The sequence below is a fragment of the Canis lupus genome (genome assembly GCF_048164855.1).
Source record: "Canis lupus baileyi chromosome 16 unlocalized genomic scaffold, mCanLup2.hap1 SUPER_16_unloc_1, whole genome shotgun sequence".
Taxonomy (NCBI): domain Eukaryota; kingdom Metazoa; phylum Chordata; class Mammalia; order Carnivora; family Canidae; genus Canis; species Canis lupus.
This window is the reverse complement of record NW_027326424.1, coordinates 1,919,547-1,991,635: the sequence shown is the minus strand read 5'-3', so window position 1 is coordinate 1,991,635 and position 72,089 is coordinate 1,919,547. Positions and strand designations below refer to the sequence as shown.

The 72,089-nt window shown below is 37.2% G+C and overlaps 1 long non-coding RNA gene across 3 annotated transcripts; it reads right to left on the bottom strand.

Annotated features, from left to right (window-relative positions):
- Nucleotides 1–28,228: 28,228 nt before the first annotated feature.
- Nucleotides 28,229–68,028, bottom strand: LOC140629523 (uncharacterized). 3 transcript variants are annotated; one of them, XR_012027383.1, is made up of 4 exons: nt 67,928–68,028; nt 66,811–66,925; nt 40,977–41,116; nt 28,229–28,567 (listed from the first exon to the last, which is right to left on the bottom strand). It is a non-coding gene; the product is annotated as an uncharacterized lncRNA (long non-coding RNA). The 3 variants fall into 3 exon arrangements; XR_012027381.1 differs by lacking the exon at nt 28,229–28,567 and adding an exon at nt 36,004–36,227; XR_012027382.1 differs by lacking the exon at nt 28,229–28,567 and adding an exon at nt 38,213–38,322.
- Nucleotides 68,029–72,089: the final 4,061 nt, after the last annotated feature.

Genomic DNA, 72,089 nt, shown 5'->3' with positions numbered 1-72,089 from the left:
CTCACATGACCTAAAAGAACCATCATAATGACAACAGTCATAAACATCATTTCTGGTTTCTATGCTCTGACATCCTCAACTAACTTGTCCTGTATGCTGCCCTTTATTATAACAATCTACTCTGAAAACCTCAGATGGGGAGGTTGAATGCATTGTCAAGAAATGGCGGGGCTCATGAAAACATATTAAGTACTTGGTTTGTTGGGAAGGATCAGGCACAAACTGTTAGCAGTCATGGGAAAAAAATATTTTCATCACAGAAAATACTTGCTGGTGTTTCTGTCCATTGAAATAACTCTTTCAGGGAGGGGAGTTTTGAAGGGAACGTTAATGCCCAGCTAATGTGCACTGAATGTGTACTCCAGTTTTTCCAGGATGGACCAAACTTGTATGTATTTCTTAGCTTTGCTAAATGCACCCAAAATACAGTCACCCCATTTGTAACCTAACAGTATGTCATACGTATGCAAGGAAGACTCTATCTGTATTTACAGAAACTATTTTCAAAGATATCACAATCACATGTTCTTCAGCTCAGGGAATTCTCCTGGCCTCTCTCTCTCTTGGTTTTTGCAGTTCCAGGTGCTTTAGGCTAGGGCTTCCCATAATGTCAAAGGGCACGAAGCAAATGACCCTAAGTGCATGGTACTCTATACATTGGGGGGAAAAAAAAGGAGACTCTATAGATCCCTGGGCTACTCAAGCTCCAGCCAAAAGGCAAAGTATTTTAGAACCTCAGCACATCTGAAACCTAATATGTGTCAACCAGTGCACCACACATGGTGCATGAGAAGCACATCTTGGCTTCCCTCCCTTCATGTTTTCAGCCAGTAGTCTTACTCCTGAAAGCCTAATACACGGTTAGAAATCCCTTAGGATTCCATTACTAGGATAATACAGAGACCTCAAACCACTCAGAGTACCATATCATCCGTAATCCACATGGGGCCTCCAGCTCTGAAGATAACACTTTGAAAGAAGGATCCACTCAAAGGTAGTTATTTTGGTTGCCTTCCTTAGGAAAACTGGAAGTGGCTAGCATCATTTACATAAAGCTAAATAAAGAGTTGTTTTCCTTCCCATCTATCAGGACTGTTTTACAGTTGAACTTCCCAGAAGGCCAGGATCCCATTGGTTGGCTCTAATGAACTTCCCTGTTTCTTGTTTATTTCACCAGGCCCCAGGTCTCAGTTCCTCATCTATAGACCTTAGGTTTGAGTTCAGCTTTGCCCTTTACTCAGAAGCTATGCAACCATGGAAAGTCACTGAAATTTAAGCCTCAATTTTCTCTCTGGTAAAACTGGGATCACCCAAGTACTTATCCCATGAGTGTGTAAGGATCATGCAGATTTAGTAAATTGGCTGAAATCGGTAGAACACAATTGGGAAAGACCCTTTTAATTAATACTGTGCAGTAGATTTTTCTTATTTCTTTCTTGTATTTATCATTACATGTATCTCGAAGAACAATATTATATTTTTAGTTGTTAGAAATTCCCATCCTGTGTAGAAAAAAAAGTGAGTGAATATATAAATACCCCCCCCTCAAAAAAACCACACATACATGCTAACTCAGGCCTCGCCTGTGATGTGTAGTTATTAAGCAAAACTGTAACCATTCCAACCCTGTTTAACCCAGAGTAACTCCATTTTTAGCTGCTTTACATTTAAACTCCTAGGAAAAATGTCATTTCCATAAATGTTTTTGCAGCTAGAAATATTTGGAATCGAGAGGATTATGTAGCATCACCATAAAACACGCCATCTAAGCCAGATATTTTTGAGATTGATGAGCCATTGTAGGGATATTACAGTGAAGCCTCACTGTAATCCAGGACTGTCCTAGGTAAACTGAAAATGTGCAACTTCTAATTTAAATGAAGGTATCAGAATAATATTCAGTGGTGAAGGCTAAAAACCCAGCCAACAGTGGTTTAAAAAAAAAGAAAAAGAAAAAAAAAAGGAAATTTCTCTGCTTTTCTTTATCAGTTTTTCATACCCCCTTCCTTACATATAGGTTATATGTCCATGGCTGATAATGTGAATGCATGATAGTATGTCCCCAGGCTCCTTCCTGGTCCAAAATGGTTACTCGTGCTTCAGCTGTCAGGTTGCTATTAGAAAGAGTAGAGAGGTTCTGGCCTTCTCCCTTTAAAGACTTATCACAGGAATTGTACATAGCACTTCTGCTCATTTCCCATTAGCCAGGTCTAGTTATGTTACCACATCTAGCTACATGGAAGTGGTTCTCTGGCTATAAAAGAAAGACAATAAAGTGGAAACCAGCATTTCTGCCATTGCAACTTTTACTCTCAGGTATGTGAATGGGCCAGATGTCTATTCGACATAACACCACAATGGTTATACAAGAAACTTCAATTTGATTCTTTCATCACTTGCTTTGCAATGTTTGCACCAACATATTTTGCTACTTTTGTGTAATGAGCACTCAGTGGGTAGTAACTACTATTGAAATATGGTCCTTTTTGTTGAAGAAGCTTGAAATACTTGTGATGGAGAAACCAAAACAACAAGTGGAAAGAAGAAGCGCACACACACACACACACACACAACGTACAGAGTGCATGGTGTGTCCTAATGCTTCAGGGGCGAGACGACACGTATCCAGACAAGGAAGGCTATGGGAAGAACTTGGTCTTTATTTGGAACTTACAGATGGTATGCTTTGGTTGGAAGGAAAAGATAGGAGCAGGCAGTCCAATTGGGGGCAACGACTTGAGCAGAGGTATGAAAGCAAAGTGAGAGCAACGAGAGAAAATAACCGACGGAGAGCACAGTACTTGTTAAAGAGGAGCAGAGGGGGAGGTGCAAGGAATATGTGGAGACAGCAGATTTTGATTCTCCCACACGTACCTGTTGGCAGAGCTTTTGCATATATCTACATAAATCATGCAACCATTTGTGCTCATTCTGGGCACCGAGATGGAGAAAAATAATTTATCGAACATTGAAATGTATGAGAAGATTCTTAATGTTTTTGACTGATGGGACTCTGCCAATTAATTTTTTTAAGGATTTATTTATTTACTTATTTTAGAGAGAGAGAGAGAGCACGAGCACATGCAAGAGGGGGAGGGGCAGGGGAGAGTGAGAGAGAGAATCCTCATGTAGACTCCGTGCTGAGCGTGGAGCCCCACGCAGGAGCTCAATCCCAGGGCCCTGAGATCCTGACCTGAGCCCAGATCCTGACTGCTTAACCAATTGAGCCACTCAGGCACCCCTGCACCCACTATTATACAAATAACCTTGTGTGCAGTTATCTTACCCAAATTCTTCAAATTAAACATTCCTATCTCTTATTTTGGGAGATTTCTTAAGTGTCTTCAAAGGAGTGTCTGAGGTGAAGGAAGAGATTGATAGTGTTTCTGAGATCAAGCTCAGATTCTTTTGTCTTTTCCCAGCAGTTTGTCAGATTAAACATGTTTTGTAAAGAAGAACTCAGAATGTGGTTGGAGCTACTGGTTTTGTAGAGGAAGCAAAGAGGAATAACTCCCACATTGAATGATAAGAATAGTTACTTCAATTCTCTCGGTCTTCTTCTTGATCATCTTGCCAAAATCAGGAAGCTCCAAGAAATAAAAGACATTTAAAAAACACAAATAGAGATCTCTTTCTCTAACCCCCACTTTGCTTCTTTACATTCAAAGTGTATTTGCATCTTTTCCTTCACCAAGTAATTGAACTGTAACATACACGGATAAATCTAGGCTGATACTTTTGGTCACTAAAATCCAAAATAGGAGAATTGAATACAAATGCTTACTAATTTTGAGATCATGCTTATGTCCTCTCTGAATATTTGTCTACATTTGCTCTCGATTTCTTCAATTCACAAAAGCTGGTCAAGTTCTTTCCTCAATGGATCATATACTTTCCTAATTATTTGCCACCAACAAATACAAAAATGAAATGTCAAGGAATCTCAAATAAGAAATTATAATTCTCTGCTGTAGATCAAATGAAAGTAGGTTATTTGACACATTGCATTCTTCCTGCCATTTACTCAGTAGGGATTATGGCCCATAGTCTCCTCATTCCCTGGCCCAGTGAGACTTTTATAAGGAATATTACAATATTTTCATTCTTATGTATATATTTGTTGTATAAGGGGAAATTATAGAGTTTGCTTCTAAATGCAAATGGGTAATGTACAGAAGAGCTAAGCATATTACCCCTCAGTTTCAAAATGAAGACATTATCCTCTATCCTCTATCCTCTATCCAAAGACAACTATTTTTCCCAAAAAAGTCCTTAATGGGGAGGGATTTAGTAACAAAAATATTATGCACATAGAAGCGGTAAACCCTCAGCATTTTCTTTTAGGTATTAGGTCAAGATATTTCACTTCCTCCTATTGAATTGTCACCTAAACCAGCAGTGCAATTTTTCTGTTTTAGAAACTAAAAATACATATGTTTCAAAATATGTATCTAGATTCTGTTTTACACAAGGAATTCTGAGGCCTTAAGGTCAAAGAAGTAAACCAAAATGAAAATAATTAATGAATATTAGGCTGCTTTCAAGCACAATACATATGAAATACCGGGTCATAATGACCTCCCTAAAGGAGGCTGACTACCTTCTCAAACTGCCATGTCATACGGTATAGTTGACTGAAATGGCAACACACACTGGCTTTGTGTAGAATTTTGGATTACCCCTCCACCACAAAGCAGCTTCCACATAATCCTCTGGGGTAATTGAACCATGCAGCATAAAACTGACATTTTCAATGGATTCAAAAGCATTTGCATTTTTGATTGAGAGACAGATACAAAAAGCAGAGCTTGCAAAAGAAAGAGAGATACAGCATGGAAAGAAATCAGGAGGGACCACCTGTGTCTTTGGCTTCTAAGAGAGAAGTTGGATCTGGGAAGGACTGCTGCCAACAAAAGGGATGCCAACAAGAATCTTGAGGCTATTACTACCTAAATACATCTACATCGGCCACCACTATGGTGAGATAGTAAATATTCCAGCTGATTCCAAACTCCAGGGTTCTGGCTTCCCTTTGGCTCTGTCTTCATGTCTTTGTGACTTTATAATTGTTGAGGGGAAAAAAAAATGATGATTTACCTGGCCTTGACTGTTCAGGAAATGAAGACTCTGATAAAGACAGAAGTAGAAGAGACCCTTCTTGGATGACATCGGCAGCCAAGTCCTCAAAAGAGGAAAAAAGAGGCTTATGAGCTTAACATTTTTTTCTTGAGTATAATTCCCAGAACACGTTCTTGACCATGGCCATTTGCCAGTTCAACAGTTATGTTTGCCACCCAGCTTCTTTTGAATTTACCATAATGGGTTCTGTCAAAGCCAATACATAAGCTCATTTTTCCCCAATTCTCTTTTGTTTCACAGGAAACTACTATCAAATACAAATACACTCGCAGGATATTAAACATCACTCTTACTTAGCCCAAGATTTCAGAGTCTGAGAGAACATGGAAAAGGTTGTTTGACTCATTGAATCTACTGTAGTCAAAGAACCCTGTGATAAAGGCTGACAAACACGATGCACATTCAGGATTCTGTTTTTATTTTTTGTCTAGCTGAGAATGTATCAATCTGCTGAGGCATTTTAAGGATTTGAATTGCTTTGCCAATATTTATTTGAGATGTGACTAGAAGCTACAAGTTGATTATGAAGCCAGGAAGAGTATAACAGGAACATTTATTGAGCTAAAGACATTGGCAGCAACTCAACCCACAAGAGGCAGATAAAAATAAGTGAAAATAAACAATTAGTAATGTGTCATTTAGCTCACAACACAGTATATGTTTTCTTGGATATGAAACATTCTATACCTGACTATGCACATATCAGCTTATAAAGGCAATAGGGCTGAATAGTAGGCACACTTAAAATAATTGTATAGTGGAAAAAAAATGGCCTTTCAAGTATTCTTTGGGTATGAAGGAACCTGAGATGTTTCCTAGGCATGAGGTTCTATTCTTTCAAAAATGATGAGACTGGTATTTAGACATCTTTTTTGTCTTATGATTTTATTTCTTTTTATTTTTTAATTTTTTATTTCAAGTTTTTATTTATTTTTAATACTTTCTTTTTAAAGATTTATTTATTTATTCATGAGAGACACACACAGAGAGATAGAGAGAGAGGCAGAGACATAGGCAGAAGGAGAAGCAGGCTCCCCACAGGAAGCCAGATGCAGGACTCGATCCTAGATCCGGGATCATGTCCTGAGCCAAAGCTAGACATTCACTGCTGAGCCACCCAGGCGTCCACAATATTTTTATTTATTTCTTCATGAGAGACACACACACAGAGAGAGAGAGGGAGAGATATAGGCAGAGATATAGGTTGAGGGAGAAGCAGGATCCCTGTGGGGAGCCTGATGAGAGACTCAACCCCAGGACCCTGGGATTATAACCTGAGCCAAAGGCAGGCACTCAACCACTGAGCCACCCAGGTGTCTTCAAGTTTTTATTTAAATTCTATTTAGTTAACATATAGTGTAATCTTGGTTTCAGGAGTAGAATTTAGCAACTCGTCACTTATATGTAACACCCAGTGTTCATCACAGTAAGTCCCCTCTTTAATGACCATCACCCATTTAATCCCATCCCATGCCCCCTCCCTCCATCAATCCTGTTTATTCTCTATAGTTAAGAGTCTTTTATGGTTTGCCTCCCTATTTTTCCCCTTTTCCTTATGTTGATCTGTTTTGTTTCTTAAATTGCACATATGAGTGAAATCATATGGTATTTGTCATTCTTTAACTGACTTGTTTTGCTTAATATTAATACATTCTAGCTCCAACCACATCATTGCAAATTGCAAGATTTCATTCTTTTTGATGGCTGAATAATATTCCATTGTGTATATGTGCCACATCTTTTTTTTTTTTTTTTTTTGGAGTTCAATTTGCCAACATTTAGCATAACACCCAGTGCTCATCCTGCCAAGTGCCTCCCTCAGTGCCCATCACCCAGTCACCCCAACCCCCTGCTTACCTCCCTTTCCACTATGCCTTGTTCATTTCCCAGAGTTAGGTGTCTCTCATGTTTTATCACCCTCACTGATATTTTCACTCATTTTCTCTCCTTTCCCTTTATTCCCTTTCACTAATTTTTATATTCCCCAAATGAATGAGACCATATAATGTTTGTCCTTTTCAGATTGACTTATTTTACTCAGCATAATACCCTCCAGTTCCATCCACATCGAAGCAAATGGTCTGTATTTGTCATTTCTAATGGCTGAGTAATATTCCATTGTATACATAGACCACATCTTCTTTATCCACTCATCTTTCGATGGACACCGAGGCTCCTTCCATAGTTTGGCTATTGCACATCTTCTTTATCCATTCATCTCAATGGACATTTGCGCTCTTTCCATAATTTGGCTATTGTGGATACTACAACTTTAGACATCTTGAAAACAACAAGCATAAAAGACTCTTTTTCCACTGTTGAGGTATGCTCATGTTTTATATTACTTTAATAGAAGAGCAATTTAACAGTAGACCCCCAAAGCACCATGGGAATCCAACTTTGCTGAAAGAAATAGAAAGTGCCCTGAGGAAGGAAAAAGAGGTAAACAGTGATTGGCTGAGGCAAACCTTGTGCCTTCTGGGAAAATAGGAGATCATTATTTTTCTATGTCTGAAATTGGAATTTGCAGGAAAAAAATGACTCTACAAGAAATAGCTTCTGCCTTAACCTGATATGTAGATGTAGTTACCCTGATTAATATCCAGGATGAGGTTTTCATCCAGTTAGGCAGGACAGAAAAAAATGAAGCTAGACCACCAGGTGAAGTTCAGCAAAGCAGTATTTCCTGAAGAGCCCATGGTGCCCAACAAGAGAAAATAACTGATTTAGAGGATGGCATCCTTATTAATGAGAAATGGAGAGAGCTTCAAGGAATGGGTAGAGATGAAAAGAAAGCAGACTTTGATTCTACATGCGGAACAAATAAGTGTGGACACACACCTTACATCCTTCACAAAAATGAACTCAAAATGGGTCATAGACCTAAAGCTGAAACAAGCAAACAAACAAACCCTATAAATCTCCCAGAAGATAACAGAGGAGAAAACCTAGTTGAGTTGGGGGATGGTGATGTCCTTTTAGATACAATACCAAAGATACAATCCACGAAATAAATAATCAATAACCTGGAATCTACTAAAATTAAAAACTTCTGCTCTGCAAATGGCACCATCAGGAGATTAGAAGATAAGCCACAGAGGAAATATTTTCAAAAGACACATGGGATAAAGGACTTTTATCCAAAATATACAAATAATAATACAAATTAAAACTCAACAGTAAGAAAATAAAAAACCTGATTAAGAAATGAGCCAAAGACCTTAACAGACATCTCACCAAAGAAGACATACAGATGGCAAAGAGGCATATGAGAATATGTTCCACATCCTATGTCATCTGAGAAATGCTGATTAAAACAATAATGACATATGGCTACACACCTATTGGAATGGTCAAAACCCAGAATGCTGATAGTATCAAATGCTATGAGGATGTGAAGCAACAGGAACTCTCATGCTTTGCTGGTAGAAGTATAAAAACAGTTCAGACACTTTGAAAACACTTCAGAGATTTCTTACAAAACAATCATGCTCTTACCATATGATCCAACAATCCCACTTCCTGGTATTTACCCAAAGGAGTTGAAAACTTATGTGCACAAAAACCTTTTACATGGATGTCTGTAGTAGCTTTATTCATAGTTGCCCAAACTTGGAAGCAATAAATGCATTCTTCAATAGGTGAGCGAATACATCAACAGTGATACATTCAGAGAATAGAATATTATTCAGTGCTAAAAGCAAATGAGCTATGAAGCCATGAAAAGATACGGAAAAACTTTAAATACATAAGTGAATGGAGCCAATCTGAGAAGGCTGCATGCTGTATGATTTTAACTGTAGGATGCTCTGGAAAAGACAAAACTGTAGAGAGAACAAGAAAACCCATGGTTGGGGCACCTGGGTGGCTCAGTGATTGAGCATCTGCCTTTGGCTCAGGTTGTGATTGCAGGGTCCTGGGATCAAGCTCCACATCAGGCTCCCGGCAGGGAGCCTGTTTTTCCCTCTGCCTGTGTCTCTGCCTCTCTCTCTGGGTCTCTCATGAATGAATAAATAAAATCTTGAAATTAAAGAAAATAAAACCATGGTTGCTGGGGTGAGAGTGGAGGGAGGGATGAAAAGACAGAGCACAAGGAATTTCTAGAGCAGTGAAAATACTCTGTATAGTATTATAATGATGGATAGATGTTATTTTTCCCAAACCCATAAAACGTACACCACCACGAGTGACCCCTAAGTTAAACTACAGACTTTGGGTAATTGTAATGTGTCAAGTGTAGGTTTGTCCTTGGTGAAAAAAAATGTCCTATTTTGGTAAGTGATGTTCATAATGGGGAAGGCTGTGTGGGGGCAAAGGATATTTGTAATCTTTGTGTCTTTCTCTCTGTTTTGTCGTAAATCTAAAACTCCCTAAAAAATCAAGTCTTTGAAAAAAAATAATAGCATTAGTAATTCTTATCTTAGATCTACCAAGATAACAATTATTTGAGGTCACTAGCACAGTACATATTTATACATAAATATATAAATTAACTGCCTCACTCGCTGCCAGCCTAAAAATCTGTTTGAAAAACAATAGTCAGGGAATTATGCTATAAGGATTCCAAACTGTGGATTACAAATGTTTTTCCTAGTTGGATATCCTTTTAAAAAGACAAGTGATAAAACTTCTATTTTCAGACAGGTTCCAAGGGGTAGTTCTTTTTTTTTTTTTTTTATGGTGTTCAATTTACTAACATACAGAATAACCCCCAGTGCCCGTCACCCATTCACTCCCACCCCCCGCCCTCCTCCCCTTCCACCACCCCTAGTTCGTTTCCCAGAGTTAGCAGTCTTTACGTTCTGTCTCCCTTTCTGATATTTCCCACACATTTCTTCCCCCTTCCCTTATATTCTCTTTCACTATTATTTATATTCCCCAAATGAATGAGAACATATAATGTTTGTCCTTCTCCGACTGACTTACTTCACTCAGCATGATACCCTCCAGTTCCATCCACGTTGAAGCAAATGGTGGGTATTTGTCATTTCTAATAGCTGAGTAATATTCCATTGTATACATAAACCACATCTTCTTTATCCATTCATCTTTTGTTGGACACCGAGGCTCCTTCCACAGTTTGGCTATCGTGGCCATTGCTGCTATAAACATCGGGGTGCAGGTGTCCCGGCGTTTCATTGCATTTGTATCTTTGGGGTAAATCCCCAATAGTGCAATTGCTGGGTCGTAGGGCAGGTCTATTTTTAACTGTTTGAGGAACCTCCACACAGTTTTCCAGAGTGGCTGCACCAGTTCACATTCCCACCAACAGTGTAAGAGGGTTCCCTTTTCTCCACATCCTCTCCAACATTTGTTGTTTCCTGCCTTGTTAATTTTCCCCATTCTCACTGGTGTGAGGTGGTATCTCATCGTGGTTTTGATTTGTATTTCCCTGATGGCCAGTGATGCAGAGCATTTTCTCATGTGCATGTTGGCCATGTCTAGGTCTTCCTCTGTGAGATTTCTGTTCATGTCTTTTGCCCATTTCATGATTGGATTGTTTGTTTCTTTGGTGTTGAGTTTAATAAGTTCTTTATAGATCTTGGAAACTAGCCCTTTATCTGATATGTCATTTGCAAATATCTTCTCCCATTCTGTAGGTTGTCTTTGAGTTTTGTTGACTGTATCCTTTGCTGTGCAAAAGCTTCTTATCTTGATGAAGTCCCAATAGTTCATTTTTGCTTTTGCTTCTTTGGCCTTCGTGGATGTATCTTGCAAGAAGTTACTATGGGCGAGTTCAAAAAGGGTGTTGCCCGTGTTCTTCTCTAGGATTTTGATGGAATCTTGTCTCACATTTAGATCTTTCATCCATTTTGAGTTTATCTTTGTGTATGGTGAAAGAGAGTGGTCTAGTTTCATTCTTCTGCATGTGGATGTCCAATTTTCCCAGCACCATTTATTGAAGAGACTGTCTTTCTTCCAATGGATAGTCTTTCCTCCTTTATCGAATATTAGTTGCCCATAAAGTTCAGGGTCCACTTCTGGATTCTCTATTCTGTTCCACTGATCTATGTGTCTGTTTTTGTGCCAGTACCACACTGTCTTGATGACCACAGCTTTGTAGTACAACCTGAAATCTGGCATTGTGATGCCCCCAGATATGGTTTTCTTTTTTAAAATTCCCCTGGCTATTCGGGGTCTTTTCTGATTCCACACAAATCTTAAAATAATTTGTTCTAACTCTCTGAAGAAAGTCCATGGTATTTTGATAGGGATTGCATTAAACGTGTATATTGCCCTGGGTAACATTGACATTTTCACAATATTAATTCTGCCAATCCATGAGCATGGAATATTTTTCCATCTCTTTGTGTCTTCCTCAATTTCTTTCAGAAATGTTCTATAGTTTTGAGGGTATAGATCCTTCACATCTTTGGTTAGGTTTATTCCTAGGTATCTTATGCTTTTGGGTGCAATTGTAAATGGGATTGACTCCTTAATTTCTCTTTCTTCAGTCTCATTATTAGTGTATAGAAATGCCACTGACTTCTGGGCATTGATTTTGTATCCTGCCATGCTACCGAATTGCTGTATGAGTTCTAGCAATCTTGGGGTGGAGACTTTTCGGTTTTCTATGTAGAGTATCATGTCATCGGCGAAGAGGGAGAGTTTGACTTCTTCTTTGCCAATTTGAATGCCTTTAATGTCTTTTTGTTGTCTGATTACTGAGGCTAGGACTTCCAGCACTATGTTGAACAGCAGTGGTGAGAGTGGACATCCCTGTCTTGTTCCTGATCTTAGGGGAAAGGCTCCCAGTGCTTCCCCATTGAGAATGATATTTGCTGTGGGCTTTTCATAGATGGCTTTTAAGATGTCGAGGAATGTTCCCTCTATCCCTACACTCTGAAGAGTTTTGATCAGGAATGGATGCTGTATTTTGTCAAATGCTTTCTCTGCATCCAATGAGAGGATCATATGGTTCTTGGTTTTTCTCTTGCTGATATGATGAATCACATTGATTGTTTTACGGGTGTTGAACCAGCCTTGTGTCCCAGGGATAAATCCTACTTGGTCATGGTGAATAATTTTTTTAATGTACTGTTGGATCCTATTGGCCAGTATCTTGTTGAGAATTTTTGCATCCATGTTCATCAGGGATATTGGTCTGTAATTCTCCTTTTTGGTGGGGTCTTTGTCTGGTTTTGGAATTAAGGTGATGCTGGCCTCATAGAACGAATTTGGAAGTACTCCATCTCTTTCTATCTTTCCAAACAGCTTTAGGAGAATAGGTATGGTTTCTTCTTTAAACTTTTGATAAAATTCCCCTGGGAAGCCATCTGGCCCTGACTCTTGTGTCTTGGGAGGTTTTTGATGACTGCTTCAATTTCCTCCCTGGTTATTGGCCTGTTCAGGTTTTCTATTTCTTCCTGTTCCAGTTTTGGTAGTTTGTGGCTTTCCAGGAATGTGTCCATTTCTTCTAGATTGCCTAATTTATTGGCGTATAGCTGTTCATAATATGTTTTTAAAATCGTTTGTATTTCCTTGGTGTTGGTAGTGATCTCTCCTTTCTCATTCATGATTTTATTAATTTGAGTCTTCTCTCTCTTCTTTTTAATAAGGCTGGCTAATGGTTTATCTATCTTGTTAATTCTTTCAAAGAACCAACTCCTGGTTCTGTTGATCTGTTCCACAGTTCTTCTGGTCTCGATTTCGTTGAGTTCTGCTCGAATCTTTATTAACTCCCTTCTTCTCTTGGGTGTAGGATCTATTTGCTGTTTTTTCTCTAGCTCCTTTATGTGTAAGGTTAGCTTTTGTATTTGAGTTCTTTCCAGTTTTTGAATGGATGCTTGTATTGCGATGTATTTCCCCCTTAGGACTGCTTTTGCTGCATCCCAAAGATTTTGAACGGTTGTATCTTCATTCTCATTAGTTTCCATGAATCTTTTTAATTCTTCCTTAATTTCCTGGTTGACCCTTTTATCTTTTAGCAGGATGGTCCTTAACCTCCACGTGTTTGAGGTTCTTCCAAACTTCTTGTTGTGATTTAGTTCTAATTTCAAGGCATTATGGTCTGAGAATACGCAGGGGACAATCCCAATCTTTTGGTATCGGTTCAGACCCGATTTGTGACCCAATATGTGGTCTATTCTGGAGAAAGTTCCATGTGCACTTGAGAAGAATGTGTATTCAGTTGAGTTTGGATGTAAAGTTCTGTAGATATCTGTGAAATCCATCTGGTCCAGTGTATCATTTAAAGCTCTTGTTTCTTTGGAGATGTTGTGCTTAGAAGACCTATCGAGTATAGAAAGAGCTAGATTGAAGTCACCAAGTATAAGTGTATTATTATCTAAGTATTTCTTCACTTTGGTTAATAATTGATTGATATATTTGGCAGCTCCCACATTCGGGGCATATATATTGAGGATTGTTAAGTCCTCTTGTTGAATAGATCCTTTAAGTATGATATAGTGTCCCTCTTCATCTCTCACTACAGTCTTTGGGGTAAATTTTAGTTTATCTGATATAAGGATGGCTACCCCTGCTTTCTCTTGAGGACCATTCGAATGGTAAATGGCTCTCCAACCTTTTATTTTCAGGCTGTAGGTGTCCTTCTGTCTAAAATGAGTCTCTTGTAGACAGCAAATAGATGGGTCCTGCTTTTTTATCCAGTCTGAAACCCTGCGCCTTTTGATGGGGTCATTAAGCCCGTTCACATTCAGAGTTACTATTGAGAGATATGAGTTTAGTGTCATCATGATATCTATTCAGTCCTTGTTTTTGTGGACCGTTCCACTGAACTTCTTCTTAAAGGGGAATTTTAAGAGTCCCCCTTAAAATTTCTTGCAGAGCTGGTTTGGAGGTCACATATTCTTTTAGTTGCTGCCTGTCTTGGAAGGTCTTTATCTCTCCTTCCATTTTGAATGAGAGCCTTGCTGGATAAAGTATTCTTGGTTGCATGTTCTTCTCATTTAGGACCCTGAATATATCCTGCCAGCCCTTTCTGGCCTGCCAGGTCTCTGTGGAGAGGTCTGCTGTTACCCTAATACTCCTCCCCATAAAAGTCAGGGATTTCTTGTCTCTTGCTGCTTTAAGGATCTTCTCCTTATCTTTGGAATTTGCAAGCTTCACTATTAAATGCCGAGGTGTTGAACGGTTTTTATTGATTTTAGGGGGGATCTCTCTATTTCCTGGATCTGAATGCCTGTTTCCCTTCCCAGATTCGGAAAGTTTTCAGCTAGAATTTGTTCAAATACATATTCTGGCCCTCTGTCCCTTTCGGCGCCCTCGGGAACCCCAATTAAACGTAGGTTTTTCTTCCTCAGGCTGTCGTTTATTTCCCTTAATCTATCTTCATGGTCTTTTAATTGTTTGTCTCTTTTTTCCTCAGTTTCCCTCTTTGCTATCAACTTGTCTTCTAGGTCACTCACTCGTTCTTCCACCTCGTTAACCCTCGTCGTTAGGACTTCTAGTTTGGATTGCATCTCATTCAATTGATTTTTAATTTCTGCCTGATTAGCTCTAAATTCTGCAGTCATGAAGTCTCTTGAGTCCTTTATACTTTTTTCTAGAGCCACCAGTAGCTGTATAATAGTGCTTCTGAATTGGCTTTCTGACACTGAATTGTAATCCAGATTTTGTAACTCTGTGGGAGAGAGGACTGTTTCTGATTCTTTCTTTTGAGGTGAGGTTTTCCTTCTAGTCATTTTGGTCAGTGCAGAGTGGCCAAAAGCAAGTTGTATTGGGAATAAGAGAAAAAGTGAGGAAAGAAAGAAGGAAAGAAAATGAAAGAGAAAAAAAGGGAAGACAAAAAAACGAAAAAAAAAAGACAGAAGAAAAAGAGAAATAAAAAGAAAGGAGGAAAAAAAAGGGAGTGGGGGAAGGAAACAAATCAAAAAGCAAAACAAAACAAAAAAAAAAAAAAAAAAAGAACCACGGGGGAGTATCTTCAGATTCTGTGTACTTTAAGTCCCTTGGGTTCCCCTGGAAGTTGTCAGTCAGTCTAGCTGGTGTTCTGGGGGAGGGGCCTGCTGTGCTGATTTTCAGGTGTTAGCAGTTGGGGGAGCTGCTGTGCCCCTGCCTGGTGCAGGGCTCAGTGGGGGTTGTTTACCCCGTGAGGCCGCAGGAGGAACAGCCCCAGTGGCGGGGCAGCTCTGGAAACCTGGATTCAGCTCCGGCAGGAACTCCGTCTGCAGGGCCTGGAGGCTCCGGGCGGGGCCGCTGATCTGCTCAGCTGGGGCAGGAGCGTCCTCGCTGTCCTGGGCCCTCCCGGCCTCTGCCTGTACCGGGGGAGGCGGGATCCTGGGCTGTGTCCCGGCGCCCTGTGCTCCGGGGCCTGCGCTGTTGGATTCGCGCTCCCGGGCCGCGCAGCCCCCTCCGCGGAGCCGCCGCCCGAGCCCGTCCGAGCTGCTCCTGGAACCGCGCAGCCCCCTCCGCACGGAGCCTCTTCCTCTGCCTGAGCCCCTCCGAGCTGCTCCCGGGGCCGCGCAGCCCCCTCCGCGGAGCCGCCCCCGAGCCCCTCCGAGCTGCTCCCGGTCCCGCCGGGTCCCGCCGCGCGCTGCAGCCCTTAGGGAGCTCGGCGCACTCTCCTGGGCGCGCAGTTGCTGTTACTGTCCCGGGGAGCCCGAGGGCATCCCCGCCCTCCTGGTTCCTGCTCCAACTCCCTGCGAGCCCCTTTCCGCCCGGGAAGGTCGGTGCAGCTCCTGCTCCTCCGGGACGGGGCTCTCCTGTCCTGGGGACACTCGCCCCGGCCTCAGCCCGGCTCCTCGCGGGGCCCCTCCCCCTCGGAGGCCTTTGTTCCTTTACTTCTTTTTCCCCGTCTTCCTACCTTGATAGAAGCGCGAACTCTTCTCACTGTAGCATTCCAGCTGGTCTCTCTTTAATTCTCAGGCCGAATTCATAGATCTTCAGGATGATTGGAAGGTTTTCTAGGTAATTTGGTGGAGACAGGTGATTTGGAGACCCTGCTCTTCCGCCGTCTTGCTCCTCCCCCCCCAAGGGGTAGTTCTGAGATGACTCCTGAGTTGGTTTATCTTAAAATTGACTGTTTTAAACAATCCTTCCTTTATAGAGAAAGCAAGTAATAAATATAGTCCCAGGGGCTTCTTCTTCTTCTTTTTTTTTCTGTTTACTTAATGCACAATCTTTTTTTTTATTAAACATTTTAAATCCCCAAAATGGACAATCCAACAATTGTATTTTCTCCTTAAATAATATAATTAGAAGATAGATTTGAACCAAAGATTATCATAACACTTTCTTTTTCTTCAAGATGATATTGGCACTTATGCATTAATACATTTTCACAGAAATACAGAGCTCCTCTATGTCTGAGTTTTCATCAGATAAAAAATTTCCTGAATTCATCTCTTCTTTAATCAATTCATGAGATCTGATATCTTTTTTTAAAGATCTACTTATTTATTTTGGGGAGAGCAAGAGAGAGAGAGTGAGAGAGAGAGTGAGAGAGAGAGAGGAGGGACAAAGAGAGAGGAAGAGAAATCTTCACACAGACTCTGGGCTCAGCATGGAGCCCAACGCGGGGCTAACTGAGATCATGACTGAGCCGAAACCAAGAGTCAGACCCTCAACTGACTGAGCCACCCAGGAGCCCCAAGACGTCTGATATCTTAACTACGAAGTATCCTCAAGAAAAGCAATGGATGGAGTATAAAAGGTGTTTCTTTTTTTTAATAAATTTATTTTTTATTGGTGTTCAATTTGCCAACATATAGAATAACACCCAGTGCTCATCCCGTCAAGTGCCCCCCTAAGGTGTTTCAATCACCAAAGGACTTTCAGAAAACTTCATCATCTATAACAGCTTGTTTCTCTGAATGTGTCTATTTTATTCTGATTTACCAGTTATCCTTATCACATATATCTCCTCTCCTCTGGTGATATCCTCTTCCAAATGAGTTAATACCATATGTAGCAAAATTACACAAAAATGTCGAGAAAAATAATTCCTATTACATACCCACAAAGCAAGCATATTACATATGTTATATAAGCCTTACAAAAAAAAGGAAAAAAGAGAAATAAGAAAAAGAAAGAAAGAAAGAAAGAAAGAAGAAAAGAAAGAAAGAAAGAGAAAGAAAGAAAGAAAGAAAGAAAGAAAGAAAGAAAGAAAGAAAGAAAGAAAGAAAGAAAAAGAAAGAAAGAAAGAAAGAAAAAATCTTTTTGCATGGTAAGTTGTATATACACTGTTAACTTTTAAGGAAATTGAAGCAAAGTTTTAAGAGATTAAGTGATTTTCCCAAAAAATATTCAACAAAAGAGTGATGAAACCAGAATTTGAATCTATGTTTGCTGACCTACAAAGACTAAACTTTTCAATAATCTTAAATGGTCTTCCACATTTGTAAAATAATTATAATATTTCCCTTGGATAGTTGTTGAGATAATTAATTAAGATGTTTACGGAGTGCCTGGAAGATGGTAGCCATGATTCAACAAATGCTATGTCAGTGACCTGGAAGTGGGGTGAGGCTGTATGTAAGAAATACCTAAAAATGTAGAAATCACTTTCAGATTGGGTAAGAGGCGACAGCTGGAAGAATAGGAAAGAGCATAGTAGGAAAATACAAAAAAAACAAACTTCTGTTATTTTAGAAAATTCTAAGATCAGCATAAACAGATCATTGGCAAAAATATGGGCATTCAAGATACTGCTGGTGAACACTCAGAAGGAAATTAGAAGAGCAATAGAGAAAACCTATCTCTTTCTAGACAATAACTACCCCATCACAGGAATAATTTTAGTAGAAATACATGTGTTAAATCATTGCTATTCAGGTTCAGAAGGCAATGAGGACAAAATTTTTGGAAACTGGAGGGAAGAAGACCCCTGTTATCTGGTAACAGAAGACTTAGCTGGATTTTGTCCTGAGATGAGGTAGAAAGCAAGATTTGCAAAGAATGAATTTGTATATTTATCTGAGGAAATTTCCAAGCAAAGCGTTGAAGGTGCAACCTGATTTCTTCTTGCTGCTTATAGTAAAATATGAGAGGAAAGAAAAAAGTTGAAAAAAGAACCATAAAGCCCAAAGGAACCAGAACTTACTGGCTTGGGAAATTCTTAGCTTATCCAGATTTCAGAATATGTTAAAATTAAGAGATTCATGGCCAGCATAGTGCTCTGGAAAGAAAGCCAAGGATGTGGCTGGATGACGTTCTGTTGGTGCCTGGCAGGGACCAAAAGGTCAGAATGTTCAATCACATAGAAGGCTCTTAGAAGATATTAGGTGTACGAATGATGAATTTCATCAGACAGCTCAGTAGAGGCCAGGAATAGAGATATGTTTATCCAGGGAAGATTTGTGAAGGAGCCTCCTGTGTAATGAAGTAAATTCCCCAGACACAAATGGGAGACCCACAAGGCTTTTAGAATGTTATATCAATGGAAACACCATAAGTTTGGACTCAAAAGCACAATGACAAGTTAAAATAAAGGAAGGCTATCTTATCCCCCAAATCCTACAGTCAGGAAACAGGCTGATGAAACCACTTACCTCTTAGAAGATATCAGGTGTACGAATGATGAATTTCATCTTACCACTATCCTTCAAGAAACAGGAGGGACAAGTCTGAGGGCAGAGCCACAGGTCCAGAGGATACTCAATTCATGAGCCTTGAATTCTAATTTGCCCTGCTGAATTTGTGAAATTCCTTGGGACCTGTGATTATGTCTTTCCTTCTGTTTTATCCCTTTGGATCAGGGATTTCTATCACTATCAACTCTTGTCCTATACCAGTCTCACCAGTGTATCTTGGGAGCAGATGACTTATTTTTTACTTTCACAGGCCCAACAGATTGAGAGGGATTTTGCTCCATGATGGATTAGACCCAGAGCCTCATCTATGCCTAATTTAGATGATTTAGATGATGAGATTTGGGACTTTGGAGCTGATAAGACTTAGATGAGATTTGGGATTTGAGCTGATGCTCTAATGGGTTGACAGTTGGGGGGATCCTGTGGTGAGATGAATATATTGTGCGTGTGAAATGGACGTGAATCTTTGGGAACCAGGTGGCAAACTGTGCAGCTGAATAGGGCTTCCTGAGGATGCCATACCCTATTCTCTGGAACTGGCGAATATATTACCTTACAAGGAAAAGGAACTTTGCAGATGGGATTAAGTCAGGATCTTGAGACAGGATGATTATCCTAGATTATCCAGATGACCTGGATGTAAGAGGCAGGTTCTAGAGTCAGAGTAAGAGAAGGTGATATGGTGACAGAAGCAGATTGAAGTGATTTCCTTTGGCTATGGATCATGAACCAGGAAATGCAGGGGACTTCTAGAAGCTGGAAGAGTTAAGGAAACATATTCTCCCCTAGAGTCTCTAGAAGGAATGCAGCTTGCAGCTACCTTGATGTTAGCCTATAAAGCCCATTTAGGACTTCTGATCTCCAGAAACATAAGATTATCAAATTTATATTGTTTTGAGCCACTAAATTTTTGGTGATCTGTTACACCAGTAATGGAAAACTATTACAGTATCATAATAAAAACTATTAATATTGTGCCTTTTCATTTATATATTTAGCCATGGTGATAGATATCTTTCTTATATGCATTGTTCAAATCAATTCCTTAAACAGAAAATACTAAGCAAAGGAGGACATTTCATTACAAAGAAGTCTTCTCATTTTGCCTAATGCCTGATGTATCATGTTATAATGAAGAGAAATAAATATTAACTGGACCCAAATGGACTATTTTAAAGATTTAATATTTGCTATTTATAACGGGCTTTTACAGTATCTTGATCTGTATCAGTTCAAATGTCTAGACAATATTATTTTGCCTCCAGAAGTCCCTTTTCCCTTATAAATTGCAACCCTACCCTACAATTCGCAATCTATAATCTACGGTCTTCAGCTACTACAATAGCAGATTTTCTAACAATTTTTCTAGAGTGTGCAATAGAATTGAATTTCACTTGGAGATTTTTATTTGGCTTAACAAAATTGATAAAAATGTGCTGAAATAAATTTTTGAAAGAAATTTATATATATATATTTTTTGGTTGGTCTGAATCTGGGGACCATATGGCTTAATAGTTTGAGCATTCTTTTCCAAACTTTTTAGATTGCACATTCCTATCATTACATATTTTAAGCACAACCCACAGTATATGTAAATTTTCGTATTTATATACTATATAAGCTTACTATATTATTCATATTGTATATCCTATACAAAAACAATTTTTAAAGAACAAAACACAAAAATTGAAATGAACCTCTTTCAGATTTTCTGCTTATACCCCAGCAGGTCATTTTATATGTCCACAGAGATGTGCACAGCCAGTTTGGAAACTGCTGATGGCAAAGCTTGAGTGGTAGAGGCAACCCGACTTTGTTGGAGGACCAGCTCCTCTTCAGGCATTGTAATCTCTGACAAATTAAATTGGTTTGTTGAGTGAACTAATTCACTTAAGCACATTGGATAGGTAGCCTTTTTCCTGGAAATTAGAAAGAGCTTAACCAAAAATTGTGGTTATTATTAGTATATGATAGTATTATTATATTATATACCTTCTATATATTATTATATTATAGTATTATTATATTATAGTATTCTTATAGTGTTTATAATACTTGCTGAAATATCGTATCAGACTTTTTGCTTGTGTTTCTTCTGGGTTTCAGGTTTGCTTGGGGGAAAAAAAAGTGACTTTTTGATAAGCAAAGAGTTGTCCTTCTTGAGAAATGAACTTGTTTTTAACTTCCACGGTCTCTCTCTACCTACGGTGCTTATCTCAGTGGCATTGTGTTCTGATCGTTCTGCTTTGCACCAGCCTTTGAGCTTTTACTGGACTGGTTGGCCCTTGTCGATTTGGTAATGCATGTTTTATGTTTACATGTGTTCTGATATGACAGACTTCTGTAGAACAGAAAAACATTTTCTAGTCTATGTACCTTTAGTCCCATGCCTTATATTAGCTGGAAAATAAATGCTTTCTTAATCACAATTTTTATTATAAAGAGCATTCCTTAAGGTGATAGGATACCTTCGGTTCGGTGAGGGGCACAGCCTCTCATTTAGAGGAAACAGGCTTTATAGGGAAAAGGCAGTCTCATGTTTTCTTCTCCATGTCTCGCCTCCTAGGTTCTTCTCAGCAAGCAGGATGAATGAGTCTTGTACTTATTGATGAATATTACATTCCCTTATTTTTAATTAACCAACCCTTCTATAACAGTTTGCGATCTATTAAGTGCTTTTCTAATTGTCGAGAGAGTCCCGTAAGTTGGTTTAATTGCAGCAGAATGATTTTGTGGGAAGAGAAACGTTGGCTTTTTATACTTGAGTCTAAGAGATTTGTATTCCTTTGTGTTTTTAAACTACCATTTCCTCCTCTGACCCCCTCCCCATCCTGCACACACCCCTACTCAGGGCAGTCAGGTGTAAAATTAGAAGGGAAAGAAATAATGCAAGCATGGAAAATATGAGATAACATTTCTAAAAATAATTCTGGTAACAGAAGCAGTCCACTTTGAAACCAATAAGAGGGTGTTAAGTCCTCTCCAGACTGTATTTCTCAATCGTTCTTCATTGGTGCTGCCTTCCGCAGCAGGCTAGGACCTCACATTTCTCAATCGTTTTCCTGGGTCACTTACCTATGATTTTAGAAGATTGCCCAACGTTTGATGCCAAGTTTCTTTTTATAACCCAGAGAAGTGCGTGTTCCCACCACACTTCCTCCATCGCTTATTTCCTCCTCTTACTGTCTTGTTTACTTCTGCCCACTATGGGGGGCCAGCCTTTGGTTAAGTTGTGAAATTTGTAGAATGTTCTATAGGCTTCTCCAACACCTCTCTGCAGCAAGCTGATGAGATGTCTTGGAGAATTATTAAGCCCAGTCTCTTTACCTCCTAACAATTAAAACTAGGACAGGTTGGAGAGAAGTTATAAGAAAATATTTCAAACTACAATGAGGAAAACTTGCTTAAGAACAAAAGCTGTTGAAGAATAAGATGACTGACTTGGGATAGGATACAAAATCTTATATATATAATATATATATATAACATATATATATATAACATATATGTTATATATATATAAAACAAAAGTAATACATTCTCATAAGAAGTAAAATAAATCAATCAGAGATGTAGAAAGAAGGAAAAAAACATGAATTTACCTTTTTCGGTACCCTTAAGTCCTACTGTAAAGAATTTAGCATGTATTATCCCATCCTTTTTCTTTTTTTCCTTTTTAAGATTTTATTTATTTATTCATGAGAGACACAGAGAGGCAGAGACATAGGCAGAGGAAGAAGCAGGCTCCCTGTGGGGAACCTGATGTGGAACTCGATCCCAGGACCTTGGGATCAAGACCTGAGCCAAAAGCAGATGCTCAACCACTGAGCAACCCAGGTACTCCCATCCCATCCTTTTTCTATGTCCTTTTTCTTAGCTTTTTTGGGAAGAGTTCCTACGAATATGTCTTATTATGGCAGAGGGAGGGAGCTATTAAACATAGTTCACCACTCCAGTGCTTAAAACCTTCCAATGAATCTTCACATCATGCAGAGTAGAAGGTGAAATCCTGGATGAGTGACCTCCCCACCTCAGCTTTGACTTCCTCTCCTGCCACTCCTGATTTCCTCTGCACTAGCCACCCTGTTCCTGTTCCCCGAGCTCGTCCTTGAACACACAAGGCTCCCTCCAGCCATAGAGCCTCCTGGAAGTGTCTTTTCTCTGCCTGGATTACACTTTTCTCTGATACTCATGTAACTAATTCCTTCATGTTCTTTATGTTTTTGCTCAGATATCATTTTCTCAATAACTTAGTAGTCTTGCTACCATTGCTGCTCTGCTTATTTATAGAAAGGGATTCAGGCCTGGTTAGTACTTGGATTGGAGAAAGAGATTCAAGGAGATGAAAACCCTACATCACTACTGTAGCATTCTTCCGGAAACCTACTGCATGTTTGCTTTTAATTCAACAAATAGAAGTTATGCTTGTATAATTTCTGTTCTTTTTTTAAGATTTTATTTATTTATTCATAAGAGACACAGAGAGAGAGAGAGAGACAGAGACCCAGGCAGAGGGAGAAGCAGGCTCCATGCAGGAAGCCTGACGTGGGACTCGATCTCAGGACTCCAGGATCACATGCTGGGCTGAAGGTGGTGCTAAACCTCTGAGCCACCTGGGCTGCCCATAATTTCTGTTCTTAAGTCCTCTTTCACAGTATACCCTTTTAAAATTATTTTTAACCTTGAGATTTTATCACTGACTCTTTCACTTAAGAGATCTCTTCTTTCCCCTTTGTTACTGGGATTCTTAAGTTGTCATTTTTGCTACCCAGAAACCTCGAACTGTGTGTCCCTCTCTAGCCTGGCTCATTCAGGATTATGCCTTACTCTCCTCTCATGTCTTAGCAAAATCTATTTGGTTTTGTGGAAACTTCTCCTAAAAGGCACATTCACTGAGGGGAGGAGGGGAAGAAGCTGGAAAATCCATGTATTTCCTTAATAACCCAAAGGAGTGCATTTCAAATGGTGGGATCCAGACATTAAACATAAGCAGGTCTCTTGCTTTCTGTAAGATATGTCCTGTACCTAACCGCCAAGGATTAGAAATCTTCGGTCTTGGAGAATATTTCTGTTTTTCATGACAGTCCAGGGGAATTAAAAAGAATTTAGAATCCATCATGCTAAAACAAATTTTATCACTTATAGTATATGTTGCATCTAGATAGGGAAGATCGACAAGAAAGATGGCTTTCCAGCCCTTGGCTCTTTTGGAGTACTGACTTTTTCATCCAGTTCCTGAAAGCAAGAAACTAGAGAGTAAAAAACAGTATGCGCTCCTGACAGCTGCAATGCCAAGATAACTGCCATTTCCCAGGAAGGGAAATGTCATAAGAACTGGGACACTGATTGGAATTAAATGAGATAATCTTGATATTGATGATATCTACTTAGAGTTACATATTGCTGAATTCCTTGTCTGTTCTCTCTGTTTTTAACTAATTGAGTTAGTACTTTTTCTTTGCCTTTGCTAGCTCAAAAATAAGGAGGGCAGAGTTTTCTTTGACTCCTAGCATCTTTTTCATTGTTCTTTCTGTTAATGTTTGTGTTGGCCTCCATCACACACCTATAAATGGACAAGTGAAATAAAAGATCTAATAATATTGTATTAATATCGGTGATATTGCTAAAGAGAAGCAGTATTATGGGTGGAGAGTAGTTAAAAATTATGCAATTTATAATTTTTTTAAATTAATCAATAACATTTAAGATTACTTTTCCAATAAAAACATAAAGCTAATAGCCTGATTTCCTATTATCAAATCCACTGTTTTTTTAAATGCATCTAAATGTTCCTGATGTGTTAGTTCAAAGTGAATATTCACTTGTTTCATTGTCACGGGATTCTCTAAACATTCTCTCACTATTTGTTTCACTAATATAATAAGTGTTGACGTCAATACTCTTTCCTTGCTTCCAACTTTATTCACTCCATGATGGTATCAAATAGTTTCCTGGATGAAGAGAGTATCATAAATATTTTATTATGATACAATCATTATGTCAAATACTTCCTGATCTTCTCTTTGAACTGTTTATTTTTTGCTTTTAATGGGACATGGTTTGAATGACAGTTTTGGATGTTGACGTTATACATGTTATTTGGAATATTTGACATGTGAATTTAACCATACTTTGACTTTGACATACTTAACCACTATAGATATGTATGCATGGTTAGAAGTATATTACTTCTATTACAGAGCAAATATTTACTAGTATTAATAGTTGTGAATTTCACTTTTATTCTACATCTACCCTAAAGTCCACTGAGCTGACAATTATTTTAGAAGTACTATATGCAGAGGTCTGTGCTACCTAAAAAGATCCCGTCCTCCAGATGTTTATCATTCAGACATGCTATCTCATTCCAAGAAATTTTGGAGCCAAAAAGACTTCCAATATCTTGGAATCTTCTTAATGAGTTGTTCAGTGTAATGAATATACTAGCTTTAACATTTTAAGTCAGTTTGCAATAATTTATAATGATTCAGGAAGAGACAACTTAAAATGCAAATGTTAAACACTAGTCAGCATTTATCCCAAATTAATTCTACCGTTAGACTCCAACGTGAAAGTCCAAGCAGCCAAAGTGGATTAAAAATGCTTGCACAAAAAAAAAAAAATGCTTGCACAATATTCATCATACAGTTAGTAGCAAAACCTCCAAATTTATTTTGTAATCCCCCCTTTATTTTCAAATAACACAATAAGCAGAATTGAGAGCTTTGTTTGAAAGGGGGTACAGTCTTGGAATCATAGTAGTGGCTTATTCTACGGGAACCACAGTTCAAACAATGTCCACATGTCCAAGAAATAAATTGGATTTATGTATTTTATCTGGTTTTCACTTTATTGATATAAACTTTCAAATTTGATAATTTAATTAAATTAACCTATTGACAGAAACTCTGCTTGTTAGGAACTATATCTAAATTAGTGATGTCCTGTTTGACAGAAAACTGGGCTTTTTACTGTTTAAAAGCAGAATCTAAGTATTTCAAGGTTATGCTCCCAGGGATTCTGAGATATCAGTATTACGATATAGCTGTAAGTCAAAGATCCAAGCTCCAATCCACAAAGCTCCAGGGCCCCACAAAGCAACTTTAGAGGTTCTTTAAATAACAAGTGCTAAATCCTACTTTCATAATACTGGCAAGAATCGAAGTTCATGAAAAATAAATTGTAAATCTGGTGTTCTGGTCCACTAGCATTACTCTCTGCCCTTCCAGATTTATTCTCAGGCTTGCTTTCCATCAAGGGAGCTTCACTGTAGGAACTACAAAGCCTAGGATCTTTCTTCTGGCCTCTGGCTGTGCTCTTCCAGTGAGAGTTATCATCAGAGGCACAGAAAGTGGGCATGTAGCCTTCTGTCACTTTCTTGTGGGGCTGTCACTTTTCCACGATGGCTTTTGCAGGGTGACTCCTCGTCAACATCTGCAACTCTCTCTGGGTTCTAGTAACCCAATTTTCTCCTTCTCTCTTCCAGGTTTAGAGGATTTATGTCTGGACTGGTGAGCCTCAGAAGGTAGTTCTGGGCACGGTGCCATCCCTTTATGATTCTGTTAATCCTGCCCTACCTCAGCAAATATTCCCTTCATTGAACTCTCTCCAATTAACCATTTGAATTAATTGTGTTTTCAGTTCCCTGCCAGAGCGCTGCTGATACGCGTGGTTTCATCTTCCTCCTTGCCATGAACCTATCAACAGGTCTCTCCACTCAGCACCACTCTTTCTCATCAGGAGTATGGTAACCACTGCCACCACAGACAAATATTAGTAGCTTACTACATGCCAGAGTGAATGCTCAATGCATGCTGGAAACCCTAGCAGGTATTTTATCTGTATCATTACCTCAATTGTAGACTCACAATAGTCCATGAAGTAGCTGCAATTATTTCTATTTTTCAGATGAAGTTAAGGAACCTGGCTGAAATCTGTCAGCCACAAAGTTGTGAAGCAGACCAATGCAGGAACATTCGCTATGGAAACCCTACTTTCAACCACTTGAGTTTATTTCCTTTCTGTAGATAGCTGCCTAATTCATTGGCATGAGTGCCCAAACAAGGAGCTTTTTATCTTAAAAAACCTAAATGCTTCCTTTACTTTATCTGAGTCTGAGATACCTACCTTGAAAATCTAAACCTCAAAGACTATATATTATATCCAAAATACTAACACTGAAAGAAGCAGCATGTGTACCATGCATGAGATGTGTTGCCTATGGGTGGTTTGCAACTGGGAAGCACAGAGTGACCGGCATAAAGTCTGAAGATTTACATGCCGTTGGACAAATGGGATGCCTTAGGAAATGGGTATCTCTCACCTCAACACTGGTGGCAGCAAGAGGACTCAGACTAGGCAATGTAACTAACAGACCCCAAACTGGGTTAGGAGTTTAGTGGGAAGAGGGAGGACAGACCAAGAGAGGACCCACCAGCAGTAAATCTTCAGCATTTGCTAGCTGGGTTCTGAAGAGACACATCACCTGTTTCACATGCTTGACTAAGGCCTGGCTTTCTCCTTTAAGCTTCCATTTCATCTCCCCAAATTCGATTCACAACAGTATTTTAAGCTTAATGAAATGCCAAAGCACCTCACCCCACCCCCGCCCCCAGAGTAATGGTCCTGTGAGATTTGGATTATTATCTTCAAAAATAACTCTCTGCCTAAGAGTTTTAGAAGATACAATCAAAATAACCAATCCACTCCTTGGGTTATCTTACTATCCTCTTTTTAATGGGCACTGCACAATTCTCTAGTTTGAATGTAAACTTTCCTTATTCATTTTATTCTTTCAATTTCCATTTCTTTTTCTTTCTTTTTTTTTTTTTTCTTTTCCTAACTCACTTATCCTTTCCTTTGTAGGATTTTCTTTCTCTGAACTTCATCTATTATTACTTTTAGGAATCAGGGCCCCTACCAGTTGAACTCTTCACCTGGAATAAGAATAATCAGGCAGCGAGCACCTGGAAGGCAGGTACTCCAAGGTGAGTCATGCTATCTCCTCATTGTGTTCTGAGGCTTTCATGCCCTCCTCTCAGGAAACGTCTCTCATTCAATTTTAAAAGTCAACAGATTAGAATGGAGTCAGACAAAAGCAAAGCTGTGCAATTGTCCAGTTCTAACCAAGGTTTTATGATGAAGCCTTTGTACCCCTAGACAAGAGTGTATCTCGTGTTTGAGAAACACACAGTGCCTGTACTAATACCATCTCCGACTGATGTAAACAGGCATCGTTCCCCAAAACAGCACTTTCCTTTAAAATAAATATTAGCCTGATATATGTAAGGATTTTTTTCTACCTTTACTATTTAGAACACAAAACAAAGAGTTGCCTCGATAGTCAGAAAACAGTGAAGCATCTGTTCTTACCAGTGAAACCATCTATTTTCCTCCTAGTGCATATAAAACAAAATTAAAGACTTTTTGATCCCTTTTCATTTCAACCTGATAAGGTTTAAGGCTTGGAAAGAAAAATGCCCAGGACAATTTTTAGGACACATTGTCACAAATGTTCAAATGAATAAAAACAAACCTCAGAGTACTGTGTTGAGGAAAGTCGAATGAGATTATAGACCAGAATGAGGGGAATCACAATCACGCCTTTAATGTCATGTTTTGTTGAAAATATGTTGATGGAATCCTGATGGAAGGAAAGAACTGGCAGCTAATGGAGAGGAGAGGAAAACTATTTGTCCTGAATAGTTCCAGGGGCCACCCCATTCTCACTTACCACCATGGGGGAAAATGCAGACTAATAGACACTCATCTAAGCTGCTTTAGCTGGAACTCGATGATGGAAATTTCATAGAAGTGTTCTTTTATGAATATTACCTGTCTTTTCATTTACGGAAGAGGCCAGACATTCTGCTAAATAGTCTCTCCCTGGAATTTTAGAGTTTGGATGCTTGTCCTGGAAGCAGGAAACATCAAGCCTGATTAAAGTGAAAAAAAAAAAAATCTGAACATATATTAACCAAATTTTGACTTTTATGTCTTACCCAGATAGTTCCATTTTAATCCATCCCATTCAAAAGCTAAAGAATCCTAAAAGATTTTATTTTATTTATTGGCCTGAGGGGAGTCCAATTTTCATTGTCTATTTTAGATGACATGAGAAATAGTCCCAAGAAGTAAAATGTGTTTAAATTTATTTTTAAAAGGTACTTACACTTCCAGAATTACTTTCAAAAATGCATCAGGCTTCTTTCATTTAGCATTTTAAAAGATAGTATGATATTTTAATTTGTGATCTGTGACTACCAGAGCTTTTTAGAAAAACAAACACAAGTCATGCCAGCATTTTTATCAACACGGCTCTTCATTTCAACAATCATTGATTTTTCAAACTTTAAAATTTCCCAACACATCCATAAAATACACTCTCTCTGGCATGAATCATGTTATTACTGTGATTCAGGAAGTTCTTTGCAGGACTAGCTAATGACACCCAACTTATAAAATGAAATGATATGCTACCTTCAACAATTGGTGTTAGGAAAAGAGAACACGATAAGTTTGTCATATGTAAACAGTAGTCTCAAAACATAGGTGACCATTATTTGGAGAGAGTAATCATTCCAAGAACTATAAAGATGGATGAGAACTAAAACCTTTCTGTCCATCCTTGGACAATCATTTTCCTAAATCCTTGAGAAAATTAGATGTTGAATGCTAAGAGGAGATTAATGTTTTAAAGGAATACCTAACTTTGGATCCGAAAGTGATCTTAGAATTTTTTCACATGAGTCTGTAACTGTCCTGTACTTTTAAAAATTCAGCTACTAAAAGCTGGAGCGCCGGGGATCCCTGGGTGGCGCAGCGGTTTGGCGCCTGCCTTTGGCCCAGGGCGCAATCCTGGAGACCCGGGATCGAATCCCACGTTGGGCTTCCAGTGCATGGAGCCTGCTTCTCCCTCAGCCTGTGTCTCTGCTTCTCTCTCTCTCTCTCTCTGTGACTATCATAAATAAACAAAAAAAAAAAAAATCTTTAAAAAAAATAAATAAAAAATAAAATAAAAGCTGGAGCACCTGGGTGGCTCAGTAGGTTAAGTATGCGCCTTTGGCTGAGGTCACACTCACAGGATCCTGGGATCAAGTCCCACATTGGGCTTCTATTCCTAGTTTGAGATCATAATTTAAAAAAATGTATTTTCTAAAAGAAAAAACAAAACAAAATAAACAAACAAAAAAGTAAACAAACAAAAATGTATTTTCTAATGCAAATCATCCACTTATTCTTGGGATAAACCCCAGTTGGTTTGATGTATACCTTTTTCTTTTCTTTTCTTTTCTTTTCTTTTCTTTTCTTTTCTTTTCTTTTCTTTCTTTTCTTTTCTTTTCCTTTTCTTTTTTAAGATTTTATTATTTATCCATGAGAGACACACAGAGAGAGAGGCAGAGACACAGGCAGAGAGAGAAGCAGGCTCCATGCAGGGAGCCTGACGTGGGACTCGATCCCAGGACTCCAGGATCACGCCCTGGGCTGAAGGCGGCACTAAACAGCTGAGCCACCTGGGCTGCCCAGATGTATACCTTTTTCATCTAATGTTACATTATAAGTTAATTTTTTTTAAATTTTGAATTTGTGTTTATGTATATGAATAACCTTTCTGCCAGATACATGTTTCTTTTCTCATTTTGCTTGTGTACTATTTAATGCAAAATAGTTTACATGTTATGATTATAAATCTATTAATATGATTCTTTTTGAGATTTGTTTTCAATGTAATGCTTATAATAAAGTCCTCAAATCCAGGGTTATGCATCCTAATATGTTATTTTTAAATACTTTGATGGTTTCATATTTCTTCTCAAGATTCACATCTGTGTTATGTATATTCGTTTTTAATAAGATATGATTATTGGATAGCCTCTCTATTCCCATCAAAGTGCAAGCCATATGATAATTTATCCTTATATATCTGGGTGTATTAGTTACCTATTACTTTATAATAAATTACTTCGAAACTTAATGGCTCAAAACAATGATAAATCTTTGCTGTCCCAGAGTTTCTATTGTTCAAGAATTTGAGTGCAGCTAACCTGAGTGATTCTGGCTTGGAGTCTTTAAAGAGGTTTACAGAGGTTACAGTCAACATGTTACCAGAGCTATCATCATCTCCAGGCTTGAACTGAGGTTGGAAGATTTACTTCCAAGATGGTTCATACAAATTGCTTGTAAGTAGCTTCTGACTGTTTCAAGAAGCCTCAGTTCTTTGTAATATGGACTTTTCCTTTGGGGTTTCTTGTATACCCTCAGAACATAGTAGTTGACTTCTCCCAAAGCAGGTGATGCAAAAGGGAATAAGACAAAAGGCACACTGCCTTTCATCAAAAGCCAAGTATATTTATTTCTACAATATCCTATTGTAGGGTAGGTCAGCACTATTCAATGTTTGAAGGGAAGAATAAGGACATGAATGAATATCAGGAGACAAGAAGTATCTAGGGGCTATCTTGGAGGCTGGCTACAATGTTGGATCTATTAATGAACTACCCATTCTTTACCATTAAATCGAATATCCCTTTGGGTTCCAAATGTACAGTAGTTTCTTATTTATTTATTTATTTAAAATATCTTATTTATTTATTCATGAGAAATACAGAGAGAGCAAGGCAGAGACACAGGTAGAGGGAGAAGCAGGCTCCACGCAGGGAGCCCGACGTGGGACTCGATCCGGGCTCTCCAGGATCACGCCCTGGGCTGAAGGCGGCGCTAAACCACTACGCCACTAAGGCTGCCCTGCAGTTTCTTATTTAATAGGATAATGCATCTCAATTTATTCCTCTGTTGTATTTTTTCAAATATTTATTTTCATAGGTGAATTTCAGAATTATTCTATCAATTTGAAAACAGATGAGGAGAATTTTTTATGAAGGCATAATTTATATATAATAAAATTCACATATCTTAAATAGATAGGGTTATTTAGTGGTATGACTGATGTATATTAAAATATAGAGAACTGTTTTCCAATCTATAATCAGAGTATGCCTTTCTATCTTTTTTCATTGTGTTCTGTCTTGTTCCTCAGTAGATATTTTTTCATTTGTTAAATTGAAATTTGTTACATTTATTCCTATTTTATACCTTGCTCCCATTGTGAGTGAGATTTTGTTCCCATTATTTTTCCAAATAATAATATTTATTATTATTCTGCAGAAAAGCTATGATAACTTTTAAAAAATGTGTTAGTGTTTATGATCGTTGAAGATTTGTGCCTCTTAGGTTTTCAAAATAGACAACTCTATCATTTGCAAATTATGATAATCTCATTACCAGTGTTTTATTTTTAACTTTTGAGTAAATGTTAAGTTCTAATAAATTGATTAGTACGTTAGGAACAGTATTAAATACAAATGTTTACCATCAGCAACTACCTTGAGTTGTTTAATTAAGAGGGGACGATAATAATAGCAAACACTTATAGAGCACTTACTTTCCCATCAGGCATTTCTGTAAGTACTTTGCATATGTTAACACATTATTCCTGAGCCTAGCTTTATGAGATGATCACTCCCACCCCTACAGTGGAGATTCCGAGAAATGCAGTAATTTACCAAGGGTATGGATAGCCGAAACAGGAATTCAACCTTCATAATCTCATTCCTTTCTTGATTCCCTTAGCTCCTAGTTATGTCACCTTTAAAGAGTCTATCTCTGAAATCTTTAGAAAGGAACACAATTCTGGAATTAGAACTGAGTAGATGTGGTGTAAAGAAGCGAGAACTTACCCCAGCTTCATTACAGAGTTGATCCTCATCTCTAAGACAGCATCTTAGATCAAAAACTAAAGCTGGAGAGGACCACTGAGGCCAACCAGTCCCACCCTCTGTAGGTTACAGAGGAGGGAAAACAAGAAATCTACAGAAAACTCCTCTTCTGATGTTACCCAGGTACCTAATAGAAGCTACCAACCTATTAAAAACCGAGTAAAAGAAGATGGAATTATATAATTCATGCCTTTCTGCTGACATGTCATTAGATACTCCTCCCTTCTATTCACAGTGATAAATGACCAACAGGAATAGGTTGCAGAAGGAGAAATGTTTGAATCAATGTTCCTTGGATTCTTAGACTGGGCAGCACTGATACTCTTTGATGTTAAAATGGTGGCATACTCCATTTGTGTGAAAAGTAGGGGTGTTTTTCAAAGTTTGTCAATGTTTATTGTATTGTAAGCAACAGATACAAATGGAAACAAAACAAAACAAACAAACAAAAACCAGATCAACAAACACAAAACCTTAAATGCATCTGAAAAAAGGGCCTGGATTCGTTTAGATTTTTCAAACAGAACTAAGCCTGGTATTCCAGTTTTCAGGGGGTTCGGTGTCGGTTGTTTTCCTTTTAAACATATTTTCAAAAATTTTTCCTCTTTTTAAAAAGTGTTGTTGTTATCCTTTTATTTTATTTAATATTTTTGAGGAGGGGGACTTTTACCAGTCCTACTGGCAAGAACATGTTGTTCTTTCATAGACACATGGAAATTCTTATTTTCACTAACTTACTTTTTCTTTCCATGGAAGACTCTTTGGAAACGTAGCATCTCATTTGGAATAGCAGCGAGTGGTGAAAATCCGTTTTTAGCATTTTGCCCATCATTTCTGCAAGGCCAATATTCTACTCTGGAAAGATGGCACTAGCTATGTCCTCAAAAAGCAGTCCATATTCCTTAAAATAGTTCTAGGTTACCAGTCTCAAGTTACTCTTTATTCTTACAAGATGGAAAGGGTTAATGATTTGTCTCTGTTTTCCTGGAGAGTCTTTCCAATTCCATTTCCAGGTGTCCATAACTGGCCCTTCACAAACAAAATACTGCAACAGCTACTGGTCTTCCATAATCTGTTTCTCTCTTTACTTGTAATATGGATTATAAATTCAGTAAGAAATCTATCACTAATCTCATTAGCAACAAATGGAAAATGGTCAGATGACGCACAGTTTTGAGAGCTTCGGTGCATAAATTAGATCTAGTACGTCAATTGATTGGAATATTCTGACCTTTTCCCCTTTAAAAAAGTATATTAGGGAAAAATAGGTTTGGATGACATTCTATGTTTAAAATATTCTGCATTAACAATTTAGGCAACTTCTTTGGTAAAAAGAATGGAAAGTTGGCAGCGAACACCAATGCATATACTACAAACCATGGCAAAATACCCAAGGTCTATTTTACACATTGTCTACGTATGGACATGCAGTATGTTACCGAGATGGTTTCACGAAATGCCCAACAGGAGAGGAAATGTATGTTTTTTTAAGTGACAAGTAATAAGTCATTCTCTGCATATATTATGAAAAAGAACCTTAGAAGCTGGATACTGTTGTTTTTGTGTGTGTAAAAGTCTGTTTGATCCATATAGAACTGTGGTACATACTCATGCATTTTTTTTGTTGTTGTTAAAAGTTTACTTCCAAATGAACAAAAGTAAACCACAGAATTGAAAATTAACGGGAAAATTAGAATTATGTAGGCAATTGATCCCTTCTTTCAAGTGTAAAAATCTTTTGAACCACATCGTTTAGTCTTTTAAAAATACGCACATAGTGTCTGCATGTGTGTGTAGATTTTAGCTAACATCTTCATATTTTCAAAAGTAGGGACTTATCTTTGACTTGGAAAGAATCTGTTAAGCAACAAATACAATTAGACAATGCGTCGTCTTAAATCCGTTATAAATGCACAATTATAAATGCGCGTGTATTTAATCTATTTGAGACTTTGTTGGTATGTCAAACCCTTAATAATATTCACTTTGTTTCAATTACTTGTTAGGAGTCCTATATTTTCTGAAAAAGATAGCCCTTTGTTAATATTCAGTTGAAGATGTGATGAAGAGTCTCTCTATGGGCCAACTGCAGACCCTTCGTATAATGATCCCTTTTGCTAGACAGTGTGACACAGCAAAACAAATACTTCCAGTGTTACATATAAATGTATATTTCATTTTCCATTGAAGTTAATATGCATGTAGCTGTTATCCCTAGTCTGAAATAATCTGTAACACACCCTCATACAGAGTACATACAGAAGTACAGAGTGCAAAAGAAATATGGAGACACATGAATGGAGGTACAGTGAAAATAATGCCCTTTTCCTATGCTTTGGAGGATGGCTGACAAACAAACAAAATGCTATCAGTGTCCCTAATTCTATAAACATAACTGGCAAGATGCAAGTGCTAACCTCAGAAGTGGCATCCAGTTTATAGGGGATGGGAATAGTGAAAAAGTTCTTAACTTCCTAACATAGCATCAATAAATTAGAAAAATCAAGTAAATCAAGTAGCGAATTCAATCTTCTACCTATACAAAATTTTATTTTATATTCCAAGATGCTTTTACATATGTTGGTTATTTTGTATCTGCTTTCTTAGATAGGTAATATGGGTATGATCAACATCCCAGGTATGAGGTAGTGTAAGGGATAGAGACATAAAGTAGAAAAATGTAACAATAGCAAGCTGACTATTCTAACAACCCTGTGGCATTGACAGGGCAGGTAATATTTCTGGTCTTAGGAGAAGAAAATGGAGGTGGTGTGTACATCCACGTTTCATGGCAATAGGTGGCCAGGCTACGATGTAGTCTTCTTGGGGCCAACTGAATTTCCATTCTTCCAGGGCTTACCCAAATTCCATTCCATGTTTTTCTAAAAGTGTGGAATTTATGTTAACCAGAGATAAATTGGTTTTTCCTCAGGATCTTTCAGAATCTCAATGTGCTTAAGAATCTCCAAGAGGGGCGCCTGGGTGGCTCAGTCAGTTAAGTGTCTGCCTTCAGCTGAGGTTATGATCTTAGGGTCCTGGGATGAAGCCCAGGCTCAGTGGGCAGTCTGCCTCTCCCTTTCCCACTGCTCTCCCCCCACCACCCCACCCATGCTTTATCTTTCTCTCCCAAATAAATAAATACAATATTTTTTTAAAAATTCTACAAAAGAAGTACTTATCATGAAATATTTTCAAAATTTTGAGATCTTGAAATTTTTCCCTTTCCATTTTCATCCTCCTATTAAAATCTTCTGGAACCATTGTTTAGCAAAATATGGTTTGAGAAACATACATAGCACTCTACTTTTGTAAGTAAAAATAGAATATTTTTCCTTTAAAGTATTTGGTTAAGGTTTAGGAAAAGTAGTACCTGATGTGCTGAAAGCAAAGAATGATACCCCAATGGCACTGTTCCCACTTGTTCCTGGGCAGTGGTTCCCTGGGGAATCATGAGGGTCCTTTGGAGTTACCCATTGCTTAGCAGACCAACTCTAAAGTCCAGAGAAACTCCTCTCTTGTCGAGATGATGATATGATGATGGTCGCATTTCTGTATTAGTTTCCTAGCACGGCCAAGACAAAGAACCATAAACATGGTGATTTAAAACAACAGCAGTTTATTCACTCAACTTCCAGCGTCTAGAGGTCTGAAATCAAGGTGTAGTCAGTCCATGGCTCTAGAAAGGAATCCTCCTTGCCTTTTCCTAGCTTATGGTAGCTCCTGGGAATTCTTGGCATTCCTTGGTGTGTAGCTATATCCCTCCGTTCTCTGCCTATATCTTCACATGGTCTTCTTTCTCTCTGTATCCTCTCTTCTTCTTCTAAAAACATTAGTCACTGGATTGAGGATCAGTTCTAATCAAGTACAAGTCATCTGAACCTAATCACACCTGCCAAGACCCTGTTTTCAAACGAGGTTACATTCTGAAGTTCTGAGCAGACATACATCTCGAGGGAACACTGCTTAACCCATCACGCCTGCCAAAGCTTTTAATTGGAAGGAAAGTTTCATCTACTAAAAAATAAAGCTTAAAAATTTTAGGTTTGAAAAAAAAAGTAAAAAAAAAATAAATAAAAAATAAAAAAAATTTTAGGTTTGGAAAGAGGAGCAGTAGTAACCTCTTACATTATCATGCAGCAGAATGAAAACAAAGATTCAAAGAACCAGATAAAGAAATAGAAGAGACATCATTGATTATAATTTGATCCCTATTTTGCATAAAAGTGCACAGAGAAATGTAAATGCATATGCTTTTTGTTTTTATATAGTTGGATTATTATAACATACATACCTCTATTTTTACCTTGAATTTCTCACTCAAATATTATGACAACTTTACCGTGACAATTGATATAAATCTACAAAATTTGCTTAGCTTCATTTTTAAATTTATTTATTTCAAAATGTTCTTAAGGTTTTTTTTTGAGGGTAAAAGGAGCAGGGGGAGACGGAGAGAGAGAATATTAAGCAGGCTCCAAGCCCACTGTGGGGTCCATTGTGGGGCTGGATCTCACCCCCCTTGACTTCATGACCTGAGCCAAAATTGAGAGTTAGACGCTTCACCAACTAAGTCAACACAGGTGTCCCAAAGTATTCTTAATTTAATAGAAGTGCCATGATCTTTATTTTTATGTAGCTATTATTCACCTCATTTTTACTAGTGTTGTATAGAAGCAATCTGTATCCAAGTGAGGGCTTGCAAAAAACGAAGGATGTCTCCCTTCTCTCTCACCTCCTTCCTGACCATTTGCTTCAGTCTCTCATCCTCTGTAGAAGCAACCACAGTGAAAGATTCTTTTTCTTTTTCTCTTTTTAAAAATATCTTGGTGATTATCCCATGACTTTAGGTGGTATACCTTTATTTCATGATTTTGTGGAATTTTAGCCAGCCAATGTTGGCTTCATTTAATAATCTCTTCTGAATGGCAAGATAAAGGTCATCTTAGTCCACTGGAGAAAAGCTGCTAATTCCAAACAAAATAAGCTGCATACATCACCATGTCAAATGAGACAAAATCCTCTTTGAAAGGTACATTTCTAATGTAGAAAGAAACAAATCAACCTTACTTTTAACCACCCAAGCAGTTAAAAGGAAGGATAAGCTGTGAATTATACATTAAATGTTGTGGATAAACTTTCTAGATGGGTTTATGCACAGGACTCGTGTGAATGAGAGGAAACAGAATCAAGCTTTTAAAAAACACGATACAAGTGCCATTCTCAGATTGTGTTTGGCTTCCAGAACCTGGATAACAATTACACTGTGGCAGACTATAAGTGCTATCAATCTCAACTCTATTTCAAGTTTAAACTTTCAGCCAAACATGGCAAAGCATAAATGTAATTGCTTTCCAAGCCTTAAACCTTATCGGGTTGAAATGAGAAAGGGGACAAAAAGTCTTTAATTTTGTTTTATATACACTAGGAGGAAAATAGAAATCTTTCATCTGAAATCATTCTGACATTTTGACAATGTATAAAGTGAGGTCTTCAGATGCATGATTGGAGTCCTTTTCAGTAAATTGAAGGTTTACACATGTTCAAATGGCCGAGAGTCTCAGCAATTCTCTTGGTCACTTGGATTTTCATTGTACTCTGATGACCAGAAACCAAGCTTTCCACTATGCTTAAAGAACTTAGGCAGCTGAATTTCCTTGAAATTTCTAGATGTCTTTTCTTTTTCTTTTCTTTTCTTTTCTTTTCTTTTTTTCTTTTCTTTTCTTTCTTTTCTCTTCCTTTTCTTTTCTTTTCTTTTTTTCCTTTTCTTTCTTTTCTTTTCTTTTCTTTTTCTTTTTTTCTTTTCTTTTCTTTTTTCTTTTTTAACACCAACTACAACAGAAGCTTTTCACAGCCATTCTAACCTCTTTATTTGGACCTGCCTGGGGGAGAAGCTTTACATCTTGAGAATGTCTAGTCTGGGTTTGAGCAAGAAGGAAGAAAAAGATAAATCAGAACAGGATGCTACCCATTCCTTAGGTGAAGAAGACTCTCAGATTTAAAAAATAACAACAGCAATAACAACTTAATATTGCAGACCATGGGGCATCTGGGTGGCTCAGTGGTTGAGCATCTGCCTCTAGCTCAGGTCCTGGGATCGAGTCCTACATTGGGCTCCTCACAGGGAGCCCACTCCCCCTTCTGCCTATGTCTCTGCTTCTCTCTCTGTGTGTCTCTCATGAATAAATAAATAGCATCTTCAAAAAAAATTTGCAGAACACAATAGTTTAAAGCCAATATTTTAAATAAAGCTTTTTCATTATATTTATTTTCCTGCCCTACAACATTGTATAGCTGTTGTATAGCCATGTTTTTTGTTTTCATTTTGTTTCTTCCTATGATTTCTTCCTCTACTTTAATTGTTAAGAATTTCCATGTCAGGGAAAACCACCCAGGCCTTGGAAATAGGTGAGTAGTTTTCACTGATTTGCCATTGAATTTGGCTATATCACAACTTTGAACTTTGAATGTAAATGTTTCCTGTTCGCTGCAATGTAAATTATTTTTGTTTATTTGAGAATATACATTTCTGTGGGTCAAATTCTCATTGGAACTACTTGTAACATCTTACTGGATTCCTCATTAATTAATAAGTTGAATAAAATATTTGATATGTGTTTACTGAATGTAAGTCACAGTTCTGAGTTTTGGAAAACATTTGTACTTTGACAGTTGTCACTCATGGAGGCTCCGTATGTCTCGAAGATTAGAAGTTATTTTATAAGCAGTCCATTCCAAGACATATAAATCATACAAAATTGAACTTCTTACTCATAGTTGGGACTCAGAAATTCTAGTCCTTCAAGAAAATAGTAGTCTAACAGAGGTTATATTTGGAAGCCATGCAAATCTCAATTTCACGTCTCTAGGGAAAATGCAAAAGGGAAGGGAATGCCTTCCTAATGCACAGCTAGACTTAAATACCATCTATTTTTCTTTTTTTTTTAAGATTTTTTTCACCCATTCATTTGAGAGAGAGAGAAAAAAACACAAGTGGGGGGTGGGGAGAGGCAAAGGGAAAGGGAAAAACAGACTCCCTGCTGAGCAGGGAGCCTGATGCAAGGCTCTATCCCAGGACCCCAGGATCATGATCTGAGCCAAAGGCAGACACTTAAATGACTGAGCCACCCAGGTGCCCCTCTTCTATTTTTCTATGTCTGCTACAAGAGTAAGATATCTGCCCCGTATTCCAGAATGGGGACCCCTGCTAATATACTCAATACTAAGAATGTATGGAAGTTGCAAGAAACCACCACTGATTCCTCCTCACCATGGATCAATATGCATGCTGCCGAGAACACCAAGTCCCATCATACCTGCGAAAGGCATTGTGTCCTGGAATTTGCATTGAGACTTCCCACTGGGAATGGTGAGTTACTTTGTACCTCTAGATGAGAGGGAACTACTCAATCTCCACTGGGACCCCATTGTCCTGCCACAAGCTGGACCTATTGAAATGCACTATATCAGGAATAGAACATGCACCATTGAAAGAGAAGAGAAGGTAGAAGGGTTCTGGACTGAATATCTGGCTCCAAGTCCATCTCCTCACATCTGACATTGCTGCTTCCTGCAGCCAACATGCAACATGTATGGTATTTACAACCCAGTCAAGTTCCTAGAGTTGCCAACCACCCTCTCCTTGAGACTAGATGGGCATATTCTCTTTTCTTCTGCTAAGGTTGCTGCTGTCTTTATTCCTTCCATTGACTTGGTGGACATTATAGCACACATAGAAGCCATTACCAAATTCACCCAACAAGTCTTAAATAATAGTTGACAAAGTCTGTCCTTACTGAACTCTGAAATATCTCTAATGGGAAAAGTTGTCCTTCAAAATAGAAGAGCCTTGGACATTATTGCTTCTCAAAAAGTTACCTGTGCCAGTATCCAATGGTGTATATTCATACCTGATAAGTTCACTACTGTATCATCTTTAGTAAATCACATGAGGTTGCGAGTGAATGCCCTGAGGGATCTGACCCCCAGCCTAGGGGGCTTAATAAATCAGTGGTTTGGATTATGGAGCTCTTGGAGGAAAAAAAAATTGGTACTTATTTTGAATCATTACGAGAATCATTCTCGTAAGCCGTGTTTTCTTTTGCATGTGTCTCTAATGTTACTGTGGCGTCTGCCGCAATGCAGCCAGACGGCCACCAAATGAGCCACCCCCATGCTGACAAAACTGCTTGCTGATTGCTCAGGGCACATTGTGGAAATGGGATGCTGCATAAGAGATTCTAGGAGCCAGTCACCAGGAGTGTTGAAGGAGGTCATGGAGAGGACATGACCACATGTGACCCAGGAGCTGGGCTTGGGCCACTGGAGGTTCCTCACCCCTCCCTGTCCTTGAAATGTACAATGTATATTCCACCCTCTGGGATGACAGTGGGAACCGGTTCCAAGGACACAGCCTTGAGAAAGATGGTATGCATGATGGAGCCTCTTTAAGGCCTTTGTAGAAACACTGAAGATTATGGTGTTGGGTGTGGAGATCTACTCCTTTGGCAGCACCAGAGACAAGTCTCATAAGTCAACTCCCCTTTGCTTCTTGAACCCACCACCTGCCCACCTGGAGTGGCCTGTCTGTGTTTCCCATCTCTCCTGGCTCTCCGTGTGTGGGGCCAGTTTGTGAATCAACACTATGTCTTCTTGCCTCTTCCTCTTTCTTCTTCTCCTCTTCCTCCTCCTCCTCCTTCTCTGGGTTCAAGCCTGAGGAATGGTAGCAGGACAGTTTAGAATTCAAGAACCAGATCCAGGATCCCACGTTCTAGGCCCAACTTGCAAACTTAGAAGCTGTGAGCCTTTAAAAAAGCTGCTTCATCATCCTCTGCCTCAGTTTCCTCTTTGGTAAAAAGGGGATTGTCATCATCATCATAATCGTTGTCCTGTCAGGAGGATTTAATCAGCTGATAAACCTAAGTGCACTTTGATTGTGCACTTGATCTATTGAATTTTGAGGGGGAGCTATGGCTTAAGGCCCTTCTACTAATAAGAACAGATGGGAATATATTTTTTTAGAGATTTTTATTTATTTATTTGGCAGAGAGAAAGGGAGAGAAGCACAAGCTGAGGGAGTGGCAGGCAGAGGAAGAGGGAGAAGCTGATGTGGGGCTTGATCCCAAGACCCCAGGATCATGACCCAAGCCAAAGGCAGATGCTTCACCCACTGAGCCACACAGACACCCCTGGACAGGAATATATTTATTTAAATTACCTTCTAATGTTAAATCTCTGAATATCTGACTTTATGAGGCATCTTCCACATTCATCAATATTATTACTGACTCCAGAATAAAATTTTGGAAGATTTTCTCCTTATCTTTGGCTCTTCTTGAGTCTTGCACTCTGGCTTTGGTTCTTTAATTTATATTTAAAATAAAGTTTTAGTCATGTTAGTCCCTCTCATTTCAAATGTTCACTATTAACTTCTCTGGGAGTACTTTGCTATTTTTCCACTTTTTTCACTGTGCTCCCAGAAACCTTTGCACTTTCTTGACTCAAGCAGATATCACCTTTGTTACCATTGTTTTGCTGCATCCTCAATACATTTTATCCTTGTTTGCTAGGGTGGGGACTTTGGTTGCTCATCTTTTTGTCCTTGTGAGGCCTTAACAAAAATATCTGGCATGTTGCGTGTACTAAATACACGTTAGCAGATTGGATACATAGAGGAAAAAGTGGATAAAAGTGTTGTTGAATCAGTATGATTTTTGTTCTTTATCGCCTATGAAAATTCCAACCTGGGTTACCTGAGTGGCTCAGTGGTTTAGCACCACCTTCAGCCCAGGGCATGATCCTGGACACCTGGGATCAAGTCCCACATCCGGCTTCCTAAGTGGAGCCTGCTTCTCTCTCTGCCTATGTCTCTGCCTCTCTCTCTGTATTTTTTCATGAATGAATAAATAAGATCTGAAAGAAGAAAGAAAGAAAGAAAGAAAGAAAGAAAGAAAGAAAGAAAGAAAGAAAGAAAGAAAGAAAGAAAGAAAAAGAAAAGAAAAGGAAGTTCCACTCTTTCTATCCTCTCTTTGATGTCTTGTTAGAGTTTCACCTGGTGAATGAAGCCCTCCTTGATTATCCCAGACTTGGGAATATTTTTTTTTTCCCTAAAAATTGCTCCAGGATTAGAATCCTACTACTACTACTGCTGCTGCTACTACTACTACTACTACTACTACTACCACTACTACTTATTCCCCTTCTCCTCCTTCTTCCTCTCTTCATCTTTTATTATTGTTATTATAATTATTATTTAATAATTATCTTTTTTGAATTGCTACAAAGTCTTGGGGTAAGGACAATGTAATACAATCTGGTATCACCTTCAGGTCCTCACACAGCATTAGATTCATGTTAGATGCCTAGTACATTCAAGATTAGTGAAGGCTGCTGTGCTTTTCCCAAAAATTCACTGGGGGCAAGGAGCCCCCCTGAAACTGAGAAGGCAAGAACCCAAAGACCCTCCAGGGAGTCTGTGGTTGAATGAACCTGTTTGGGCTTCAGAACAGACAAATGAGCGGCTGGCCAGCTCTACTCCCATTCTGAGTTTCCAAGTTGTATGCAACAAGGACTATAAATAACTAAATTCTTAGAAAAGACAGAGGAAGAGGGACAGGAAAACACTGCCGAAGCAGGGGAAGCAGGGACATACAGGCGCTGAGAGCAGCTCAAAACAGAGCCTTGAGACATAACGCAGGTGCCTTGAAACAAGTGACTGTGGATGGAAACAGATGTGTACCAAGCCTCGCTGAGTAAGAAAGAGAAAGTGCCCTTGGGCTGTAGTAACTCTCGTTTTGCAGGATTGTCGCACTTTTGAAAAGCCTTTGAACAAGTATACCTAAATGGCGTAAAAACAAAATGACACCCAGGGATAAAGGTTGGGAAGCATCTGGCAGCAGCTTCAAGTTCTGCTAGCCGGGCCTCTTTTCCTTCCTTGGGTTTTGATTGTTTTGCTTTCAACCAAGGAATAAGAAAGAATAGCAGGCAAGTTTCCAGGGTTTGGAAAATTGTAGGACACCCCCATTACTATTAATTGCAATATACTTTCTACATTCCTTTTTTAAGAGAAGTGTTGGATTAGGAAATGTACAGGCTCATCAACCAAAGACAGAATGCTGGCTACTATTCGGACCTCACAGGAGATTTTTGGAAAAAAAAAACCTGGAATGGTGAATGGAAAAAGGACAATCTAAGAGCAAGGCCCACCATTGAAAAGCAATCCGCAGGCACGTTTGATTCTGAAATCCCATCTCAGGTCTTTAAACTTGGAAAAAAATGTGTTTTCTTTAACTCTTGGACTGTGTCAATCATTTGTAAGACATCAGAAATTAATTAACCTTTATATTTTCAGATTTTTCTGAAATTATGAGAAGAGAACTGAATAAAATAACAACAGTCCTGATATCTGGCAGAGGATAAAACGTGGCTTTAAGAACCTTAAGATCCTTTTAAAAAAAATGCCGACATTAAAACAAAAGCTAGATGAGGGTCGAGACACGATCTCTCAGAGATAAACAATTTCATGGATTTGATTGCTCTACTGTTCATCATTTTCTGGAGTTGTGCTTATAATGTAATGATACCATGATAGCGTAAAACCATGTCAGCTTTGCAACAAGATATGATTTTAAGTTAAAAATGAAATTGTTTCATGTTTTGGTTCTTCATTTGGCACAAATGGCACTGTACCTAAATTCAAAGGACTGATTTCATGTTTCAGTATATTTATCACTCAGTACCCATTGGTGCTACTGTTATGTAATTGGAGTAGACTTGTAGACAAGCATTCCTTCCAACCATTATAAGATTTCTTATGCAATGATGCTGAGTTGGTTAGAAATGTAAAGTTTCAACATCATCACCATCACGATTATAATTACTTTCTTTCAAAAGTTAAGAGCAGCTCAATATGAAAAGAACATTCATGAAATAACTCTGAGAAAGCTGAAGTCGTTGCTTTGGGTCCCACTTTGGATGTTTCTTATTTGAGATGCTGGCTGTAAAGGTATATTTTTCGGTTGTTATTATTTCTGTTTATTCCTTTGCAATTTCATATACAGGAAGGCTGAGGTCCAGTGACCTCTTCACCTACTCTTAAAATAGCTTCTTTATATTGCTTTCAAAGTAAGAAGTAATAAGACTAACATAATGGGAAAAAGGATGTGCTGTGGGGCCAGACAAACCTGGAAGCAAAGCCTAGCTCTGTCTTTTAACAACTGTATCACCTCTCTGAACCCTTTGTTTGTTCATCCATGAAATTAAGATATTAGGACTGACCCTGCCTCTGATGTTTCAAGGATTTAAAACAATGTAGGTAGGTCTTTAGTAAATATTGGCTAGTGTGAAACAGTATCTCATTTGTTTTGCTCTAACAGTTGACAGATTAGGTAGGTCTACTGTCCCAGATGACTCCTTTATGACTATGCCCTATTTAGAGCCTCCTTGCAGATAAAGTCATGAAACATTATTTTCTTACAGATGGATTTCCTCTAGAGATGTATGGATATGCCTTCCTACACACTGGTACCTTCAACTGCTGATGGAAGGAAAGGTCAGTCTCATTTTATTAAAACAATAAAAATAATGTAATTTAGAAACAATTTGTGCTTTCTTCCACCTCTCTCTCCCCAGAAGAGATGAAAACTTTGCCAAACTGGTGGTATCATTCACAAATCATGATTGTGGGATGGAGAGAGCTCTCCAGAAGACATTTTCCAAACAGTGGAATTGCTTGTATTATTTTCAAAATGAAACACAAGATCTGCACTATTCTAGCAAATTTATTTTTGGATAGAAATATTTAACCCATTAATTGAATGGATAGTATTGACCTTTGCATAAACCTGATGAAAAATTATGCTGCGTGCTTGAATTCTCATGTAGAAAATGAGGCAAAGGGATCATTTAAATCTAACCTTGCATTGTACGTGAGCAAACTTCAGTAAGAAGAACTATGTGTATCTAAAGTAATATAATGTAATGCATTTTATAGCATATACTATGTGGATCTTAAAAAATGAAAGTATTGAGAATTGCCCAACAACTATAAATACTTGTAGGATTATCTCAAAGAAATAGCAACATTCCCCCCTGCCTCAATTTAACGATAAGAAGTTAATTGGCGGCAGATGTCACCCTCAACAAGCATAACTGATTTGTTTTTTTTTTTATTTGACTTTTAATGATTCAAATAAGAATGAAAGTACAATTGTCTCTCTTTAATTCACATTGCTCTGAAATGTTCATAGACAGGTATATTGCCATTGTAACGCAGTTAATTCAAGTGTTTGTTTTTTGTTCTATTACCATACTGTTTTGATTACTATAGTTTTATACTGTATCTTGAAATCTGGCATTGTGATAACTCCAGCTTTGTTCTTCTTTCTCAAGATTGCTTTGGCTAATAGGGGTCTTTTGTGGTTCCATACAAGTTTCAGTATTATATGCTCTCATTCTGTGAAAAATGCTATTGACATTTTGATAGGGATTGTTTCTAACCTGTAGATCGCTTTGGGCAGTATGAACACTTAACAATATTAATTCTTCCATTTCACGAGCATGGGATAGCTTACTATTTGTGCTGCTTTCAATTTCTTTTATCAATGTTTTATAATTTCAAGAGTAAGTATTTCAGCTCCTTGGTGAAGTCTGTTCCTAGATATTTTATTCTTTTTGGTGCATTTGTGAATGGAATTGTTTTAGTAATTTCTCACTCTGCTACTTTGTTATTAGTGTATAGAAACATAACTGATTTCTGAGTATTAACTTTTTATCCTCCAACTTTACTGAATTCACTTGGAACTTCTAATTTTTTGGTTGAGTCTGTGGGGTTTTCTATGTATAGTATCATGCCTTCTGCACATAAGTGACAGTGTAATTCTTAGAACTGGTATAGCCTATTGAATGCCCCCCACAAACTAAGATCACAGCTGGAAAAAATTAGAAGCAACTTAATTGCAGGGAGATGCCTGGAAATACTTGAAGTGAAATGGGTTCATAAACAAAAGAGGTAAATTATTTTATTGGGTAAACAAAAAGTGTCTTTGAAACCTATGTTGCCAAAAAACCATAAGTTCGTTTACCTATTCATTTTGCTTAACATAGGTTTTTTTTTTTTTAATGATAAGTAATTTGAAGGCCTGAAGCAGACATGCTATTTAACTATTTTTTAAATGTGGTCCAGAAAAGGAGAAATCAAATGATGATTGTATCATGGTTAAATGAAAAACATGCATAAAAGAAAGGTAGTGGAGGAGAAGAGTAAGTTCACTAGAGCATACAATTTATTTGAATATGTCTTTCTGAGTTTATGACTTTATGAATGGTGCAAATGGGAAAGATTACCATTTGAAGTGTCCATGCTAGTTCTCAGTATAAAGGAACCTGTTCCATAAGAGACTCTTCTCTTGTATACAGATTTGTATGTTCTTTCTTATTAGGTCACAATATGTTGTGCTTTAGTATGGCTGATGCTCTTACTGTGTGTACAAAATACACGGTACAAAAATCTAAACCTTCACTTTGAACCTGATTCTCTCTGTTGTCTCAGGTTTAGCATTAAGACTCCTTGGCATAAATCTTCAAAATGGAAATAATCATGTATCCATAAGACCTAGGGCCTATTCAAAAGAAAAATGATACTCTTTAGTGCCACAGACCAGGACCATCACTGAGAAAGCAATCCCCGTCACTGCTTCAAATGTTTCCTTTTTTAATAAATTATGTTTTTCCTTCATAACATTTGGATGTGTTTTTCATTTTGCTCTATGGACACTAATATTTTATAAGTTTTTTCCCACTTCTAAATTCTGGACACATGATCATCATTCTTCTTGACTACTGAGGACATTTTCTTGAAGCCATTTATAGATACAAACACTTCCTCCCAGACTTCATATAGACTTCACTCCATGATAATAATGTCTTTTGAGCAATTGAATGCAAGGACTCCTAGATGTAATGTGGAAGGCAGAAAGGAAATTCACCGTGGATGGAAAAGAAAATGAACCACCAGAGACAAGATAAATGCGTACAATAAATATAATATTGTACCCCAGGGGATGAGAGAGTCACTGTACCTAATGGCTACAGAATATGGTTAAGCCATAAAGATAACATAAAATAAAATAGTACACTATTCCCAGTTGCCACTCTTCCAAATGTTGCCATAAACCTAGCAGTACCACCGGAAAAATTAACAGACATTTCCATGATGCATGGACCACCAACGAGGCTCAAAGAGATATGACTCAATTGTAGTTTTCTGGTTTATCTTTTAAAAGCAGTTTGCATAGGAATGTAAAGTAAAGACCAGCTTCAATTTCCAAAAGAAACCTAAACTGTACATAATTTATAAATTCACATAAAGGGGTGTGTATATACCACTATTAAGGCCCAGGTTGGCATTATTAAGGAATTATACAATTATGAAGAAATAATTATAAGTAATGAGTAATTATTGAGGCTGTTATTAAGGAATAATGACAAAATTCATGAATCTTAGGGATAATTACCTATTTTAAAGAAATTATAGTTTCCAAATATAATGTATATATTATTTTTTAAACTTTTAGAATTATGAAATACAATGAACAAATAGTGCATAAACATAAAATAGTGTCTTATTCAGCTGAATGAAGTGTAATAAAAAAAACACCTGGGTTTTTTATGCCTAAGTCAAGAAACAGAATGTTGATACATCCCAGAAGCTCTTCTCTATCATAGACTGCTCCCTTTCCCCTAGTGACAACTACTTTTCCAAATTTTTTATAGCTTTATGGAGGTATAATTGTCTGCACATATTTAAAGTCTGCAATGTGATAAATTTTGCTTTATTTAGATGCTTGTAAATCAGTTATCATAATAGAGTCACTGAGCATATGTGTTAGCCCCTCAAATTTTCCTGTACCCCTTTACAATTCTTCTTTACATTTTCTATTGCACGCCCATCCCTAGGTATCCAATCTTTTTTTTTTCTGTTCCTATATTTTAGTTTGAATTTTCCTATAATTTTCCAGAGATGGAATCATACAGTTGTATTCTTTGTCTTTCTGCTTTTCCTCTGCACATTTGTTTTGAGACTCAGCCATCTTGTGATGTTTATTAATAACTCATTGTTTTGTATTACTAATAGCCCATGATATATATAATGTTAAGATATAATAGTATGTAATTATATAATATAGAAATAATAATATTACTTATATTGTATATATTATTTTATAACAATATATTATAATAGAACATTATGTATAGAAAACAATTATTTTATCCACTTTCCTGTTGATGGACAAATACATTTTTGTCAGTCTGGTATCCTTTCACATACAGGAGCATCAACCTTCTGTGAACATTCCTGTACATGTTTTTATATGGGTACATGCTTTCCCTTAAAATACCAAGGAGTAGAATGGCTGGGTTATACTGTAGATTTATTTTTAAATGTTTAGATAACTGCCAAATGATTTTTCCAAAGTGGTTCTATCTGTTTACATTCCCACCAGCAGTACATGAGAGTTTCAATTATTCCACATCTTTGTCAAAACTACGTATGGTCTGTCTTTGAATTTTAGCAATTCTATTTAGTAGGAAGTGATATTCCATTGTGTTTTTAAAATTCATTTTCTAAATGACTAATAATGTTGAGCCAATTTTCATGTGTCTATTCCTCATCTGTGTATCTTCTTTGGTAAGGTGCTTGCTAAATTCTTTATTCTTAAAAAAAAATCCATTGTTTGCTTTTGCATTTTCAAGTTCTAAAAATTCTTTATATACAAGTCTCTTATCAGATATATTATTTGCAAAAATCTTCTGCTAATCTATGGTCATGCTATCCCCTTCACAATGTCTTATGAAGAACAGAGATTTTTAATTTTGATAAAATATGATTTATCAATTTTTGTGGTTCATGCTTTCTGGGTTGAGTCTAAGGAATTTTTACACAGCCAATTTTAACAAGCCATTTTTCCCCTTAAGTATTCTTTAAGAAATGCTATAGCTTTACATTTTACATTTAGGTCCATGATCCACTTTCTGTTTATTTTTGTATATGGCACAAGCATGGCTCAAAGTTCCTTTTTTTTCCATATAGGTATCCAATTGTTCCAACAGTATTTATAGAGAATTTTAAATAGCCTTCGCTCAATAACTTCTAAAATAACTAGAGAGACAATTAGTAAACATATAGAGACTATGTAGATAATATACTTTAAATCAAAATAAAATAGTGTGGGTGACAGAGAATTGTGATTTTTAGCATTTTAGAAGTGAAAAAGAGATAGACTAGGAAATTTTATTCTTTGTTTCCTTTCCAACAGCTCTGGGCCCATTGGAAATCTGTCTTCCTCCCTAGTGTAATGCCTAGGAAATTATTCTGTCTCAATATCCTGAGTGCCCAATTGCCTATTATCAGTATGATGAAGGTTTTGGATTCTTGGAAACAGTCAAATGCAATATTTCACTATGTAATTAATTTCTGGTGGGAGTTTTCCACCAGATGTTGACAATGTTTCTATTATGCATTCAGAATATTTGGGATAAAAATGAAAATTTTCTCCCAATCAAGAAAAATTATATATATATATATAGAAAGAGAGAATTATGAATTTTATATATATAATAAATTTATGTATATATATACATTTTATATATATATATATATATATATATATATATATATATATATATATATAATGATGAACATCATAGATTATGAGGACCAGTAGTTTAGCTGGGAACAAATACTGTATCAGGCAAAATTCAGATTCTAGGCTATTTATGATGACCCAAGATGCCAATGATGACATTAATAAATTACCTTTGGAAGAATATCATTAATAACTATTTTAAGCCTTTATGTGTCTAGAACTGTAATTTTTTTTTTAAAGATTTTATTTATTTATTCATGATAGTCACAGAGAGAGAGAGAGAGAGGCAGAGACACAGGCAGAGGGAGAAGCAGGCTCCATGCACCGGGAGCCCGACGTGGGATTCGATCCCGGGTCTCCAGGATCGCGCCCTGGGCCAAAGGCAGGCGCCAAACCGCTGCGCCACCCAGGGATCCCCAAGAACTGTAATTTTTTTATGTTTCAAATGCTTCATCTAGAAAGCAGTGAGGTTAAAATTGAATATAATGTGCAAGGAAAGAGAAGTAGAAAATGTGGCTGTTATCTAACCCTGAAATTCTTTAACCACATTAGGCTAAATAGTTACTTTCCCCTCTTTGAAAATCACATGTTGTTATGTAACAGAAAAGTGTAGGTTTATATCCACTACTTTAGCTTTCCTGAGAGATAAAACTGAAGCCAGAATTGTCAAATACACACATAAACACACACACACACACACACACACACACACACTTAATAAAATAGGTTATAACACAGGCACATTGAAAAGGTAAATCTCTATCTCTTGTTCAACAAGTTCAAAAACTAGGATATAACTGCAAGACATTCACCTTGAAAACCCTGAGAATATAAAGTGTAATCCATGTTGGATGCCATCTCCTATCCAATTAATACTTGTTCCCTATCCTGTTACCATGAAAGCTTCATAACTAGTTCACAAGACGTACCCTTGGGACATCTGGACTTTAATTTTTTTTTAAAGATTTTATTTATTTATTCATGATAGTCACACAGAGAGAGACAGAGAGGCAGAGACACAGGCAGAGGGAGAAGCAGGCTCCATGCGCCGGGAGCCCGACGTGGGATTCGATCCCGGGTCTCCAGGATCGCGCCCCGGGCCAAAGGCAGGCGCCAAACCGCTGCGCCACCCAGGGATCCCACATCTGGACTTTAAAGGTGATGGTTAGCTCCTGTGAAATACAACCCACTATTTATGACCTCACTGATGTTACTGTGTAAATTAACTGGAATATAAATGGCTTGGATTTACCTAATCAAGAAACATCAAAGGGCTTTTCCAACTTTTGCCATTCACGATTGACTGTAATAAAAATCATACTCAAACAAATTCATTTCTTAAAAACATAAAAGGTGAGGGGCACCTGGGCTCAGTGATTGAGTGTCTGCCTTTGGCTCAGGTCATGATCCCGGGGTCCTAGGATGGAGTTCCACATTGGGCTCCCTGTGGGGAGCCTGCTTCTCCCTCTGTCTGTGTCTCCACCTCTCTCTTTGTGTCTCCCATGAATAAATAAATAAAATCTTAAAAAAAAAAAAGAAAAACACAAAAGGTGAAACATTTCCTCTAACACTTAATATTGTATCTGTTATCTGCATTCAGTGGCTTGAACATCTCATACTAAGGAATGATACTCCATAAGAAAATAGTTTTAGAAATAATAACATGTAGAGAAACTAAACTGTTCACTTCCAAACAGAATGTAAATGACTAAGAAGCAATTACGATCTCCTCAGCTTCAAAAAAACTGAAATAGAATATTAATAATGAAAAGAAGTAGAGCTAGGATAAGAGGTTCATTGTTTAATGAGATTGTACTCGCAGTGCTCTGAACAGGGTCCTCAGCATCTCTACTTCCAGATCCAAGCTCTCATTCCTGGCACTCACTCTAGACGCTGGGAGTATCTCCTGCTGACACAGCTGAGTCCCTCTCTAGGATTGTCCTTGGCTGAAGAGAATTTATGTCTCCTCCTTGGGGATGGTCTATGTTCAGTGATTTGTGTCTCTGCATCAGGTCTCACTCCTTTGCCTTGACTTGAGGCATCTTGAAAGGACCATTCCAGTTGCAGAACTTCCCTCTGGATTGGCTAAACCCCGTGATGCATCTGCTTCTCCTTCAGTCCTTCTCTCCTTGCTCCTTATAGGTGATGGGCTTAAGACCTCTCCCAAGGAAATCTTTTGTACATACATCTCCATGTAGGGGTCTGTTTTTGGTGGGGAGCCTGACTTACAGAGAGTCAGTTTCTCTCTCTGAGCAGAGAAAACAGCACTTTTCTCATGAATAAACTTGGCTCACTTTCCTTCCAGGATCACCAGGAGCATTTTTGTCACACAACATTAGTCTTAATTAGTACACAAAAATTCTATTTGCAATCATTTTCTACATCATACTTCCATTCAGCTTTTAGAATCATGAGGAATTTCATGAGCACAAGTGAAACCAGGAGACTCAGTAAATCACGTTGGTTAATAGTGGAAAGAGAAAGTAGAGAAATTAGAACTGGTGATTTCGGTGTTTGTGTAATTATAGAATTACTGTTTTGTTATTGGGCTACATTCAAAACACTTTCTCTTATTTTTCTTCTTACTAATCTTTCATGGATCTGAATTTTATATAAACTACAAATAATGTGGAGATGGTATCTATCAATTTTAAAAGGGCATACTTCCCTAATATAATTTTCTAGAGATTAGAAAAAGGTGTATATTGATGCTTTTGAGTTAGAGAAATCACTAAGAAAAAAAGAAGCAAATTTTAATTTTCCAAGTTTAATTTTGATCATTTCCATTAGCACCAACAATATATGTAGCAACATTAAATCATCAAAGCAATCCTAGTATTTTTTTGCATAAAATCAGTAATATTTTAAACATTTCAAATCACCACCAGAGGAAAAAGAAAAGTAAGTCATCCATTGGCACAAGCTCTATGCAAATGTTATATATACTCATGTTTTTAAATTGAACATATACTTATTTTAAATTAAAGCATCTGAGAATCATAGGGCCTGAAATATGAAATATACTGGTTAAATACAGTGGTATATTGGAGCTGACTTGCACTGGCTCATGAAAACCAATTGTGAGCATCTCTTTCCAACTTCGCCTTCAGTGATAGCACGTTTGTAGCTTAAAATGGACCATTGTGATAGTATTTACGTATAAGAAATCTGTAAAAAAATACACATTAGGGCTTTAATTATATTTTTTCTGGTTGTTAAACTCTTACCAGGACTCCACAATCTGTAGACCAGATGATGGGCTCCAAATTAAAATATCCAAAAATAAAAATGGAAAATACTTCAAATAATTTATAAGTATTAATTAAAGAAGAAAGTAGGAGATCAGGGGTTTTCCAATGAATTCTTATTTGATTTCTATATTCTGGGGAAAAGATCTGTAGAGTGCCTAATTACTACACTCTCTCTATTTTTTTTAACACATGCGGCAAATCATCATTAAAATGTTATAATTAAGGGGCAGCCCCGGGGGCTCAGTGGTTTAGTGCCACCTTCAGCCCAGGGCCTGATCCTGGGGACCCGAGATCGAGTCCCACGTCGGGCTCCCTGCATGGAGCCTGCTTCTCCCTCTGCCTATCTCTGCCTCTCTCTCTCTCTCTCTCTCTCTGTCTCTTATGAATAAATAAAATCTTTTTAAAAAATGTTATAATTAAGAACTTTTTTATTAATTCAATATTTCAAAGAGTATTTTTTCTCAGAAAAACACATGAGTTTTCTCTAAAGATGAGAAACAGAAGTGCAAGTTTTTGTGAAGATTCAACAGAAAAAAAGGAAGGATTTTACTTTCTGTCTTTACTTGTGATTAGCCAATCCTCCAGCAGTTTATGCTTTATTGGAGGTAAGTTTGACAAGTAGTGTTCAGAGGAGATTATAGCAATGCTTATAATACATTTGACATATGTTATCACAAGGTAACATTTAAAAATACCTCCTTCAGGAATGTCTAGCAAAACTCATTTCATTTATCCTAACATTTCTTTCAGCTCTTGACTATCAGATTAAAAATTACAATTTCGTTGTATGTTTATTTGGCATTAAAAGATCACAAAGCTTTGAAAAGATTTTTGAATTAGGTCTCTATTATGACAAAATGAAAATGATTGAACTAGCACTGGTCCTCGAATCAGGAAGAAGTAATAAGGGAAAAAACATTTATTTTTCTGCCCTTACAAAGAAGTTATAGTACCTAGCTAACAGATGATCAAAAGTAATTGAGCATCAAAAGGATATCTGAAAATAAAAAGGATCTGACATGTTTTATAGGAACCTGAATTCTAATTTTCTTTCCTTTTCCTCTTTTTCTTTCTTTCTTTCTTTCTTTCTTTCTTTCTTTCTTTCTTTCTTTCTTTCTTTCTTTCTTCTTTCTTTCTTCGTCTGAATTGCCTCTGTTTTCTCTGGATACCTTTAATTTGTTTGTTTGGTGTCTTCAGATTGGAAATTCTTATTCAAAATTCTGGTGATCCTCTGGTATAACTCTAGAAAAACCTTTGGAATTCCATAACATACATATAATGTACAAGATGCATATTAGTTAATGGGTTTGCATGTGGGGTGATCAGACTGCAGCTGGCCATTTAGTTAGAAGTCCCTCTGGCAAGTAAATCACACCTCTTAGGTTTTAAAGCAAACAATTCTTTAATCTTCTTGAGATGGGGTTCTACTCCTAGTTGCTAAAATTCCAGGTGGAGGATATGGGAAGGAGTTTGAGAGACTGTATTGGTTTTTGATGCTGCATAGCAAGTTACCATAAACCCAGGGGCTTAAAACACATTTATGATCTCTAAGTTTCTGTAAGTCAGGTGCTGGCATGACTCATCTGGGTCTTCTACTCCAGGTTCTCTTTTGACAGACTGAAATCCAAGGCTGTGGTCTTATCAGAGGCTCCAGTGAGATAGATCTACTCCCAGGATCCCTCACATTGTTGAGAGATTTCTTTTCCTTGTTGTTTCAGAACTGAGGCTCCCATTTCTTTCAACTACTTTGTGTATACTCAGCACTCCACTTTACCTCACCTCTGGGTAGTAGCCATAGTCTGGAGTCTAACTCTTATGAGATTTTTAGGGCCAGTCAAACTCTTAGGCTGCAAATTCTTCCTATCTGCCAAGTCTTTTCCTTTCCTGAATCTGCAGTTTTCTTAAAGTCTGTTGAAATTTCTGAATTGTATTTGAGTTCTCTCTATTTTTTTTTGTTTTTGTAGAGTTTCTCCTTCTTTTATTTATTTTTTCTTTTTTTTTCTCCTTCTTTTAATGTTAATTTTATTGTTATTTTAATGAGGCTGGGGAGGAGAAGAAATCTGCCATATTTAACTTGCTGTTTCTCCTTAAGATTTTGGATTTTTCCTTTCCTTTTTTTTTAAAAAAAAAATCTGTTTATTCATGAAAGACACAGAGAGAGAGGCAGAGACATAGGCACAGAGGGAAGCAGGCTCCCCACAGGGAACCCCATCCAGGCCCTGTGATCAGGGCCTGAGCTAAAGGCAGATGCTCAACCACTGAGCCATCCAGGTGCCCTGGATTTTGCTTTTCCCAATGCTATGCCTGCTCTCTCATATCCACAGTATCTCATGGGAGGATAAAACCAGAGCAGTGTCTCTGTTTTCCCAAATCACATGAAGCATCTTTTCAGAGTTCTTGCATCAGAAAATATAGAAGGAAAATAAAATAGAAAGATTAGCTAATGACAACAGTTAGATACAGGAACTCTTAGGTCCTGGAATAGTCATGGTCAGAGCAGGTATCCCCAGAAAAGATCTGATGGGGAGCCCCAAAGCCTGGAGTGCCCATGGGCCTCAGAGAAACCCACTTTTTAGCCAGAGAAGTAGCCTTGCCCTCTGGCATCCCTTAGGCCACTCATTAATTAGTACACAAGAGGAAGTACCTTGGCATATTTCACAAAGATAGGCTACACAGTCTTTGCAAGTGCAGTACATGCGACAGCAGCAATGTGTGGAACTGTAGCCATCGCAGTTCATTCTGTGTCACCCAGTAGGAGAGGAAGGTCAGGATTGCATTTTCATTGTGTCCATGTGTCTCTCCTTCAAATCACTAAGGACCAAATGCATTACCTCCTAGTGACACATTTTCGCCCCTCAATAAGGCATTAGAATTTGATAAAGGGAATGCAAAATCAAACAAGAGCAAAGAAGAATGCTGTGCAGACTTAGATCTGTTAAGTATAACCAATTTAAAATACTAGAAAATCTGCATCAGGTGTCGGAACGCCCTCCCCCTCCCAAATCAAACCCAGGTCCTAATATTAACTTCTATAACTAAAATCCTGTTGAAGTGGTTATTCCACAGTGAAAAAGTAAGCTACCCCTGAATTTATTCACATTTCCATTCTTTGGGATGGAGATACTGCTTACAGGTTTGTTATGTGAGTATTTCCTAGTTGCTAGCCTTAAGAATTTCCTAATATACAGGGACGCATTCTCATTTTTTGTCTTGAGTTAATTCTAATAGATGCGGCATATGGAAAGTATGCATGTAACGGTGGGAGTGTATGTGTTTCAAGGAAAGTTTTTGAAAATTATCCTAAAAATTTTAATTTTAAAATTAAAATAATTTAATTATTAATTGCTGAATATGCCCGACAACAAGTATGGATGTTTTGGGGGAGGACAAATGAAAGACCTCAAGAACATAATTTGACCAAATTGTTGCTACTGTGATTCAGTTCTCTCCCCTAAACACTAAATATTCCTGACTGTCTCACATAGTTTGGTGACACGGAGCTAAAAAGAACACTATTCTTCTTTTGTAATTAACATGGAGTGGTAGGGACCATACATTATTCTCTTATCACCCAGTGAGTAAATGATACTGGGCCCTTCCAGTGGACCCTGTTTATCCACCTGCAGCAGAAGCCCAAACTGAAATAAGCAATTTGGGCCTCACATTCTCTTCTCTGTTAACTTGACAATGTCCTGTTTTGTATTTGCTGCAAGCCACACCCCGAGACTTCAGAATGCACTTAAAAATAAAAAATAAAACACTTGCCACATCCTTATTCAGCAATTTAGAAATCCTCTAATTATTAATATCATTTTTTCCTATAGAGGGATATTGGCTTCATACAGTGAGCACTAATCTTTGTTTTAGAAAAAAATGCAAGTCTTAGCATTTCTTTAATCTATGTCTTTTAAGGGTAAGCTGTTGAAACTTAGAAAGGAGAGAGAAAAAAAAAAAGGACTGTATCCAGCGATTATTTGGAAAAAAAAAGAATGACCTCAAAAATTTGAACTTAGATGCATGAAAGGAAATACATCATATATATTTTTTTCCTATGGGTGATGACAGGGCTTAAGATGCAAAATGCTATGCTTGCCTGGAAAAGCTACCTATTTAAAAAAAAAATTAGAGTTTAAATGATCTCCTGGGTACTACTATGTTACTCAGGACTGTCGACACAGAGAAATGAGGCATTCCAGTTACTGAAATGTTGAGAAATGGCCCAAACACTGCCAAGTGCATGTCCCCTACCGTGAGCCATTTCTACTTTCCCTGGACACTAGCCCAATTATGGAGTGATAGTCATTCCAATGCCAAATATGGAGACTCAGGATGCCAGGCCAGAAATGTCCCTTGATGTTTTCCCCTGTACTCATTCAAGAGAATGAACATATAATTGTTAACTGTGATAAGATAATACTTCGCTCACTCTTGTAAAAGTGTCTAAAAAAGTCTTCAGATTTTCCAGCAACATTTGGATAGTGATATGTAGTATATGGTGTGTGCCAAACTCAAAGTTACAAAGCCTTATTCTTGGCAACAACTACAAACAATTTCCATTTTACTATGAAAACTAAAAGAACACACAAAGTTACAGTCTTCTTCTCTGGGGTATTTCCAACGTGTTATCCTAGAGTAAGTATGTTCTTCTTTTGAATCATTTTTCCACCAGAATCACAAGTAATGTAAAAGGACAATTAAAATGATTATTCTAGAACATAAAACCCTCACAAAAGAATATTAAAATGTTACTTATTTTCTTTTGGCTGATTATAAAAAATCATTTAGAATGGTACATTTAGAAAGTAAAGTAAAAATATGATAAAATGTCACCCGTAGTTCCTATATCCAGAATTACAAGTAATGTCATTGTTTTTGTGCATGTATTTCCGGATAGATATGTATGCACATGTATTTTGTGTCTATGCTTTTGCATGTTTATTTTATCATGATTTGTGATCGTACTGTGTAAGTTACTATTTAAGTTTTCCCTTATCATGAACATTTTTAAGGTATCTGAAATCATGAGTGCAGATAAATTTTACAAAATGCTTTGGTCAGAAAATATTTATGTGTCATCATAAGCAATGGCTACCATAAGCAATATAATTGTAGAGTGACATATCTGGAATGGTTTTTAAAAGTCTTTAAATCTTAAAACAATCTATCCATAAAGGAATATTGGATTTACTCTATAGAAGTTTGGACCTTCATTTACCTGCTTTTGTAAGAGAAATGCCATAGGCTCGGACTATCATAATTTTTTTTCTTATGTGGATGCTGTAATCTGGTTTCCATTTTGACTTATTTTTCCTCTTTGAAAGAAGTGGCAACCTGGTTTTCTTGAGTATTCCATTGAGTCACTTCATGTATTTTTTTGGTACAATTTATGTTCCCTGTTTAGAACTGTGTTACACAGGATAAATATTTTGAATAAAAATATACTATGTACATCAGTTTATATATTCCTATTGATTTTATTTTTGAAATGAATTTTAAGTTCACTTATGAATCAGGTGTCACTTCAGGTATTAAATTCCTTTGTCCAAAGTGTGGCCACCGCCTTGGCTATGCTAGGAATGTAATCCTCTCTGGACTAGATAGTTTCTATTTGTTTCACCAGATTCACTCTGCCCTTCCTTTTTTCCTGTGCTCTGTCTTAGGAAGCTGGTCTTTTGGGGTTCAGACACTGGGAAGTTTGTGTCGAAGTCAGGCAGTGGGAGAAAAGTGAGGCCAGATGCCTCATCCACAGGCTCCCTCACTGTGGGGGTCCCTCACTCTCTCTCTCCTCTACTTGTGACATCTTATCTGCTTTGTCCAAATCCCTGTCTTCTGGTCTGCCCAGAAGCTGGCTCTGTTCTTCTGTGTTTTATTTGGTAGAGAGGAGTAGACTTAGAGTCACAAGATTTAGGGGGAAAAAAAAAAAAAAGCAAGAGAACATGGCCTATTTATACTAAAACATTTATAACATTTATTTGTTATTTACTTGAAATATAAATTTAATGGAGCACCTTATATTTTATCTGCTGATCCTAGGAGTGATATAATCATTTTGCTGCCCTCTCATGCCGTTTATCTTTGTGCTTTCCTTACCAGACCCCCACATGGGTCCTTTGTCAACCAGATGTTCTCAGGTTTTCCTTGTTTGATTATTCCATTTGTTTCCTATTAGGAACCTCACTGACACACTGTCTCATCAACTTTTCCATCATCAAGCTAAGTTTAAGATAAACCAATTTTAGGTGTCTTTACTTGGTGTATCTTGATTTGTACCTGTGTTAAAAGGAAAGGATGTCTGTCCCATCTCAATGTAAAAACAAATAGTCATGAGCTCTTTTAGGTTATAGAATGCAATACATTATGTCAAAAATGACAGAGAAAATAGCATCTATAGTGACCCTATGTCAGAAATCCCAACTATGCCGGGTTAGATCTGGAGTATATATGACCCAACTTAATTATTCATACAGTTCTCTTTCCATCCAGGTTAGATCTAATGTATTACAGGATCAGCCCAAACATCATGGTGAAAAGCTAAGGAAAGTATACATTGTGTTCTTGGCATATTCACTATATAACTGTGTGTCCTTCAGAAAGGTAGCTAGCTTCCAGGGGCACCTGGGTGGCTCAGTTGGTTGAGCCTCCAACTCTTGATTTCAAATCAGGTCATGGTCTTGGGGTCATGAGACTGAGCTCAGCATTTGGCTCCACATTCAGTTGGGAGTCTGCTTGAGATTCAATCTCTCCCTCTCCCTCTGCTCCTCCCTCCACTTTCTCTCTAATATAAATAAACAAATCTTTAAAAAAAAAAAAAAAGCAAGGTAGCTAGTTTCCAGAGTTCATAATTTACCTATGAGTAATGTAATTATAATAGTGTGAATGCCTTAGATATTCTTTTTTTTTTTTCAAAGTAAAGGATATTTTTACTATCAAAATCTTTGGGTTCTGTTTCCTCATCTTTAAAACAAAGAGAAGGAAATGATTTGGTATGGGCAGAGCACACAGAGGATGTTCTAGTTGTTCGTAGCCATTGCACACATAAAATAATGTGTTACTTGATTACCAAATCTGAGTGTGAGATGCTACTTTGACTAGATTTAGGAGTAAAATAGCCATATGATTTATTATCCAAAGCAGGCAATTAAAAAAAAAACCCACCCTGCTTTATTATTATACAATTTACTTATACTCAAGTGCACCCATTTTAAGTGTATCCAATGAGTTTTGACAAATACACACACTTATGCAATCACCACCCCTATCAAGATATAGAATATCTCCATCATTCCAAATGGTTCCCTTATGTCTCTTTGCACAGTTTCTACCCACAATTAGCCCAAGGCAATTCTAGGCTATTTTCTGTCATTGTTGATTAGCTTTGCAAAGGACTTGTGAAATACAGTTTATTTTATAAATAGTCCCAGATGGACCTCTAGTCAAGAAAGAATTTCAGTTACAATAAGAAGTCACTCTGGAAATTAAATCATAAATGTAAAGAGGAACATCAAATTCCTTTTTTGTCCTTCCCAACTTCAGAGATTAGCCATTGCAGAAAATTGCCATTTTATGAATAAGGGACAAAAATGTACATTTTTACTTTTTTTTGTTACTTTTTAACATTTTTTTACATATTACATTTTTATATTTTTGCTATTGTCATACTTGTAGCTTCATTTAATAATTAATGGTGACCCAATGCATTATTCTAATACTCTACAGAGAACATATGCTCTTTGTTTCTTCTCAGTAAGTTGGATTTTGAAATTTGATTTAGTAATTTTAATTATTATATTAGGCAATGGTAGGAAGGCATGTTTTGCTTCTGGCTTGTTTAAGTCGAGAGAATTTATTTTATCTTCAGCCTATACATTCCTCAGCCTACAGACACACACACACACACACACACACACACACATATACACAATTCCCTAAAATAGGAAGCAAACCCTTCATCAGTGAAAAAAAGTTTGTTAGTTTATAGTGCAGGAAAAGGGAAAATAGGAATCCTATTTACATTTTGATTAGAGAATTGTTTTTTGGGGTAGGGGTGGCCCGTTCTTTGTAATTCAGCATGTTTACCAGCAGGCCTGACCTCTACCCACTAGATGTCAGTAGTAAACCCCCTCCAGCCAGGCTAATCAAAACTCTCCAGACCTTGCCAAACGTACCCTGAGGGGCAAAATCACCCTTTGGAGAATCACTTTTGGGAGTATTGGGATGTATAACATTTTTTACTCTCCTATTAAGATAGCAATCAACTAGAAGTTGACCTATAAGATTTTCCTGCGGCTTAAATCATTGTTTGGCATTAATATTGCTACATATTAATGTTATGCATTGACATTTTTGCCCACTAACATTATGCCCATAAAAACGACGTCAATATGTACTGTGGGATGATAGGTAAAGCAGGAATCATGGCATTTATTATTTTTTAAAATTAATTAATTTTTTTTAATTAGGGCAGGATGCAATGGACAGATTTACAATTAATTAGGAAAAACTTCCAAGGGGTGGAAGATTTCTTTCTTTTTTTTTTTTTTTTGAAGCAATAACATGCAATAAAACTATCATAGGTTACATTAAATTTTAATTTGTATGTGAATTAGCTAGTTTGCCTGAAACATCGAAATCATTAATCCACTGTTGTTCTTCCTCAGTAGAGGAGCAGTGAGAGCGGATTTCCCCAATTGGCTCGCTTTGTACAAAGGTAACAGATCCAAGATCTGCAGTGCAAAGAATTTGGAGAAACAAACAAGTGAGCAAGCCATCAAAATGTGAGAAGTAGGAAAAGCCCTCATTTGGATCAGGAAAGCATGTATCAGCCGTTTATATTTAGTAAATTGTTCAGAACACAGCTCGTGGCTTCCTATCAGTACGAATTAGAGATAACCTTTCACTATAATAAAAAAAAAACAATTAGATTGTTGCACTCGCTGAAATGCACACATGTGACTAAGATAAGTTCCCAGGTTAATTCCTCTAATTCATCTCTCTTTCTCCATGGACTCTCAGAATCCAGATTATTTAACCCTGAGAGGAAGTATGTCAAGACGGTTCTCACCCTTGTGCTTGAGAACTAACGTATTCTGAGATCCCACAGAGGACAGTTTCCTTGTGATTTACCAAGTGAATGAGCAGCGTGGCTGAGAAAAGTACTTTACCCTTCTACTTGGATGGCCACACGTCTTGGCCCTCAGCTCTTTGCAATTTATTTAGAATTTACTTATAACCTGTGTTCCTGCAATAGTGGCCATCTCTACATACATGGAGAGGAGAGGTATCCACAGCATGGATTTACCAGAGCAGCTTTTTAAATGAGTTCCCAATTAAAGTCTCCATCATCTTCCTAACCTGCCATTTGTGAATGAGTTAAATTTCCTAACTTTATTTTTCTTTAAAATAGTATTCTGATAGTATTCTATTTATAAAAATAATTTTAAGAGCATTTCAAACTTCCACCTCCAGCCACACACACACACACACACACACACACACACACACTTCAGAATTCAGTTCAATAGCCTGTTTTCCTTGCTCAATGCTTTTTCTTATTTATACTACTTTTCAGTATTAAATTCATAAAGTATAGAAGGTATGCCTTAATAGATCTATTAATTATTCACTCTTTTATGAGCAATTAAGAGCATTGGTTTTGCTCTTAAAAGTATGTACCCCTACATATAATGCATTTATATCAAATATCCTGAGACAGATTTTCCACAGATTACAAACTCATTTTGCATATCTCAATTTATAAACTTTGTTAAAAGATACCTTTCTCTTAAAATATGGAATTTTTATAGTAATTTTCATTTTTTGCTACTACTGTTGACACTGGGGTCTCCCAACTTATAGTTAGGTGCAGAATGCCTCTAGATAAACATCTAGCTTTAATAAGCCAAGGTGGGGAAAAATGGTTATTTCAAATTATCTTAATCGCATCTTCCTTGAGCAGACTTACAAAGTGACTTCTGTTGCAGCCTAAAAAGCCAGTTAAGAATGTGTGTGTGTGAGAGAGAGTGTGTGTGTTTGTGTGTGTGCGTATGTGTGTGTATGGGGAAGGTCAGAGGTTGGGCAACAAGGAGAAATTTGTGTCAGGTTATGAGTATGTAAATTCAACACATTTTCAATAGTTTTTTAGAGAGTTGTCCCCATAAAGGATATTCTGGGAGATTTGGTGTGCTGTGCATTCAATACATTGTAGCGTCTTACTCTCAGGAGCTATGTAGATTCACACAATTGAAAAAGAATACTTCTAAAATCAAGGGTATTCAAGTAGTTGGAAGACCCTAGTTGTTGAAAGGAGCATACCAGTGTAACTGTGAACTCTCCACTGGAGGGGAATAAACTTTTCATTACTAAGTAATTCCAAAGATGAATATTCCCTCTTCTTTTTGACATGCTTTTCTTTCTTTCTTTCTTTCTTTCTTTCTTTCTTTCTTTCTTTCTTTCTTTCTTTGTTTCTTTCTTTTCTTTTCTTTTCTTTTCTCTTTTCTTTTCTCTTTTTTCTGTTTTCTTTTAGTATCAGTTTGGGACTTTTGATGCTTTAACCTTACAAAATTCCTTGAGTCTCCAAGCCCAGTGGGTTCCTCTTTCCATGTCATGCAGCAGTTATTTTTGTTTTTTCTTTTGGTGATGCCACATATTCACTTTAGCTCTCATAGTTCCCTTCAGTGCTCCATCAACAGTCCCCATCTCCTTTCCTTCAGTCTCTTCCTTATCAAATTAACTAAATCTGCAACAAGCTAAGTCTTTAGAATGTGACACTTTAATTCTGGTTTTAAAACTCAGTTTCTTTCATTTCCTCAAGGGTAAACCCTTAAATTCTTAGCATGCTATTCAGACCTTCTACTGTCCAACAATCCATCTTCCCTTTTAGTCTTTTGTTTTGTTTTTCATCTTTCTTTTTAATCTTGTCTGCTCTTTACTGCTAGCTAGTCAATCCAACAATCCCTGCATTATCTTACTTCCTTTCCTTTCTTCATACTTACCTCTCTTGCCTAAAATGCATTTGCTCCCATTTCAAACAATTCTTCTAGGCCCAGAGAAAAAGTCCCCTCTTCTATGCAGTTGTCTCAGTTCATTCATGATGAATGTAACCTCTCTCTCCTGTGAAACTACATGAGCCGTTGTCCTCACCAATGGAACATACCTTGTCTTGTGGCACTGTATACATATATCTTCAATTATTATTTAACTAACCTATGTTGATAGCTTGTTTGCCCAATATGATGTCATGCTTTATTTTTTAGCTTAATTGTCCATTTATGTATTTTTTATTTATATTCAAGAAATGATAATGGATTATGAAGAAAAGAAGGATCTAATTAAAGGAGGGAAAAAGAAAATTAATCCTACAGATTTCATGTATGTTCAGTAGAATTAGGAGCTATTTAAGACCTAATCAAAAGAAGACTGGCTCTGTAAGACAAACATAAGTGTTTTTCAAAGCTTACTTGGGTGATGGCAAAGGACAGAAGATATTGTTATTGTAATATCTGTACTTTGAGGAATCATTCTATTAGTTTACCAAATTAGATAAATGAGAGATGAATTAGAAATTATAATAGACTAAAAATATCTACCAAAGAGGAACCATTCATTAATAAATGTTTATTTCTCCTTGTACCACTAAATGCCAAGCATGAATCCTATTATGATAAATCAAGTATGGGAAGAAGTAGCTGTTGCCTTGAACTTTGAGAAAAGTTTTGTTGAGGTCTTATGTGAGCCTTGAAGGATCACAGAGATTACAAATCATGGAGAAAGGGAGTCAGGAAGTTTTGGAAAGTGGCAGGCAAGAAGGGGAGAATAAAGCAACACAGAACTTCACAGGATTCTAAGAAAACTGCTCTAAGAAGATATTAAACTAGAATTTAGTACTTGGCTTATGTCATAACCTGTTCATGATAAGAGGAAATCTTTTTAAAATTAAATCTTCTAAGGATAGGCCTTGCAGATGTGGAAAAATGTTAACAAGATGATATTTTAAATTTCCTCTTGGTTAAACTTGCCTACTTGTAGCCAGTATTAAAGGAAGAGGAAAGAAAGAAAGAAAGAAGAAAGAAAGAAAGAAAGAAAGAAAGAAAGAAAGAAAGAAAGAAAGAAAGATCTCTTTCTCTCTAGATCTAGCCCATTGTTCTCTCTTCCAACAAGTGGTGACCCAGAAGTATAAAAAGCTACCCCCTAGTATAACATGTTTTGCATCATTTTGGTACATATATAAAATGAAAAAGGAAGTCTGTGGCCTAGTGACTAATGTTTATACCAATATGGATTTTATGATACCACATGCATTAATGTTAAAATGACAATAGAACTCTACCCATATAAAGATTTCTACCCCAGTCTCCTGAAACAGACAGAAATTTGTCCCAATTCAATGGACTTTGTTATTAAGACATTACATTTTTGAATTAGATGTTTATATTAATAACTGGGAAATTGAATTCAAAATAAATCACTTTTGAAATAGAAAAACATTTTAACAAGGACCTATATTAGTTTCCACTACATAATGTCATCTACAAACAGTGGAAAATAGGTTGCGGGACTTGAATTTAAATTAACTCTTTTTATATGCAAGTAACTAGTCAAGAGAGACCAATGCCATACAGGCCAGGAGTTAAAACAAGGGAAATTATTCTTCTGGAAAATTTAACACCTGGGAAATAGATCCTATTAAATAAAAGACATTTTATAGGAGAAATAAAAGCCTAACCAACGTTGTGATGATTCCAGTTGGAGAAAGGATAATATGTTGTCTTTCTACACATTCTGAGAGCAAGAAATTTCAGAGAATATTGGTTGAGAGGGAAAAAACTCGGAACTTTTCACACTAAGTAGACACAAACCAGATTAATATTAAAATATTTCCCCAAAGCAGTTTGTGATTTGATATGCCAATTAAACTGTGGCTTTTTCAAGATACCCTACTCACATATATTGTTAAAAAATTTTACCCTTAAATGAGTAAAAAAGATTCAAGAAATATTCAATAATCACTATCTGCAATGTGTCATTAAAAACTGTAGTATGTTCTTTAGAATTTCTATTTCTCAGAATTGTCATCACATTGTTACATTTCATTTTCATTTCTAAAATTAGGTATAGTTAGGTTAAAGTAGTTATTATATTCTATAGTTACCTGTATGAGACAGGAATTTGGGGGTATAACCATTCAAATCAATTTTTGTTCATTTAAGTATCAGAAAAGAAGCTTATTAATAGTGAGCAATGTCTCTAGAAATCAGGGTTAGAAAGTAGGCAACAAGTGGAATGAAGAAATGGAGACTTTAAGGAACCCAGGATGAGATGTTTGTAATCTCTCTGGACATATCCGTCATACCTTTTCATGGAATGGCATTATTTGCCAATAGTGAATTCAGGTGAAATGATTGTGTTAACCTCGGAAATTTTCTCTCTCTCAAGCTGATGAGAACCACTTAGCCATTCTGTCCAGCTTTTAGGGGAGAGGATCTTATTGGTCCCATTCCTTTCAAGTGCTTACCCTTGTTCAATCAACTATGTTCAATTTTGGCTGCCGGAGACACATTCCATTGGGTGTTGTGGCCAAGAGAAAAAAGTCATTTTGAGCTAAGCAAACATCACCTCTGGGTATCAAGCTGAAAAAAAAAAAAATAGTAAGATTCAAGCATTTGCATGATTAAGATCCCCATAGTCAGTGGTAGAGTTAATTTTAATCTAATTAACCTTTCTCACATAACTTCAGCTGCAAGATCTCTATTGATGAAAGAAATATTCAAGATTGTACCTGACTTAGGATCAGTTATCATTCCTATTTTCTTTTGTCCAAAGGGTTGATATTTTAATACTGTAAGTGTTGACTTATTATGTGAGGTGTTTTAGTGGCTTTTTCCCCCCCTCCTTGTCTTACTCCTTTTTGTGTATGTGTATATGCTCTGTGGTTGTGGAACAGGGACATGGTAGTACTGGCAGAGATTTATCACTGAAATTATATTTACCATGGCATTACTAACAGATGATCAGGTAGGGGTGTTATTACCACTATGTAATTCAATTTCCTTTGAATTTTAATATGAATCTGGACTTTGTATCCTCAAAATGGTATTTCAAAACATGTTTGTATAGCTCACTACTTATAAAAAAAGAAAACTCTTTGGCAGCACAATTTACGTTTCCAAATCCTAAAGATGTGATCCTGAAGCTCCCTCCTGAAGACAAGATTTTCAGAAGGATTTTAGAGTATTTAGTAAATCCTCTCTGCTTTCTCAAATGAAGCATGATTCCATATTTCTTATAGCAATTCTGCTTCTATGTAAAGTGCAGTTCTAAGAATGAAAACATAGGAACCGGGATTAAGTACAGTTTTTAAATCTCCAGATCATGAAAGATAATTGTGAAAGATTATTCTGTCCATTAGCAAATACTTCTGAAATGACACAGCAGACAGGAGATAATTCATTTGGAAAGTCATTCATTTATCCTTTCCCCTTAGGTCACAAGGTGTTTAAATAATTTTGTAGAGGAAGTAGGAAACAGCTGTGGTAAAATTGTGGATTTTATGTCTTTCACTCTTGGGTGTGTAGCTGCCAAAATTAAACCATTAATAAGATGGAGACTAGATGAGGTTGAAATGTACAAACCTGAGCCCCTTCTTTGGGTGAGGCCTATAATGTGCTGCTTTTCTATTCCATTGTTCCCACAGAACACTGAAGGTACATGAGTTAAGGAATTTTTTTTTTTTTTTTTTTTTTTAGCTTAACTCTTTGCTGGAGTCACAATGGAGCTAAGCAAATAGAAGAATTCTGAACAGGGTCTGGCCAGTAGTTTATGTTCCCCATGCCTCTTCTCACCACCAGATGTAAATTGAACACTTGAAGATATTTTCAAAGCTTTTAGGTAGATGGGATATAATAATTTAGTGCACTGAAAGAAGAGATTGTTCTAAATAAAGAAATAAATCTTAAGGTACTCTAGGGCTTAAGAACAGGACTAAAGAGATCCTATTCTGGAATGTTCTCAAATCATATTCTTAAATGTCCCGATCTAGAAATTGATATAAATATAGATATAATATAGATTCACAAATATAAGATGAATTAGTGGGGAAGTTCATGGTACAATAAACTGATTATTAATGTGAGGCCATAACCAAATGAGGTCCCAATCTCAAAAGAGATTAGTCTAGCTGCCTGGAAACTTTAAATCGTATCTCTGAAAATAACATCCAACACCTAATGGAACAAATATACCAGAGAACCTTAGGTATAATCAGGCAGACAGCAAATAGCAGCATTTATTTTATAAATTATTTAAAGACATCATAGATAAAATTCAGACCAATGTAAGAGGATTGCAGAGTCATAGCATTTTATCAGCAATAGGAAACTTTGGGATTAAATAATCTCATTACTGAATAGAAGGGAAGCAAAATTCAGAGAAGTTGATTTACTTAACCAAGATCATACAATGAGGGCAGGACAGAGAAAACTTTGTGTTCCATTTCCACTTCAATTCCAGTGTTGTTTCTACAAAGCCAGGTTGATCTTTGATGTCTGATACTCTCTCCTATGAGAGAGGTAATAATTCAAGGGGAAAATAAATCATGTCTCTTACTATTAAGAGTTAATAGTCATGGAGAAAAGCAGATTCATTTTTCAAAATTACGGTATAGGTTTGTCAAACTCACAATGTATTTAGGCATACACATAAAATGAAATGTATATAAGCAAGATGCAGGAAAATGGATATATTCTCTAAATGAGACTATAACCTTTGTTATTACAAAGGTTTTTTCTTTGCTTCACTTCCTAGTCATGACCAGTACTTAGAATTGAAATACTAGTCTAGTAACTAGTTGTGGTTGAGTGAATTTGTTCAGAGAAGAAACACTGAGAGTGCTGTAATGATATTAATGCTATATGTAATGATATTATAACTGACCAAGAGAAAGATTGGGGGGAAAAAAAGGGAAGTTCCACTAGAATCAGTTGGTTTGGAATTTATCCCACAAAAACTAACATGCATTTTATCCCCTTCATTCCTTCTTCCTTGTAACACTTAGAAAATACTGCAAAAAATATATATACAATGGTTATCTAAAGCAAGACACTGGGAATATAGCCTAAGAAAACTACCAAAAGTACATTTGCAAACATAAATCAACATAAGGCTTGTAAAAACACAAGAATAGGGCTGCATTCTTGGGCATCAAACCAGAGGGGTGTTGGTTGCTTCAGAAACCATTTCTCCATTGTGTCTCTTGAATTACCAATAATTCTAGCTATGTACTCTTTAAACATCAATAACCAAATACACGATCTAATGCAGTTTTTAAACACCAAACATAAAATCAGGCAGTTACACATAGCATATGCTTATGGAAAGCAAAGAGAAGGGGTATAATAAAGAAAACGAGCATTCATTAAGTACACATTATAGCCAAGGCATTTTGTCTTTACAAAAACCCAGCTAAGATTCCTGTTTTACAGAGGAGGCTCAAAGAGTTTGAGTGTTTTTTTCCAGAGTACATATAGTAGGAAGTTATAATTCCAAGATTCAAAGCAAGGTTCATTTGAGTTGAAAGGGCAAGATCTTTTTGCTGAAGTGTTGTGAAGTGATACATTTTCTGGATCACTGATCTCTCTCTCTCTCTTTTTCTCTCTGTCTCTCTCTCATCCTCTGTGTGTGTCTCTTTTTGCACAGGCTTGGAATGGTAAAGGGATATGTTGAAAAGGAGTTATATACTCTAGATAAATTTATAGTTAATAAAATCTCCTTCCCAGCATAATGGGATTAGGAAGCCAACTATCTTCTAACCGAAAGGAACCATAAAACTGGGCAAAACTGTCAAACACAATCATTTCAGATTGCTAAAAATCTAGAAATCACCCAACATCGAACATCAGTGTAAACAGCATCTATTCATGAATACTATGAAACTTTGGGTAAGAACAGCATGAGCCTATGGTGTTCTTGCCTAGGATGGATCCCATGACCTCACTGGCTCTGCCCATGATAATTCAGCCAGGGAGAGGCAGGCTGTCACTGTCACTGCTAGTAAGATTACACAGAATTTAGAACACTATTATTAAAGTGTTGTGATGATTAATTTCATGGGTCAGCTTGAGTGGGTCACAGGATGTCCAGATATTTGGTTAAATATTATTTCTGGGTGTGTCTGTGAGAATGTTTCAGGCAGATATTAGTATCTGGACCCATAGAGTAAGTACAGCAGATTGTCCTCCCCAAGTAGGGAATCTGCAAACCTGTTGAAAGCCTAAATAAAATGGAGGAAGACAGAAGAAGAGAGAATTCTCTTTCTCTGACTTACTGCTTGAGCTGGAGGTTGGCTTTTTGCTATCAGACTAGAAGTTACATCATGGACACTCCTGGTTCTCAAGGCTTTGGACTCAGATTAGAACTAACCACTGGCTTTCCTGGGTCTCAGATGCCTTGCAGATACCTGATTATGGACTTCCTAGTTTCCATAAACACATGATTAAATGTAAATATGCAAAAATACACATGTATTTTCATATATATGTGTGTATGTGTGTTTGTAGGTGTATTTGATTTGTTCTGTTTCTCTGGAGAACCCTAACTAATACAAGGGCAATCCTGATGCAAGTGAAAAGAGAGGCTAGGAGCTCTATTTGCTTAAATTTGCATAGCTAGTGATTAAACAAGAGTTCCAGTAAATGAGCACACATAGGGGGTTTGATAAGCTTTCTACACATCTGGGATTGGCCAGAAGCAATGTGGGTATACAGCAGAGATCACAACGGATTTAAGCTGCTTGTACATCTCTGGCCTTTGGTGCCAGGGCACACGCTCAAAGGAGACACAAGAAAGTTCTATGGATAGTAAAAAAAAAAAAAAGAAAGAAAGAAAAAGAAAAAAAGAAAGAAAAAAGGATAAATCTAAAGCAGCCTGTTTGAATCTGTTCCTTAACTTGCATACAGATTGTCAGCAGAGAGTAGAAAGACTCATAAGTTTGAGGTGTTTGAAAATAATCTTTAATCCTGTACTGAACAGTAAGCTATTCCTAGGAAATACACATAGGAAAGCAAACTTGAAAATAAAAATAAAATAACAAAAACAACTCAGCAGAAACATCCAAAGCCACACATTTAGAGGGAGACATACATCACAGATTTAATGAAGAAAAACAAAACAAAGCAACAACAATAACAACAACAACAAAACAAAAGCCAAAACAATTCTCAGGAGAAAAAAAGCCAATATTGTCTGAAATATGCAATATTCCACAGAAAAATATGTGAAGCAATAGGAAAATGTGCCTCAAACTCAGAAAAAAGAGGGGTAATCAATAGAAACTGTGTGTGTATGTCCCCCCAGCCCTGGTTTTAGATTCAAAGGAATCCAAATAGCTAAAGAATGCCATACTGAAAGAGTAAAAGGAAAGTATGATGACAATGATTCAATGAACAGAAACTTGTATTAACTCGTATTAAGGAGATGGCAGTTGTAGAAAAAAAAATGAGGATTTGGGATTTGGAAAGTAAAATAATTAAAATGAAAAGTTCACTTGACAGTTACAACAGAAGAGTCATATGGGCAGGAAAAAGAAAATAAAAAAGAATCGATGAAGTTGAAGATAGATCAATGGGAAAATTAACAAAACTTCAGAGATCTCTGAAACACTACCAAGCATACGTGTGTGTAATGAGTGTGCCACAAGGAGAGAAGAGAGTGAAAGGGGGGAACTAGTGGAAGAAATAATGGCCAAAAACGTCGCAAATTTAATGAAAGCCAATAATCTATAGATCCAAGAAGCTCCGT